General features: G+C 34.0%; 2 protein-coding genes and 1 pseudogene across 2 annotated transcripts; 2 read left to right on the plus strand and 1 right to left on the minus strand.

Annotated features, from left to right (window-relative positions):
- The first annotated feature begins 42538 nt into the window (after positions 1-42538).
- Positions 42539-45792, plus strand: LOC106772780 (laccase-4). The gene is made up of 6 exons (XM_014659365.2): positions 42539-42719; positions 43087-43238; positions 43684-43928; positions 44045-44179; positions 44307-45239; positions 45330-45792. The coding sequence occupies exons 1-6, from the start codon at positions 42633-42635 to the stop codon at positions 45458-45460; spliced, it is 1683 nt and encodes a 560-aa protein (XP_014514851.1). The 5' UTR covers positions 42539-42632; the 3' UTR covers positions 45461-45792.
- A 2586-nt stretch (positions 45793-48378) lies between these two features.
- On the plus strand, positions 48379-50842 carry LOC106772653 (annotated as a pseudogene).
- Positions 50843-58250: 7408 nt separating this feature from the next.
- On the minus strand, positions 58251-59041 carry LOC106770167 (probable ubiquitin carboxyl-terminal hydrolase MINDY-4). The gene is made up of 2 exons (XM_014655988.1): positions 58510-59041; positions 58251-58468 (listed from the first exon to the last, which is right to left on the minus strand). Exons 1-2 carry the CDS (start codon positions 59039-59041, stop codon positions 58251-58253), a joined length of 750 nt encoding a protein of 249 aa, XP_014511474.1.
- Positions 59042-65138: the final 6097 nt, after the last annotated feature.

Here is a 65138-nt window from a genome sequence, read left to right on the forward strand (position 1 = left end):
ATTTGTCACAATATTCCATAAGACATCATCAAGATGAATGTTTACACCTTTTACCTTAGAAAAGATGTCGCCATTTTCTACCCATAAGTTGTGATAGAATACCTTGACCAAATCAGGATACCATGGACCTCTTATCTATAAGAAATGGGACAATCCTTGCACTTTAAGCCAATACCGAAATGTGAATCCTTCGCCTTTGAACATATCAAGATTGATGCTCATAGGAGTGGTAACAGCCTTCACTGACCCATTTATGAACCTTTGTCGTTCCTCTTCATTGTTGAACCAACTCAACGTATTTGATTCACCGATGTTGATTTTTGACATACAATGATCATTCTCAGAATAACTTGAAGACCCCATGAAAAGATGATCCTTGAAACTTTCTTGTGGAAACTTGAGATTTGTTGAAAAATCACAAGACATGAGTGGTTTCAAAGTCAAAAGAAAAGACTCTTATAAAAGGGGAAACATGCGTGCCTAATTTTACAAACCAAGGGGATCTTTCAGAGGACAAACAATAGAGACCATAGTCGAATGTATTAAAATAAAAGTCGACTATGAATTATGAAAATCATTTTCAAACAGTTTCAATTAGCCAAACAATTAAACATACATCACAAACAATCATACAACAACAACCAATCAATATGAGCATGATGCAGTAGATAGAAACAAATTTACCAGTTCTAGATACTCAAGATTTTTGATATGTTCCAAAATTGATTCATCCTTGAGATCACTCGGCATCTGTTGTGTACCCTGCAAAACAACTAAGTTTTGGTTGTTGATACCCATTTTACTTTGGGTCCTTGATTGTTTATCCTTGTTACATGTTCCTTTGGTATCCAAACACATAATCCTTTAGGAACAACAACATTTCTGTAATAACAATTTCTAACAGTATGACCAATACAATTGCAATAAAAACATGCATTTCTAGTAGGTTTATTCATATCAGTGAATATCCTAGCATTGGTTCTGTTAGATTGAGCTTTGTAACCAATTCCCTGCCTATTAATACTTCTGCTAGATGAATTTAAAACAACATCTAAATTGTCTCTACCTTGAGTAAACTTAGCTAGCGTGCTGGTCAAGTAATTTATCTTTTCAATATGAGCAGGACAACTTTCACATTCTTTTTCTACTGTTACAGTTTTAATTTCAGCATCTTTAGCAGATAACAAAGCTTCATTCAATTCTTTTTCTAGTCTTTCATTTTCTGCAACAAGGTTATTAATTCTATTTTCAAAGTCTCTTCTTTCAAAGCTCAGTCAATTTACCTTGTATTCCAGTTGCATAGCTTCAGCATGTAATTCTTTGAATGTCTCTATCAGCTGCTGATATTTCTCTTTTATAGGCAGCTTCTCAATTCATCATCACTGTCACTTTCAACTCATGATGTTCTAGCCATGTGACATATGTTGGATTTCTCCTCTTGGTCAGCATCTTCATCACTTGAATTCTCAGAATCTAAGTTCTCCCAAGCAATGTAGGCTCCTTTTCTTTTCGTATTCTTGCCTTGAGGGAAGCTTTTCTTTTCTTTTTGCTTTGGCTATAAGTCAGGACAATCAGGCTTGATGTGACCTTCTTTTCCACATTCATAGCACTGGACAACATTTGTACTAAGCTCTTCTTTTTACTTTGACCTGCATGGTTAGACAGTTGACTATCATTTTGCATAAGTCGACTAAACTTTCTTACCATCAAGGTCATCAATTCTTTGTCGTCCAAGTCTACTTCTGTGATGTTCTTGCTTGATGCTTTCAGAGCAATGGACTTCTTTTCTTCAATCTCCTCTTCATCCTTTAATCTACCAAGTTCCAACTCGTGTTCCCGTAACTTGTGAAACAAGGTAGCCATATTCATTGTTGTAAGATAACTTTTCAAAATCTTGATGTTGATCTCCTCTTTATAAAACACTTTGCCAAGAGCCATGAGATTATTTACAATGTGAATGAATCGTTTCTGCACATCATAAATGTTTTCTCCAGCCTTCATTCTGAACAATTCATACTCCTGTATCAAAGAGTTCTTCCTGGCTCTCTTGACTTCATTCGTGCCTTCATGAGTTACCTCTAAGACATCCCACATTTCCTTTGCAGATTTGCATTGAGATATCCTAAAAAATTCATCAATTGTCAGTGCAGAGGAAATAATATTTCTAGCTTTAACATCATACTGAGCTTTTCTATTTTCATCAGCAGTCCACTCAGTAAAAGGTTTTAAAACAGTTTCTTTATCGACGATTTTTGTAGGCACATATGGACCATTCAAGGTGGCATGCAAAATTCCCTTATCTTGTGATTCAAGAAAGATCTTCATGTGAATTTTCCAAAAAGGATAGTTTTCACCAGTAAATAGAGGTTGTCTGTTTGTTGAAGCACCTTCACCAAAAGTTTTAAAACAGGAAGCCATCCCCAGGTTTTATAGTCAAATAAAATGAAAACAGAGTCGAATAAGTTTTTCAAATATCTTATGAAAATCAGCTCTGGTGCCAATTGTTAGGACAACAAGTAGGTTTTTTTACACTAAGAGGGGGGTGAATTAGTGTTGTTTCAAAAACAAAATCAGTTCGCAATCTTGAAACAAAAGTATAAAGCCTTTTGATCCTTTCGTGAAATGCAAGTAATGAAAATTTCAATGCAGCGGAAAAACGCAGTTGACTGCTAAACAAATATAGTAGACTGAATTTAAAGAGTGCAGGGATAGAGAAAACCAAACATTAGTTTTTATACTGGTTCGGCCAACAATGCCTACATACAATGTCCTTCCAACTCAGGAAGCAAATGCACTATAATGGTTGCGGTTTTTACAACAAGGAATTTATAGAATCCACCCACGAAAATATAAATCTCCTCTCTAACCCAAAACCAAAATATAGCTAGACAACAAAACCAGAATTGAAGAAGGAATCCCCTCTTTTGCAATCTGAACCTACGTTGAACAATCCTCAATGTGTAACTAGCACTCTTCACATGATGTCAAGCCTATCAGAGCAGTCTTCACAGGATGTCAAGCCTTCAAAGATCAATCAAGAAGCACCTTCCTCGTGCAGATAATGATCACACAATCAACGCAATTGCCTTCTCCCTTTGAATCTCTCTCAAGAAAGATCACCACCGTCTTCTTGGAGAATTCTTGGAGCTGTTNAAACAGAGAATTCAATCTGAAACAAGAAATGAAAATATCAGTTTCACAAAAGTCTCTGAGCAAATCGCGTTCAGCCAATTTATAGTTTTCTATTAGACAGATTGCATCTCAGTCGAATAGCCTACTAATCCAGTCGACTGTATTAAAACAATTATAACAGACAATCAACACATAGGCTCTCAGTCAACAAAAAAGACACACATTTATTACAGTTGACCAAGTCATGAATGCTTAACTAACTTTTAAAAATATAGTCGTTGGAGCGCGTCAAGCATAACAGAATTCCAAACGGATCAGTAACATAGTCGAATATGCTCTATACAATGTCGACTGACACATGAAAAAACACTTTGAAATTCTTTTCAACTCAAAACGTCACAAAGCACTAATATTCAAAATCTGTACAAAGATTTTAGTATAGTCAAATCCATTTCAGGTGTATTCGACTGTACTAGAACTTTGTCACACAATTATAAGTTCATAAAGGTGCTTGTGATTTCTCTTCCAGAAATGTGAAATAAAAAGTTTTCAATCATTCAGATTATATTGCACATTTCCATACAATCATGTTCCACAAATATATCACACAATCAATCATAGGAACATACAACACAGTACATCAAAACATGTTCAGAATACAAACATGTAGTGCAACAACATGTGTACTGTTATTAAGCATTGTGTTGTCATCATCAAAAACCAGATTGATAAAGAGTTTGTGTTGTCAACAATCTCAACAGAATTGAGATTTATTTTATGGGTTGCTAACCCTTAAAGGTGTATTCTTTAGTATTTTGTATTATATTTGATGTAGGAATGACATCATCATCTGGAAAGAGGATCAAGACCATGGGGAACAAGAGGAAAGAGCTAGAGAGGGCTTACTCCAATACATTTCTTACCAGGAGGCATGAACAACACCATGCAATTGTCCAAGAAAGACATCTACTAATGGAAAGGAAAGCAGCATGGATCCCAAACTTGGCTCCACAGTTTGGTGATGAGTTAGAGACTAGAAGTTGGGAGAAATTGGCCACATACACTGCACCTGCCAATATAGTAGTGGTAAAAGAATTTTGGTTTAATGTTTCCTTAAGTCCCTATTTTCGTCAAATAGGTCCTTTTCTTTTCTGGCGTCTCAATTAGGTCCTTATTTTGTAAAAATTACATCAATTACACCTTTACCGTTAAATTGAACCCAACGGCGTTAATGTATCATTGACGTATCACGATTAATTATATTTTTAATTGAAATTGCTGAATGACGTGGATTTTGATCATTTAAAAATAAAAAAAAATTGAGAGTCTGTTGGTTTCGTATCACTATTGTCTGTAATTCTCCCTCCTCAAAGTGACTGCAGAGACATTTGCAAGGTGATGATGTGTCTAACACATTCAAGGTCACTCCCCAAGTGTCTTCAACTCCATGCATACGTCATCAAATTAGGGTTTGAAGCTCTTCCATTGGTGTGCAATCATTTCATCAACTTCTACTCCAAAACTAACCTTCCCCACTCCTCGCACAAACTCTTCGATTTCTTTCCCCACAAATCCGCCACCACATGGAGCTCTGTCATCTCCGCCTTCGCCCAGAACAACCTCCCCCACCTCACCTTCTGCTTCTTCTGTCACATGCTCTGCCATGACCTCCTTCCCAACGACCACACCCTCCCCACCGCCACAGCATCCCGACGATCATTGTCCTGTACTTCAAAGTTGCAGAAAATGAAATCGTAGCATACCTGACGAACGTTAGATGAAATTTGTTTTGCTTATGAACACAACTTCTGCTACAATCTTTCTCCCTTTTCCTCTTTCAGTAATCATTTATGGGACTCGAAGATATTTGGGGAAAAAATTAGTTAACATAACATTTTTTTAATTGAAAGCTGTGATTTTCTCTCATCAACCCTAAGAACCTAATTTTGCATTCTTCATTAATCTTATGAACCCTAATTTTGTATTCTTTAATTACAGAGAAAGAAAAGGGCTGCCTTTAATTTTTATTTCCCAGTTTGCCCTCACTTTTTTAATTTAAAATTATAAAATATTCTATAAATTGCCATGTCATTTAAAACAATACATTGACCATGCCACATCATTCAAACTTAACGTCAGTTTGTCCAATTTAACGGAAGATGTCTAATTGTTTCAATTTTTCAAAAACTAGGACCCCATTGAGACCCTGAAAAAGAAGAGGACCTATTTGAAATTCTGTACGAAAATAAAGACTTAAGGAAACATTAAACCAAGAATTTTTTACAAATGCTAAGCCACTGGGAGCTAACGTTGCAGGTTATACAAGCTATGTTCGGGGAAAGATTATTAATTATGATCCTGAGACAATTAATGGCTTTTTGAACACTGAGTGGGTAGGTGAGCAATGTCAGTATACACCGAATGTGAAGGAGGGCACGAATTTTGAAGACATTGAGGGTGTACTTTGTGTGCTTGGAGGGCATTTTCACAGGAACCCGAATGGTGTGGCCATCCACATCAAGAGAGTCGACCTGACACCCCTGGCCAAATATTGGATGGCATTTTCCCATGCTAACATCCAACCCTGCTCCCATGTTTCAGATATTACTGATCACAAGAGCATGTTCATTTATTGCATGCTGAGAGGTTTGAATGTGAACATTGGTGAGGTCATCGCCAATGAGATCCAAAGTTGCGCCACTACTGTTAGTAGCAAGGCACCAGTTGGTCATCCTTCCTTGATCACACATTTGTGCAAGCAGGCTGGGGTAGATACCTCTACTCCACCATTTGAGAGGCCTAGGTAGGCCACAGATGCAACATACTACATGCAGTACTGTGGAGGAGATGAGGCAGCTAGACCAGTGCCTCAGAGACGCCCTAGGAGAGGACCACAACAACATGATGGTGCAGAGCATCACGTAGAGCCCTTCTAGATGAGGGACATGTATATGTCCGTGACAGAGTCTAGATTGGAGGCTCTCTATAGAGGGCAAGTGGCTACTGCTGAGATGATCGTGGGGATGTATGATACACCTCCTGCACACAGGTGGATTATGGACGAGTTCCATAGTGTTATGACATGGCCACAGGAGCAGGCACAGGGCAGCAAAGCTGGAGCAGCTGAAGCTCCAATCATGGAGGATGACGAGGATGATGATGATTACGAGGATGCAGAGGTTGAAGATGAGGACTCTGATGACAGTATGGGGTGATGTGGCATCTACTGATAGATGTCAAATGCATTAGAGCAGGATCTTTATTTTATGTTTTGAAATATTAACTTGAACTACTTTTGCTTTTGTTTAGTAGTGTAGGGTTTTTATGATACTTGGCTTGAACATCATTATCTGATGATGGTTTGACTTGATTGACTGTGTGATGAGTATGCTTGATGATGCTTGATGTGGATGATGTTGGAGATTGCCTTACATGCTCATATACAGGTGAAGTGTTCACAGACTGTGAATGAATGCATGAATATTATGATTGTGATTAAGATGCTGAGCAGGGTGTATGATTGTGATGCTTGGAATATTGAGTGAGTCTATTTGAGAGGTTTTTGAGCTCCAGAGTTCTTAATTGTTGTATTTGATATCTATGTGGAAGCATGAATGATTTTGCCTGAGTTTCTGTGATTGATTTAATTACATCATGTGTCATATGCTCAAGGCTGTTTTTCTGAATAAACCCTTTTCTAGCCAAATGAAATTTCCGTCCCACATGAAAAGGAACATTTTATGTTCTACCCTTTTTGAACCTAAGCCTTAAACAGGATTTGAAAACCTTGCTTTGAAAATCTTTACCTTGAGTTAGGTTGAGAATTAATTGTGGTATTGAAAAAGGTTCAAGTTTGGGGTTGTTGGGAAAGTTGAGAAAAGGAAAAGATAGGGATTGAGCTAATGTGTTGAACAAAAATCCATGAAAAAAAAGGGAAAGAAAAGATAAAAAAAGATAAGCATGAAAAGAAAAGCTCAATGCAAAAGAAAAAAAGGAAGTCGGGACTGAGTAAGATTGGTGAAAAGAGAGTGGTAAAGAGAGAGTTTGTACTTGAATCATGATTGAGTAACTCTCTTAACTCAAGGATTTTGTGATATAGAAAAACCAATTCTTCTTGTTAGCCCAACCACATTATAAGCCTTGAAAAGTCCTTGGATGGCATGTGTATGTGATGATATTTGATTGTGGCAAATGAATGACAATTTTATTCTATGTGACATTTAGATTGTAAGAGGGAAGGAGTGACTTCTTGAAACACTTGAGTGATTGAGTGAGACACCTTATCTGGTGAGGATTGATTCCATGAATTCATGATTTCATTTGTGCTTAGTTAATTGATCATTCATAAGAATAACATCTGTTGAAAATTATATGATTATGTGAACACTATGTGAGTTGTGATAAAGTGAAGCATGTATGCATCTTGATGAGAGTCCATTAAAAAGTTGAATTGAGTAATTACTTGTTGTGAAAGAATGGGAAGAATGGGTTTGAATGTGTTGAACCATGCTGAGGATAGGTGAAAAGCTAAGTTTTGTTTTTTTGCTTGAGGACAAGCAAAGTTCTAAGTTTGGGGTTGTGATAACGGTTCAGAAACCGTTATTTTCATACTTAATTTTGATACAAAACACACCCTTTATGACTTAGAAATTAGCTTGAAATCATGCAAATCGCTTTAGTTAGGTTACAAGAGAGTCAAAGGTGGTTTTAGAGATATTATGCTTGGTTTTCCTTGTTTTGACTGGATTAGACGAGAATTGAATGATGGAGAGTGAAGTAGGAAGGAGTTGGACTCAAGAAAGGATGAAAAATGAGCGCTAGCCTTTTCAGAAACAGCACTGCCAAACGCCTAGGCGTGAGCGCTAAGCGTCCTGCTTGAGTGCGGCACCAACCGCTGAGCGGTGAAACCAGCGTTAAGCCCAGTAGTTGGGCTTGGGCCTGATTTTTGTAATTTTTCACAGATTATAAATAGATTTGTGTGAACCTTAGGGTTATCTTTTGGCAGAGAAAAGACGCAAAAACACTCATTCTCACACGTTAGAGGCGGATTTTGGATGCGAAAGCTCCAACCTTTCAATTTTAGGGTTATCTCTTTCATATTTTTCATTCAATTCATATAGTTTCATCATGACAATGGTGAACTAAAACTCTTTTTTGTTGGGGAATGACAGAATCCTATTGAGACTCTCTTATGTCAAAGTTCTTATTTTATTCATATACTTTAGTTATCAATAGTTTGAGTTTTATTCTCTATAATTTGTGCTTGCATTGTTTAACTCATTCAATGTCATGATCATTGATTTTGTCGATATGGACGCATACGCGGAAATCTAGACATAAGGGAATTCTCTTGATTAGCAATATTACCTAGACATAGGAATAGGACGGTCAATTGCTTTAAGCTTCTGTGCACTGAAATGCATGACTAATTACTAGGGAGACTAGACATAGTAAGCTAGTAATTGGGAGTAGACTCTCTTCGCCGAGACATCGAGTTTAAAGTAAATTAGAAAATTGCATGAACATTGATAACAAAGTTGAATTTAATAAGAATAGTAGATATAGGAGAGTGGATTAGGATGAAACCATAAACCCTAGAAACACCATTCATCCATCTCTTTATTTGTTAATTGACCAAGATTTTGCATTTGCATGTTTATTTTAGTTTTTGCATTATAAACTCTAAATTCATTCTTTGTCAAGTCTTAAAAAATCAATTCACAGAAACGATTAGGACTAAGAGTCCCTTGGGAAACGATATTCGGACTTACTGTCTATTTATTACATGATACAATCTGGTACACTTGTCAGGGTGTTAACAACAACCAAATTGGAGGATACTCTAGAAAAATTCATGCAAGCTTCTATGACCAATCAGAAAAATACAGAAGCTTCAATAAGAAATCTTGAAACACATTTGAGACAGTTGGCTAAACACCTATCAGATCAACAAGCAGGTCATTTTTCAGCCAACACCCAAACTAATCCCTAGGAGTGGCAAAATTTTGGGAAGGGGGATTGAAGACAATCTAGTTGTGGAGGAGGAAGTTTGGAGAAAAAACGAAAATGAGAAAGAGAAAAATGAGTGTGAGGGAGAGAAAGAAAAAAATGAAAGTGAGTATGTGAATAAAGGAGAAGAAGATAAAAGTCAAGAAAAAGAGGAAAAGCAAAAAGAGAAGGAAATTGTGAAACATCTCCTTTATCCGAAAATTCCTTCAAATAGAGATAAGGAGAGACAATTGGCTCAGTTCAAGCAAATATTCAACTAGCTGGAGATCACCATGCCCTTGACTGAAGCACTACAACAAATTCTTGCCTACGCGAAGTACATGAAGCAAATCCTCAGCAAGAAGAAGAAGTATTTAGATGAGGAAACAATTGAAGTGTAGGGAAATTGCAGTGCAATCATGCAAAAGACTCTCCCTCCAAAATTCAAAGATCAAGGGAGTTTCACCACTCCTTGCACCATTGGAAACCATGATTTAGAGGGAAGGCTCTTATTGATTTAGGGGCTAGCATCAATCTGATGCTCATATCAATGCTTAAAATGATTGGTGGTCTTGAAGCCAAGCCAACAAGAATGATGATTCAATTGGCACATAGGTCCATGAGATATCCTTATGGTGTGGTAGAAGATGTGGTGATAAAAATTGATAAGCTCCAATTCCCAGTGGACTTTGTAGTGATGGAGATAAAGGAAGATGCAGAGATACCACTCATCTTGGGAAGACCTTTCATGAAAACAGCTAAGGTTGTCATTCATATGGAAGAGGGGATACTAAAATTAAAATACCAAGATAGAGAGGTAACTTTCAATGTCTTCAAAGATATGCAGCAAGGTCAAAAGGAACAGACTAGTCTTAAAGCAACCGATGAAGTTCTATCAGTTACTAGTCTACCAAGGCAAGTTGCCCAGTTGGCCAAAAAGAGCCTTAGTTGTTTCTCTCCAAAAGTGAAGGAAGAGGATAAAGATAGAGAAGAGAGACTTGCTCACCAACACCCTGTTTTGGAAAGTGATGAACCCAAACCTGGCAAACCAGTGATTATTAAGAACAAGTTATGGGTTGTCAAGGCAATAAAGGCAAATGGAGTACTTAAAATTGAGGCTCCCTATTCAAGAAGAGTAAAGTTGGTGACAGGAAAGCTACTAAGAAGATGTTGGTGTCATGAAAGGAATAAGCACATTAACATCGTCAATCAAACCTAATTGCCCCATCTGTCAGACTCGTGACGTTAAACAAGCGCTTCCTAGGACGCAACCCAATGTTTAATTATGTTTTCGATTTTAATTTTATCTTGTGTGTTAATTGTGTTTGTGTATATATTATGTGTTTGCATGAAAAAGGGTAAGTTTTAACATTTAAATGTCTCAATTGGGCAAACCATGCATGCCTAAGTGCTTTTTGTACCAAAATTGAGTTCATTGAATGTTAAAAATTGCCTTCTTTTGGCCAAATTGTGAAATTTGAGTTTTATAGTTTGATTCTGCAATTGATGATGTGAAACTTTTTGGAATGATAGATAAATTGTTGAGGAATAAATTGATATGTGTATCTGGACTAATTAGATTGAATTCATCATGAATTGGGTGAGTAAAAGTTGAAATTTTTCAAAAGTGGCAAAAACTGCATTATTTTCGCCTAGGCTAAAACCATCTCGCTGGGCGAGATATGCAGAAAATTAAAAAACAAGTTTTGCTGATATTTTCGCTTAAGCTAAAATTTTTCGCTTAAGCTAAAAATGTCCAGCAACTAAAGTTGAGCCATTGGAATATTTTCGCTTGAGCTAAAAATTGAGTTGCCTAGGCGAGGTTTATGCTAAAATTTGGCGTGCCCACTGGAACATTTTTGCTTAAGCTAAACCTTGCTCGCTTAGCGAAAATCTCCTGTAATTAAGGGTGAGCCACTGAAACTTGGTTCGCCTGGGCGAAACTTTTTAAAACTGAATCCTGTTAGTCTAGCTTAAGCGAAAAATTTTTAGCTTAAGCGAAAAAAGTGAGCATGTATTAAAACTCAGAAAAGGAAGCACTGGTTCATAACTACTTTCTTTTCAACATAGTGCTTTCTTCCTTCATAGTATAGGGCACGATTTTCTAGATTCAATGGCGCTCAATTAACTCACTGTTAAACTGATTTTTTTCGCCTAAAATAAAACAAACTAAGTTTCCCCACTAATGTAGTATAGGGACAACCTAGGTATCAATCCACGGACTCGGTACAATTAAGTTTCAAAATGTAGAATTAGTCTTGCTTTTTATATATTAACTAACTACTAAGGCAATGTGGGGAAAAGAAAATTAAATTGGAAGAAAGGAATTAAAAAGAAAATAGTAAAGAAAAGAAATTTGTTTAAAAGGAAAATAAAGAAATAAAATGCACAGAACTAAAACCTAAAACTTGAATTCTTTCAATTGAAACAAACTACTAATAGAATCTACCTAAACAATTCATCAGAATAAAGCAGTAAAAAGAACGAAGCTAAACTAACACAAAACATATAAAAGCTACATGCACAAACTAAAATTAAAGTAAACACCTAAAACCTAAATGTAGAATTGGAAATTGATACTAAATCACAAGACAACAGAGGCACAAAACTAACTTCCAAAGCAACAGATATCAAAACATATTACAAATATCTCTATCCAAAACATTAACAATCTAAAAATGATAACAAAATTTATAGATAGCGTAAAGAATCGTTGAATTGAAAAGAAAACCAGAATTGAAAGTATATCAGAACAAAATCAGTGCACAAAAGTAAAATTGATTGAGATTGAAACAGAAATACAAAGTGAAGTCACTAAGAAATGCACATGATCGAGACCTACACGGGCTGTTACCACCATGAGCCTCGATCAAGAACCAAAGAATCCAGCAGCTACACTAAGAAGAATGCATAAACCCTAACTACTCGCTCTCAAAGTCTCTCGGGTGGAGTCTGTCACCCTCCACCACACACAATCATTCGCGGAGTCTGTCACCCTCTCGCGATTCCCAACTCTATTTATAGAAAAAGTCCCTTTATATAGGGTTCAAATACAAAGGAAAAAAATGAAAAGGAAAGAAAACGAAAATAGGTCGAGAACCTTCGATGCTTCGCTCAACATGATCCAACGCTTCTCCTTGTGAGCCTCTTTGTTTCACGTTTTCTCAGCCCTCCGATCAACTCCTTCCTCTTTGCTGATCTGATCTTCTCTACACGTGCACTGGTCTGTCAACACCACTCCAAGTAAGTGGCACCAAGGAGCTCCTTCTTCTTTCTCAAACTCCCACGCACAAACCCTAGCTCAAGGGTGATCCAATTTTCTCCTGAAATGCTCGAGAAAGTTGCTTTTCTTTTTTTCAAAATGAAACCAAATGCCCACGACCCCAAAAGCAACAACCCCAGCACCAAAACACGGCGTTTCAATAAAGCTAACCCATACCAACCAAACTTTCACCACCAGACCAGCCTCTAAATCTAAATTTCTGAGGCCCAATGTAACAACCAAACTTTCACTAAGAAACTCACGACCTGTCACCCTCATGAGCTCCTCAGAAAAATACAGTGGAGCCAAGAACGTATCTACATCTACGACAGCGATTAAAATCTAAAACTAAAGCATTTGGAACTGAGAATCTAAAGTTTAGAGTGGTGTCTATCACCCACCACTTGTCTACTCTAAGTAGAGAGAATGAGAACCTAATCTAAGTACATTGCCTGTCACCTAGTGCACGTACTCTTTACATTAAAAAAACCCCTTTTTGTAGGGAAAATCCCAAGGTAGAAAAAGAAAGAAAGAAAGAAAATGGGAAAAAGGGAGGAATCAGTTACAGCTTAGAAACTTCGTGAAGCTTTTCCAACTAAATTCCTAGCCGTTCTGCTTCAATTGATCCAGCTTTGCAAGCCTCCGATCACGATTCTTGTCTGATAAGCTTCTAGGCCTGCTTCCTCTTGGGTAGTGAAGAGTCTGATCAGCTTCTACCTCACAGCATTAAGCTCGCGTCTGGTTTTGCTTTGCTTCTTTTCACTATGCTTGACCACGAACCCTAGCCATGAGAGAGATGGGAGAAAGCCCCAAATGATTGATCGAGCCTCTTTGTCTAAATGAATATGAAGAAGATGGACCCCTAAGGTGGCAGCTGCCAAAACGCACAACATCACTAAAGTAGGCCTAATTCCAGCCAGCGGCCCAATCAACACCTGCCCAACAGCTAACTCCATATGTATCAGCAACGTTCTAAAACGCATCGTTTCATTAAAGTTCAAGAGGGCTTCAATCCAGCTACCCAAATCAGCATTGGTCCAATTTAGCACCTACTAAAACAACAGTCCAAAACAAATCAATCAGCAATTAAAACAAAAGAAAGGGGAATGTTACAATTAAAGAAAAACTAAACCTAATTAAGACAAAATTTATTAAGACTTTCTAAAATATTAATTTCCTAATTTTTACAAAAAAAATACTAAAAATACACTTAAAAATTTATTTTTAACTAAAATTCTATAAAACCAAAGAATTAAAGAAAATAAACCTAAAACTATACTATTTCTAAAAAATTAAAAGCTAAACTATCCTAAAAGAAGAATATTAACATAGAAAAATGGGAAAATTTTGGGAGTTATCACTCACCAATCCTTTTCTCCCTTTGCTAAATTCCCTTGAAGTTAAGTTCTACTTCACTATCTTCCATTTTCAAAGAACAAATTTGGGGGTTTTCTCTGTATGTTTTGTGGAACCCTAACGTAGTTCCCATGTGGTTGTTGTTGTCCATGAATTGTTTTGAATGTTTAAATGTGAGTTGTTGGTATAACTGAATAGTGTAGGTTGTTTGTGCATGGATTAATTCATGAAAATTTGGTGTATGAAGATGCACATGAATTGTTCAATGAAATGCCTAACTTAATTGATGAAATGCACAATAGAGGACAACTCCACCTTTATGAGGACCATATCTAGGCATGACTCCACCAAAATTCTTGGCATACTTACAGTGGCTTGGGGACAGTCCAATTTTTCTAGGGGGAAGTGGACCAACTGGACCTGACAATAGTTTTGCAGCCAGATTCATATCAGGCTTGAGACCTTCAAGAGGAGGAGTTTCAGACTAATTTTGATAGAGTTATGAGGGGAGATTGACACACAAATCTATTTCAACCTCCAGAACTCAATGAAATACGGTTTTTTTGTTTTACTGCAGAACTTTTATTTTAGTAATATTATGCTTTAGTTGTTTTGGTTAGAAAGTACAATTTCACTTACTTTTTGCTTACTTTACTTTTGCTTAATATTTCACAGAGCACATACATAGCTAAACTGAATTTGTTTGGGAATTATAAGAAAATCTTTCTTGAGGAAATTGGTTAAAGAGAAATCAAGTTTCAAAAAGTGTCCTAAAATATTGGTTGAATCCATGGTTAAATGAGATTAGGATATTATTGCTGGATAATTGGTTAAGATAATCAATTGTAACAACAAGTGATATACCAAGGAAAGAAACCAAACACAGAACCCAGTGAGTGTGTGAATCCTTAAACAATTTGAGAGTTTCCACTGTTTGTTGTCAAGTTGATATTGCTTGAGTTTTCATTTGGATAACATCACACTTGAAGCTTGGAAATGATCAAGGCAGTTTTGTTGAATTTAAATAACTCAGTGCCAAACATCCAACCTAGGAATAATCATGCTTTTGTGATAGCCCATTTGAGCCTAATTGCTTTGAATTATGCACCTTAACCTTAACTTTAATTAGTATCCTTTCCCTTTGCACACTTTAGGGATAGAGAGCATAAGTGCATTTTATTCAACTTTAAAATGGGAATTGGTTGGTGGAATTATACTTAGAAAAGAAAGGGGCTGAGTATTTTGTACTATAATTCACTCCTTAGTTTTGTATAGAAGTGTATATATATTAAAAAAAACAAAAAAAAAAAAAAACAAGAAAAGGAAAGAAGAAAAAGAAGGAGTGAATAATGAATGAAAAAGAAACATTGGGTTTTGAGGTATGAGATGGGATGAATTGAGAGTAAAATTGGAAGTGGGTTTAAAGTGTATTTATGCTCTCTTTTCTAATGTTGAGCTTTTGTTATCTTGAAAAACCATAAATCTTGGAAGCCCAGCCTCATTACAACCATTGAAACACCTTGAGATTCATGCTGATTGTGTGTGTGGTTTGATTGAAAATGACTGGAAATTTTAATTTGTTCAATTTTGTTGGAAAATGAGAGAAACACATCCTTGTAAGATTCACGAGAGAATTCCCTTGGTTAGAAACAATGGTTCTTACAATTGATTGTGTTGAAAATTTTGTTAGACTTTTATCCTGCTTTTATTCTATAATTGGATTCAGCATTTTGAATTGTAGTTTGGAATGTAAAATTTGTTTTGTAAGGACTATGAAATTGATTTCTCAAATAACCAATTTCAAAGTTTGAGCTTTGAATTGTTAAGCCTCTGGCAAGTGTACCATATCGTTATCAAGTAATATATAAACGGTAAGTCTGAGTGTCGTTCTCCAAAAGGACTCTTAGGCCTTATCTTTCATGTAAATTGATCTTATAAGACTTGAAAAGAAATAAATTTTGTAGTGTGAATGCAAAACGAAAATAAACATGCAAATGCAAGTGAATCAATTGGCAAAGAAAAGATATGAATGAATGGAGTTGTTGGGGTTTACAATTTCATCTTAGCTGCCCTCTTATATCTACTTTTCTTATTTAATTCGCTTTATTATCTAATTGTCATGCAAACTTTCTTAGCCAACTCTAAACCCGATCTCTCGGTGAAAAGAGCCTATCACTAACTACCAGTTTACTATCTCTAGTCTCCCTGAGTAATTAACAATGCATTATAACACAGAAGCAAAATGTAATTGATCGTCCTACCCCTATCTCTAGGCAGTATTGCTTAATCAAGGAATTTCCTATCAGTTCATGACTTCCCCGTATGTCTCCGTATCGACAAAGGCAAATATCTTTATATCGAATGAGTTAAACGACACAAGCATTAAGCATAGATAAGAAACCCAACAACTGATAATATAAGCATATGAATAAAATAAGAATTTCAATATAAAAGAGTTTCAAAAGATTACATTGTTCCCCAACAGCAAAGGGTTTAGTTCATCATAGACATGATGAACCTAGATGGAAATAAATGAAAGAATGGAAGAGTAAACCCTAGATTTGATAATTGGAGCCTAAGCATCCAAGAAACCCCCTCCAAGGAGTGTAGAATTGCTCTGGACGTCTATGCTTTCCAAAAGATTGCATTGAAAATCGCACTTAATCTATTTATAGCGCATTAAAGTAAAAGAATTTAAGCCCAAGACCAGTATTCCACCGCTCAGTGCCTAATTTGACCGCTCAGCGGTTTGCCTCCAAGCCGTAGACCACTCAATGGTCCAGTCTGCCGCTCAGCGATTTGCCTACTAATCGCAGGATGCTCAGCGCTGCCGCTCAACCGAGAAACAGTGGAATCACCCACGAGACTGGCGCGCAATGTTGGAATTGACGCTGAGTGGTGAACTTGACTCTTCTTTTCTTCCTTTTTTTCCTCTTTTCTTGAGTCTAAGTCCTCCCTACTTCACTTCCATCTTCAATTCTCATCAAAATCCTGCAAAACAATGCAAAAACAATCATAATATCTCTAAAAACAGCTTTTGACACTCATATGACTCAACTAAGTGTTTTACTTGATTCTAAGCTCATTCTAAGCCATAAAGGGTGTGTTTTGATATCAAATTCACGTATAAAAATAACGGGTTTTAGACCGTTACCAAAAAAGCTGTGGGGTTCTTTTTACTTTGATTGAGGACAAGCAAGATGCTAGGTTGGGGGAAGTTGATAAGTGCAAAAAAGTAGTAAATTATCTTATGGAATTTTGGCACTTCTGTTTTAAATTGTGTACATTTGTATAAATTTTCCCCAATCTAAGAAAGATGAAATGTAATCGCATGTTTCTGAGTTGTTGATTAAAAAGGAAATCATTTGATCCCTATTTTGTATATATTTCGGGTAAATTAAGAAAGAAGAGTAAATCTTGTAACATTTCGCCCAAGCTAGAATGATCTCGCTTAAGCTAGATTTATCCAGGAAGCCATTGATTTAAAAGTCATTTACGCTTAAGCTAGAATAATTTAGCTTAAGCGAGAATAGTTTAGCTTAAGCGAGAATGACTATCTTCTCCAAGAAGTTTCTTCTCGCTTAAGCGAGACTAATCTAGCTTAAGCGAGAATTCGGGTAGTATATATATACTCATGAGTTAGAAAGAAAAGGAAGGACGAAGAGTGTGGAGAACATAATACCCAGAGCTACGCAAAGAGTCTTTCTTCCACTTTAGTTGTAGGATCTTTTTCTTCATCTCTGAGAATGCTAATGGCCACCATGAGTGGTTGATCTCTTCTTTTGGGATTGAATGTAATCGATTCAAACTCGGATGTAATATGGTGATATTTATATATAGCATTTCTGTTTTTATTCAACATTGGTATTTTTTTTCTGCTCTTAATGCTAGATTCTACCTTATCAATAGTTTCATGAATGTGGATTTTACACTTGACTGAAAAGTATTTCTAAAACCCTAATCTGACCAAGAATACTTGATATTCTATGATGGTAGGGATAGATTTCAGTTTATCAATTGCTTATAAAACTTGAACATAATGCTCGACAGTTTGTTGGATATGTGAGGAATAAATATTCAAGGAATTGATCTTATGAATTTTATATGCGACGAATCGGTATAAATGACTTTTGTGTGTTGCATCAATGTTGGTAACTTCAGTTGCTATATGTTTGTATTCATCCAGATAGTAGACGAGTGAGATATATGAATTCAATCCCAACTTCTCATATTAATTTTCATTAAGTTATTTGTTTTTATCATTTTACTTTCATGCAACGTAGTTTTATTATCAACATCCATCATGAATCAGATTGAACATCCTTGTATGTATGCTGTTTGAGATGAATTTATCTATTTAATTGAAATTGTTCCTCGTGGGATCGACACTCTTACTTAAAAAATCATTATACTACAGTTGACTATTGGTACGCTTGCCAAAAGTTTAACAAGGATTCGTTGGAAGCCAAATATGCCATTGTGGTAAGGTTGTTGTGTTGAGAGTGACAAAAACAGTTAAGAACGAGGGGAAGCAATTTTGGGGCTGGCCTGATTACAAGGTTTGTAGTTTAATGTTTGTGGTAAATTATTTTGGTGATTAATGAAATGCTTATGGTTGAATACTTTGAACAACGGACAAGAAATTAAGAACTTCAAGAAATTAAGAACTTAAAAGATAATGTTGGAAAACAGGTAGGCTTCTTTTTACACCAAGAGGGGGGTGAATTGGTGTGTTTTCAAAATCAGAGTCTTTTCGCAATCTTTAAAATAAAGTAGAAAACTTTACAAACTTTCTTGAATTGCAAGTAATGAAAATTCGTATGCACTGGAAAAATGTAGTTGACTGCACAGATAATAAAGTTGACTGTAAGTAAAAGATCAAGGATAGAGAAATTCAAACACTGGTTTTTATACTGGTTCGGCATTAATTCCTACATTCAGTCTCCTTCCTGTACCTGGAAGAAAATGCACTATAATGGTCAAGGTTTTTACAACAAGGCTTTTATAGAAGACCTCCACGTCAAAAATATAAAACACCTCTCTAACCCTCTATCCAAAATATAGGCAAACCACACAGTAACAATTGCAACAAGATCTCCCCTCTCCTGCAATCTGCAAAACCACTTTGAACAGTCCTCAAAGTGAACCAGTGTCCTCGAGTCTATCACCTGTAATCACAACAGGTAACCACAACAATCACCACGGATGCCAATAATCTTGATCAACCAGAAGACACCTCAATGTGCAGATATGTGATCAAGCAATGAGCGTTGTTGACGGATTGGCAAGTGTACCAAATCGTTCAAGTAATATAAATGGTAAGACCAAGTATTGTTTTCCCAAGAGACTCGAAAGGCCTTATCGTTCGCGTGAATTAAAAGTATAAGACTTGAAAGGAAAAATTAATTAATTGTGTAAGAGAATAAAATATGAACATGCAATAGAGATTGATTCAATTGACAAAAGAAAACAATGGATGAATGGAGTTGTTGGGGGTTCACAATTTCATCTAATCCTCTGTTTCTTATCTACTCCTCTTGAATTATTAGTTTGATTAATTAATTGTCATGCAACTTTCTTAGCTTACCCTTAACCCGATCCCTCGGCGAAAAGAGCCTAATACTAATTACTGGCTTGTTATCCCTGGCATCCCCTAGTAATTGATCGTCCTACCCCTATCCCTAGGAGGTATTGCATAATCAAGAAATTACTCACCAGTTCATGACATTATTGTACGACCCGTATCAATAAAGACAAACATCAGTTATCGAATGAGTTAAACGATAAAGGCATTAAGCATAGATGAGAACCCAACAATTAACAATCAAAACATATGGAAACCATATAAATAATCAAGAGTTTCAATAAAAGATAGTATCAAAAGATTACATTATTTCCCCCAACAACAATAGGGTTTAGTTCACCATTTTCATGGTGAATCTAGATGAAAAATGGAAGAAGAATGGAAAAGCAAACCCTAGAAAAGATGAAAAGGAGCCTAAGCATCCAAGAGATCCTCTCCAGAGAGCAAAATTAGGTCTGGTCGTCCCCTTCTGTCAAAAGAATGACTCTGAACTTGCAATAGGGGTATTTATAGGTGAGGAGTGCAACAGAAAACAGGCCCAAGCCCAGCGGACCACCGCCCGGCGGAACAAGTGTGGCGCCCGGCGGTTTCCCACAATCCTCAAAATCGCCCGGCGGTGTAAGTTGCCATCGGGCGGTTTCCCTCAAAACCGCCCAACGCCAACGCCAATGCCTACTCCTCGCCCTGCACCGCCCGGCGGTGTAAGTTGCCGCCGGGCGGTGCGTCAACTCTTCAAATCTTCAATTTTCTTCTCTTTTCTTGAGTCTATGACCTTTATCTTCAGCTTCATTCTTCACTTTCTCAAAAATACTACAAAATAATGCAAAACAAGCATAATATCGCTAAAAACAGCTTTTGACTCTCTACAGACTCATTTATTGAGGTTTGCTTGATTCTAAGTTCATTCTAAGTAGTAAAGGGAGTAATTTGGTCTAAATTGACATATGAAAATAACTGTTTTTCAACCTTCATCAAGCGTGCAGTCAGTCTCCCTTTGAATCTCCTTCAAGCAAGATCACCATCGTCTTCTTGAAGAGTTCTTGGAGCTCTATAATCTCAAAGAAACAATCTGAAACAGAATCTGAAAGTGTTAGATCAAAAATGTCCAAAAGTCTTAGAACAACTTCAGGTTCTATCTATTTATAGAATTCTGTTAATCAGACGCTCCCTCAGTCAAATATGCTACTAATCTAGTCGACTTGGTTATGACAGTTATAACAGATAAGTCATACCAGTAGCATTCAGTCAAACAAAATAAATTCTCATTCAATATATTTAACTTTCAATCAATGCTCAACTAACTTTTAAAAATATAGTCGTTACTGTTCATGATATAACAGAATTTCAAAGCAAACAACTAATACAATCGAATGTGTTGCGCACACAGTCGACTTCGACATGTCAGAGCATTTTGAAATTCTTTCCTTCACAAAATCTCACATAGCATTATTTCTGAAAATCTGTACAAAGACTTTAGCATAGTCAATTCAATTAGTAATGGAGTCGACTTTACTACAGCTTTGTCACACAGTTATAAGTTCACAAAAGTGCATGTGGTTTTCATCCTTTCAAACATGTGTAATGCAACCAGATATGATGTAACATGTACAAGCTCAATAAGTATGCATTCACATAGCAGTAAAACAAAGAAACATGTTCAACAATATATCAACCAATCAGCATTAGAACATGTAACACAACAACAACATATGTATGTTATTAAAAATGTGTTGTCATCATCAAAAATAAGAGTGATATAGATATTCTGTTATCAACAATCTCAACAAATAATGTAGACTATGTTGGTAGTACTATTACTGGGCAAAGGAGAAAGATTAATAGCCTAGAGAAATTTGTTATGGGTTGTCAGAAAAGGGAAAAGATGTTAATATGGATGCTATGTTTTATGGGTTGATTAACATCATCCTTGTTTATATTTTGTTTAAAAGTCCATGATGTTAGTTTGAATAACATCATCCTTGTTTTATTAGACAGTTGTTGTGAAGAGCACTTTGGTCATATTGTTAATATGGTGTTTTGAAATGAATAAGAAATATCAATTTCTGCATCTGTATTTATGCTTTCAATATACATTTTGTTTGATATATAGAACATAAGCACATTGATGTTTAGATTGAAAGGACAAACTCATCACAGAACTGATGACAGTATTCATCATCATTACAAGTCATTTATATTAAACTTGAAATGTACAATGAATATACATCATTGAAAATGACAATAAAATAAGGGAGTGGTTTAAGCACAATCATTGTATCTGAAATTAATTCCATAAATGAGGATGTGGTTTAAGCATAATCATTGTAACTGAAATGAGATTTGAAAAGCATAGACCAAATCAATGTGCAAAAAAATTGTCACTTCTGAATGTGCATTGGACGAAAGCAACACCAAATCAAAAACTTTAAAGCATGACAAGCAATTCTTTGAATTTTACATTGACATGACAAAATAAGTGTAAGAAGAAATGCATGTAATCACATGATTCAATATTGGGTTAAAGAGCATCTGCATGATTCAATATTGGGTACAAAAGCTAAAGTAAGTTAAATTTTGAAATCACTGTCCCCTGGTACAATTAACTACTGGATTGGACTGACAAAGATCAGTAACTGTAACATGAGTATCATGACTGTCAATGTGCAGTAGTGTAGTATGAGTGTCAATGAGCAGTAGTGTAGTATGAGCATGAGTCAGTGTTTCACAACAAAGATTCATTTCCCCGTCATCAAAATATACATTACAATTGATTTATATTGTACTTGGCATGCACATTCAATCTACATCATTAAAAATGACATTATAATCACATTGGACTTCAAATGCACATTCAAAAAAGAAACTGTCATTGAAATTCATATTATAATCATCCAAATACATATCAAAATTTACAAAATACCCAATTCAAAATTAAGTTCAAAATACATATCAATGTTTACAAAATAGCCAATACTAGGTTGTAACATACTTAAGCTAAATATTATGTCACTTCTAAATAACTTCTAAACTCCTGTTGTAGTTGGCTGAGTTTGTTCAAGTTAGCATTGAGTAAGCTGACTTGTTGTACTTGGCTGAGTTTGTTGAACTTTGCATTGAGTAAGCTGACTTGGTGTTGTAGTTGGCTGAGTTTGTTCAACTTGGCTTGCAGGTTGCTGACTTGATTGAGATTGACTCTCGTTTGTTGGAGGAGCTTGTGGGCAAGTATTTCTTTTATGACCAAGTTGTCTACATATGACACATTTCTTATGAGTTCCATTTTGTTTCAGTTGTGTGTCATCCTTCTTTAGCTCCCAAGACTCTAGTATTGTTTTTTTTTTTTGGTCTACCAGGCAACACCCTTTTAGGTGGAGGCAAAACACCAAGCGGAGAAGTCATTTTTGGACAAAGAGAGCCTTCATATGTACTTATTTTCTCTCTATTTGTTGCCCATCTCTTCATGAGGTACATACGAATGTCTTTCATCATTGTGATGATGGGCTTATCCCTTATATTTAATATCACACTATTAAAAGCTTCAAATATATTATTCACTAAGGTGTCACAAGTAGTTTTACCTATAAACTTTGACCTTGACCAAAATGTAGTTGAAGAAATAAGAAGTCATATAAATCAGCTACGAAATCTAACAAAAGTAAATATCAAAAACGGATTTAAAAACATGTGGGTTGACATACCTTGGCGGATTGGCTACCAAGTATTTAAAGGTATCTAAATTGACATTTTTAATTTTTCTCATGAGTGCCTCTCATGCTTGAGGGTGTGTGACGAAATTGTCTTCAACAATAGACAAAATAGACTATTAAGCCTAGATGTCAAATGATAATAAAATATAATACATTTTATAATGATATTTAATTGTTAGAATATGATAAATTTAATTGTTTTATTTAAATTTAATTATTGTTAAATTAAATAAATAAAAATTAACTACTAAGTAAATAAAAATAATCTATGAAATAAATAAAAACTATCAATAATTAAATTATAAAAATTATTTTTTTTATTTTTATAATTGTATTATCTTTTGTTATCACATAAAAGTGAACACATATAGCATAACAATGAAATCGCCTAACAGATATACTACTTCAGTTAAACTGAAATATGTTCTTCATAACAATTCAATTTTATGATAATACTAATAATAATTTTAGTTGTGCTAGAACATCATATTAGAATTTTAAAAAATAGAAATTATGAACACAAATCTCTGTAAAATGAAATCATGTTTTAAAGTACAACTTATTTATAACTTTGCACTGTGTTTACCATATTTACATTTTTAGTGTATAAATATGTTTTTTCAGAATTTACAAAAATTAAGTCAAACTGTTAAATAAATTATAGAAAAACTGTTAAATATATTATAGAAAAAGTAGTAGTAATTGATTTAGTGAATATGTGTGAATTGGGCCCTCTATTTAATTTAGGAACACTAGTCTAATTAAGCAGTGGCTATTTTTATTTTCTGCAGCTCCATAAGTTTTAACTGTAATCCATAAATTTTTAAATGCCTATCTTATTATTTAGGAGGTTCCTCCTTCTTTTCTATATTTATTTTTTAATTTTATCATTTAAATAAATATTTTTAAATTAAAATAATTATTTTATTAGTTTTACTTTTTAAATGAATGTTTATTTAAATTTGGCTATTTTTTCTATTTAACGTAGGTTTAGGTTACTTGAGAACTATGTTTATGAAGTAGAATAACAATATATTAATTAAGTTACTCAATTTAAGAGTTAGTGTATTAAGTATAATTTGATTTGATTGGTCGCTTTTAGAAATTGAGACATGAGTTTAAAATTTTATATTCGACTAAAATTTGATAAAGAATGGGTAGGCTCATGAAGCTGCAGCTACTGTGGTTCCTGAACAGGTGGAGAAGGCATACAAGAATTCGGAAATGGTTGATATTGCTGTGGAGTATCATACCATCCCAAGCTAGGGTCATTCCATCCAAGATCGTTATTGTGACCATACTAAGCAGGGAAGAATTTATTCAAGAACGTATGCTTAAGATCTTCCCAAGAAGTGATGGATCCTGGAGGAAGACAATACAACCAACCCCTCGTCGCTTCTTGTAACGAATGCAGAAATGCCCTTAAAAACACTTCTTCATCTTGGACATCTGGAGGTTTCATTAAAGAGCATAATATGTAGAACTCCTCCAAATGTCTACGTGGGCATTCACCTGCAAAACCATGTAACCTAGGCAGCAAATGTATCAGTCCAATGTTGAAAACACAACGAATATCCTCCTTATCAAGTAGAAACAGCTCCCTAGGAGCACTCTCATGAGATGGAGGAGGAACCGTACTGTCTTCAACATAAAAGTCAGCAGAATATGCATGAGAAGCCATATCAGAGTTAACTGTCGAAGGAGAATCAAAGTCATGGACATAGGCAGAATAAACAGTATCCACATAACCAAAATAGGTAGACATGGGAAAGAAAAGAGGAAAAGAAGAAAGCAAAGAAAATATGAAACTAAAGCTACCTAAATGCAACAACACATAACATCACACACAGAACAGAACGACCCACTCACAACACAAGACAAGACACAACACACACTAACACAACAAAAGACCTAAAACCGAACCGTTGGTCCCCGACAATGGCGCCAAAATTTTGATGGATGTCGCGGCCCATACAAATTTGATTGCATATGAGAAATGCAATATAGTACTAGGAAGTGACTCCTAGGTCGTCTCTCAAGGACCAAACTGTGGTTCGAGAATCAGGTCTCACACGAAAGCGGGGGTTGTGAAGAGTTTGTGAATGCGGATAAACAAAATCAAAACACTGACGTAAACAGATAACGAAACAGAAAGGTAAAACGGAATCAAATACAGAATAAAAACGGTTGATCATTAACTCAATTACTATGCTTCCTATCCCAGATCAACGACAAATACACACTACTCTAATCCAAATCCGACACGAATCACCCAACTAAGCGAAGGCTAATTCGGTCTTCAAAATTACAGACTAAACGAATGCAATGCACAAATTTAATCAGTCATCCACCACACAGTCTAATCAACTAAGTGAAGAATTGACACCGATTAGGCAACTAAGCGTACACCTAATCGCAGGTAGACAATAGATTAAATATTGAGCAGAAACAAAGCAACAGTATGGCAATTAAAGTGCAAGAATTTCATGGAAACAAAGTAATTTTATTAATGACCAACTAACTAACCTAAGCTAACATCACAACTAAATTATCCCAACTGAACAAAATAGATAACATTAAAGTAAACGGAAACAATAAAATGAAAATAACAAACAACATGAAAACAGTACATTGAACAGTCCTAAAACAAGATGTGTAAAATGATTAAATTGCAACAATTAATAAAGAAACACATGATATGGTACTTAAATGCCACGCTTAAACTAACAAATTAATTGCAACAAGAATAAAGAAAATATGTAATGCTTAAACTAATCATTCAAAAGCACATCACGGTTCAATAAGTTAATGAAACGAAACCAATTAAGCTCTCCTCTTGGACGTGGCAGCCGAATGCCCTTTCTCCAAAATAAAAATCTCAAACATCAATCTCAAAGAAATGTGAGTGCCCTTTTCTTCAAGCAGTTGCGTGCTTCTCTCCCACTAAAAGCACCGCTTGCTCGTGGGATATTTTCTTCCAAAAGTAAATCAGCGTTTTTGAAACTATGATTTTCATTTTAACCAAAAGTTCAAGCCAAAAAGCCTAATGATTGCAGCTCTAAAAGGGAGGAAAAATATGGATAAGAAGCTACAAACCAAAAGAAATAGAGGAGCAATGGGGAACAAGTGTAAACACCGTCAAATCACACCCAAAACCTCTAATTCAATCCTCTTCTTGACTCCATTATTCACATAATTTTTTATTTTATTTTATTTATTTTATTTTTCTCTATTTTTTTTTCTTTTTTTTTTTTTCATCTTGTCTCTTTTGTTTTTTCTCTTTTCAGAACACAACTCTAAGAGGAACCAACTAACCAATTCATCTGAATCTCCCAAGAGACCACGCTTATTCCCAAAACAATTCCAAAGCTCCAAAATTGCCTAAGGTTAAGGTAATCATGGTTTTTCACTTAGGGCTAGTGTATCAGCTTCAAAACAAAGAAATGGGGAAAGTATAGGCTCAAAGGGGCTATCAAAGGATCATAACAAGGTAGGCTCATCTGGCTAGAGAGGCTCAACAATAGAACTGCCTTTACCACTTCCAAACATGCATATCAATCAAGAAACATCAAAAAGAGTCAAGCCAAGGCATATGTGCAAGCAATCAAGAGACATATCACACACAAGAAAAAAATATCAAGTGGTTCAAATTCTCACACATGGTATGTCTGTCACAATCAATTCAACCTCTCAAACATCATAATCATCTTCCAAGCATAGAAAAGCAAGGATATCTAACCAATCAGAGTACCAATGAAGTGAAAGATAAATCTACAACCTAAACCAAGTCCAGAAATCAAGAGAAATAGGTAAAACTGTACACAAGACAAGACAAAAACTACCTAGAAAACAAAAAATTTAACGTAGAAAACATAAAATTTAACAGAAAACAAAAATCTCCCCCAATAGACCACACTTAAACTACACAGTGTCCTCAATGTGTCACAAGCATAAGATCAGCAGTCAAAACAGTCAACAGATCATGGACAAGTGCAATACAAGTGGGAAAAGGAGGAGAAGTGATACGCGGGGCCCAAGCCCACCAAATAAAGAACAACCCAAGAGCATGGTGAAGGGTAAAATGGACAATTCTACATAAAGAGGGGTGTGCCTATCATAAAAGGGGGTGGCATTAGTGTTTACTTTTCCATAGGCACCTAGCATATTTTACATGTGTTTAATAAAGCTTTCTAGAAGCCGCACACATTTAGCACATGGCTAATTAGTTGGAATGAGATCTGAAACGTGTGGCCTTGAGATTGATCTATAAAATCTCATAGGCTAAGCTTGTTAATCACTTTTGGAAATTAAGTAAAGAAATTTTGCTCAAATGAAAGCCCAATTCCTTCTTTCGAGAGTCATCCTTGCTTGTATCTCCATTTGCAACTTTCTTCCCTTATGTGGAGGCCGTCTGAAGTTGTAAGTCATCCATCCAAGCTAGCCTCCGTCCCACCTCTCCACAAAACACCAACATCCGCTGCCATACTCCATAAACACCAGCCAAACTGAGAGCAACTCCAGATCTGCTCTCCATCACTGCAGCCAACCTTCCATCACTGTTCCATTGGATCTCTTGCCTTTCCAAGCTGCATTCTCACTCAAATCTCACGGAGCTTCTTCCTTACATCCCCCTGGATGTATCAAGAAGGGAAAAGAAAACTCTCTTTATCGTGTTGGCAATTGCTAATTTTGGACATTCAGGGAGATGTTCTTCACAACTGGAGTCAGCAAGGAAGTCATGAGGAGGAACTGCTTCAGCCTCCAAATTTGATCAAGCAAGGAGATGTCCTCAACAGCTGCATCCAAGAAGTAGTGATTGTTGATGATCAGGTTCAGCTGGTGCCTATTCATCTTCAAATTGTTATGTATATTGGCACCCTTGTCTTCCACCATGGGTGTGTGTTGATCAAATCCATATGTACCTCCTGCAACATGGTTAGTGCAATATGGTTCCACAGATATAACATGCAGGGGTATAACACCCAATCCTACAGGCTGAACCTCAGATATACCCTCAGAACATGAATCAGTTTCAAATGTAGAAACAATATCAACAATAGGCTCAGATTCATGTTCAGTGCATGGAGAACAATCATTCATATGTGATAGAAAAAAGTGGTTCTCATCATGCAACGAGGGAGAATAAAAATCATGCTCATCAACATCATAATCATCAATAACATACCTACCAACAACATGATCATCAACAACAGAATCAATCATAGGCATGTTTACCTCCACTTCCCTGGATGTGGCTAAAGTGGTGGAAGATGAAAGTGGTCCACCTATCTCAAAGGTAGTGCTCATATCTGTCTGGTCCTCCAATTCTTCATTAGTCTCCTCAGGTGCAAGAGTGGGGACATAGGAGTTTGGGAAAGTAGATGGCGCAGTACTAAGCTCATGACTCTGCCCCTCATCTCCTATGTGGATGGCACCAACATCATCTAGAAGCTGAACAACCTGAAATGGTGATTCCTCTGAAACATAAGACTGTTTCTTAGTGAGTTGAGTGGTCGTCTCCCCCATCTGTTTGCTCAAACTCTGAATTGACGCTCTGGTCTCCTGCTGAAACTCCATGTTCAGCTGCTGGAACTGAATGTTCTGAATAGTCATCTGCTCCAATAACTCCTTCAGTGTAGGCTCAAAAGCAGAAGGTTGAGGAGCTATTTGGGCAAGAGCATCATACTGCTGACTCTGGTATTGCTGAACTGGTGGAGGCATAAAAGTATTCTAAGATGGTTGATATTGCTGTGGAGCGTCATACCATCCCAAGCTAGGGTCATTCCAATCAGGATCGTTGTTGTAACCATACTGAGCAGGGAAGAATTCGTCCAAGAACATGTGCTTAAGATCTTCCCAAGAAGTGATGGATCTCGAAGGAAGACTATAAAGCCAATCCTTTGCTGCTCCTTCTAATGAATGCAGAAATGCCCTTAAGAACATGTGATCAACCGGGACATGAGGAGGTTTCATTGAAGAGCAAATGGTGTGGAACTCCTCCAAATGTTTATGTGGGCATTCACCTGCAAAACCNTGAAACTTAGGCAGCAAATGTATCAGTCCAGAGGTGAGAACGCAATGAACATCATCCTCATGAAGTGAAACTGGCTCCGAAAGAGCACTCTCATGAGTGGGAGGATGAGTCATATTTTTCTCAGCACAAAAATCAGCAGAGTATACATCACAATCATCAGAGTAACATCCAGAAGGAGAATCATAATCATAGGCACAGGCAGAATAAGCAGTATCCACATAACCAAAATAGGTAGACATGGGAAAGAAAGGGGGAAAAGAAGAAATCAATGAAAATATGCAACTAAAGCTACCTAAATGCAACAACACATAACATCACACATAGAACAGAACGACACACTCACAACACAAGACAAGACACAACACACACTAACACAACAAAAGACCTAAAACCGAACTGTTGGTCCCCGGCAACGGTGCCAAAATTTGATGGGTGTCGCAGCCCATACAAATTTGATTGCATATTAGAATGTAGTATAGCTAGGAAATGACACCTAGGTCGTCTCTCAAGGATCAAATGTGGTTCGAGTCTTAGGTCTAAGACATAGTGGGGGGTTTTGGTAAAAAATTTTATTTGTGAATGCAACTGGCGAAATTAAAAATAAAAATTAAACACATCCGAACATCATTGAAAGCATTAAAGATAGTGAAAATGCTAAACCCAAAACTAGAGCAAACCAATATCTAAGCACAGTTAAAACTATTAAAATGCAACACTCAATTAAAAAGATGAAAAGCAATTAAACATGTAATGTAAAATATTCTAAGACAAAAGACATTAGAAAGCATAAACTTTTTCTATCATTTCATGTGACTAAGTGCCTTTACCGAAAGGAAATTGGAATTTTTTTCTGCAAGGAAAACCGTGCCTCTTCTTCTCAAAGCCATTAAATTAAATTTCTCTTCTCAAAGCCTATCACCTACGTGAGCTACGAATCTATTTTTCAGCAAAACCAAATTGGCCAAATGCAAATAAAAAAAAAAGAAATGAATTTGCTCCCAAGAAGATATCAAAACCGAGACCCACATGTTGTTTACTGCAGCAAAAGTTAAATGCACACATTTATTTTTACTCCAAAACCAACCAAAACATGACAGCCCATGAGTATTTCAAGGAAAGAAAAGTTGAATGGATGCACCGTTCCAGCCACCATTTTCATTCAACAACAACATAAAGAAACCGTAAGCCCTTTTCTCTTTCTACCAAATGAACATGTCAATCTCCAAGCAAGAAATTAAATTCCATCACTTAAAATGCCACCACCGTACACCTACCCTCTTCTCTTATCTAATCAACTAGCCTTTTCTGCCTCAGAGGAATAATGGAAAAGTTGTTGGCTGCCAACGACCCCTCACTAGACTTTCACCTAATATACTTCTTCAATTCAAGAAAATAAAAGAAATACTAACACTTGCAGTAGAAATGAAATGGCCAGCTAAGAAAGGAAATAAATTGCGCATCCTAAAAATCCATCAAATGGTGTCACCGTGTTTCTTCCTCCAAGCCAGACCGTAACATCAACTCCAAACCATAACAGCACAAGAATCAATGCATTGAAGTAACAAAACTTCTCTCATTTGTAAATGGTAACAGCGTTTGCAAAGAAAGAAAATAAAGGAATGTGCTCTTCATTTTTTTTATCCATTATCCAACACCGTAAACATATTCAAAGATAAAATGTGCTCTGCCAAAAACGTTTCCAGCCCTTGCTTTCTGTCGAGAGAATGCTCTCTCCAATGGGTGACGACTGCAGCTATTTTCTAAGGCCATGTGTCTTCAAAAATTTGGGTGGGGTCCACCCTAAAACCCTAGGGTTTGGTGCCAAGTGTCCCTCAAAGTTTGGGTCCATCATGAAATTTGCCAACAATTGGCCCAATGTGCACAAGCTTGTCTAAAAAGTTTAAACTATTAAAATTACAATAAAACTAAAATTTAAAATGTCTAAATGGAGAGTCTTGAATTTATTTGGTGTCCTCCAAATGTCCCAAATTATGTTTCCAAAATTTTCCTTGAAAATAATAATGCAAATAATTAGCTCAGAAAATTCAAATTAATTAAAATTAGAATTTCCGGTCAAATTAAGCATATTTAGGAAAAACGGGAAAATACCGGACAATTAAGCACAATTCCCTGATTAATTCTAGCACAATAAACTAAGTGAAATTAATAAAATATCGACTCATCATCCTCCCCGCATGGTTTAGTCCTCTCTACGTGAGAAAAAGACCATTGGAGCGTTAGGAAGACCCCTGAGACTGAGCTCCTACTTTCATTCTAAAACTAAAAGAAACTCACCAAGAGATTCTACACAGATGGAACTTGGATTACCACTCGAATCATACTTTCATCACTTCATAACCATATACTTTTAAAGTCACAATAACCAACCATTTCACAGTAACATACACTCCCAGTCATGCTTCACAAACCGAGCAAATTCACAATGATTTCAACACAGAACAAACTTAATAGGAATGAAATAGAAACAGTGTTATTCGGAAAGCGCACAACACTCGCACAACGAATCCAGTAGGATTCGCATATTGCACAAGAATAATTCGCCTGGCGAATTAATTTGGCAGAGGCTCCAGACCTCTAGTCTCTCGCATAACGCACCAGCTCGAATAGCGAGAGACCCCAAATAGAGGGTACCTCTCTAGAGCAACTCGCTATGCGAGACCACTCGCATAGCGAGTCTGCATGATCTGCAAAACGTAGAATTCTACAGAATCATGCTACTCACACCTCTCCAACCACTTCCAACCCTCTAACCAAACTTCTAACACACTTAATTCGTGATGTAGACCTATTTAAACTTGTCTAAATGGATTTTAACAATTACACAGTGATTCTAAAGTGATTTAAACTTGAATTTAACTTTATTTTCTTGATTTTCACAACTCAAGGACTGTTAGGCTAAATCGGAAAGTGTACCGAGTTGCACAAGTAATATAAAATGGTAAAACCAAGTATTGTATCACAGAGGACTCTCGACGCTGAACAGTTGTGTGAAAACGAGATTAATTAAGACTTAAAATAAAAGAGATCATGGGTTTGGGATGCAAAAATAATAAAGAAAATAAAATTGCAGTTGATCAATGGCAAAAGAGCACAGAGATGAACGGAGGTTGATTTATATGAGATGGATATGTTGTTGCGGTTAGATTTCACTAAGTTCCCTCTCATGTATATAAGAATTCTTCTTTATGCATTAATGCCAACGTCCCTTACTAAATCACTTAAACTCGATCCCTCGGTAAATATGCCTGTCCCTAATTACCAGTTCATACAATTCCTAGCATTCCTGGTAAAAAGATGTGAAAATCAAGAGGTTAAGACGACTAAGACTCATACCTTCATCCTTGAGCAATATAACCCTTAAGAGTAATTCAACAAGAACCTGAATTGAAAGGAACCTCCCAGCACTCATGCAACTCATAGATCATGCTATTGTATAAGCAAGAATAAAGACAGATGAATTACTCTGACTATTAATGAAAAAACATATGAAATTAAGAATCAATTCAAATACATGAGAGAAATAGAAATTAGTTCCCCAACAAAAAATAAAAAATTTGTTCCCCACAGACATGGGAGAACTCTATGAACTATGGAAGAAATAATGAGAAAGAAAGCCTAAGAATTAAAACAGAGCTGAAACAGGGCCCGATCCACTGAAACCGCCGCTCAAGCATCGAAAGAGGCCGCCCGGGCGTGAATTGAGGATCATGTAAGGCTTGGGCGTTGAAAATGGTCGTCCAAGCTACGAAGCCCCGCTGCCCGGGCGGTGAGGGCCAATGCCCGGGCGGCGGACGTCGTTTTTGACCGCTCAAGATTGGGCTATGGTCACTCGGGCTGCGTGTTTTCCCTCCTTCTGGTGTCTTTTTTACCCCTTCTGAGCTCCATTTTCTTGGTCTTTCATCTCTTCTTCCAGTATTACCTCAATCTCTATCAAAACAAGGGGAATTAGTCACAAAATCATTTAAATCAACCTCAACTCTCTTAGTCATGCAATTTATTCAAAAAGCATGAGTCCAAGCAAGTTTCTAAGTAAAAAAAAGGTTCTTTTAGTATTAAAATCACATAACAAATAACGGTGTTTTAAACCGTTATCAAGGACCCAATTTCTATTCTACATGTTTTAGCATGTTTTAGTTCAATGTTATGTGCCTAACAAGTCTAAATTGACTTATCTAAACTCCCCAAATAGACCACAAGCATCTAATACCTCAAACTCTCAAAAACACTCTCTCACTTTCCTTTAAACACCCAGAATGATTCCTATTTGCTAACTACCTAGGTATTTACCCTCACAATGAAACACTTACTCCCAACGCCCCTTACTACCCAGTTGGTCATCGGAGAAGAATCAAATGTCTGAACGCATCAAACTCACCATAAGCGTCGGTGCATGTGACTAGTCACAACTTGTTGGACCAGGCCAGGGCTACTCTATGATCAGGGATGCACCAACTTCGGTTTTTAAGATTCCTCTATCCTACCAAAAAAAATGCCCTCAACATGTCATAAATCATCCCACTAAATTGTCTCAACCCTCTACACATACCTTGGACCACAATTTCTCAAAGTCACCACCTCACTTCCCTAAACCGACCTAAAACACTAATCCAGTAACTGATTTCTCATCTAACAATGCTTGTACAAAATTTTCACTCCCATATACCTCCTAACAGTCCAAATTACAACAATCCACTTCATCAAAACACACCACGAGCAATCAATCATAGATTCATCAGTTGCATAGTCTAGTTCACACTCAACACATACATAACAGTTAAAAGCAACGCACAAGTTCAGAATTCAACATACATATATTTTATAAAAATGAATTCACACAAAATAGTTAGCTCCCCTTACCTTTTTGGGTTTCACGGTTAACTTCTAGAAAAACGCCCTAGTAGTACCTCTGCACAGAGGCAAACTCGACAGTACTAAGTCACCAAATTGGTGTAGAGTGCAGCTCTTAGAGCTTGTTTTAGCAGAAAATATGGAGAGGAAACTTCACTAGTAACATGCAACCAGTAAAGTTGCATGCCCTAGGCTCTAGAACAGTGAAAAAGAAGGGGAAGAGAGGCTTACCGGTTGGAATGAAGAACTGTTTGGTTTAAATCGAAGCCCTCTAAGCCAGGAACGATTTGGCAGCACCAAACCAAGAATTAAACAGTTCAAAGTGCTAGAAATGTAGAGAGAAGACAAAGCAGAGTTAGGGCAAGCTTTTAGAGAGAGAAGGGAAAGTTGGCTAAATGAAAATCTGATTTCTGAAAAGTCTCCCTCTAAAGCTAAGGCACTCTTAGCTTATGGGTCTAGTTGTCCCAATCATAAGGCCCAATAACTCTAAACTTTTCTGACTCTTACAAAAATTATGTTCATTTGAGATCTTGTAAAGTTATTTTCTTTTTACGACTTCTCCACTATTCGTTCGTCAAGCTTCCTTCTTCTATTATTGAACAGGAGATGCTTACAAAAGATTCTCTAACTCTTAGTTAGCATTTGATTAGATTCTAATTAAATCTAAGTTAAATTCAAAAAAAAATCAAATTATCATTAAAATAATATTTATAAATGTATCTAGTTGACCAGGAATCCCATTCGAATAAATGATATTTATGGATCTATTAACCCTAATGCTTAGTGGTCAACTTATTTGCAAAGCTACTTATTTTCGGCTAAATCTTATAACATTGGAATGCCTTAACTGGCATTAAAAAAAATGTCAGTAATATCCAATATCCAATCTGATGATTTTTTTAATTTAAAAATTATCGTGTTAATCGCAAGCTATCCAATAACAGATGTTCGATAACTATGTATCTGAATTATAGACCATGTTGATTTTTTTTTTTTTATCAAATTGTTTTTTTATCATTCCGCCATATACTATACAAACTGTTTTTTTATCAAATTGTTTATGATTTATCATTATAAGAAAAAATAGAATTATGGAAAGATAAAATTTTATGGTAATAGTAAAAGTGTGAATATGTGAGTTTGTATTATGGTACTTTTATATTTTTATTCAAATATGAGACGGTAATTTCTTTTAACCATGTGGCATCCAAAAGTTTTAATTATCTAAAATTTAAGAATTTCGCATTTCCATTTATTTTTTTATTTCTCTGCTATTTTCACTCTCTTTTGTTTTTATCTCCTTTCTTATTTTGCATTTCATTTAAATACAAATAGTTTACAAGGAAGGTATTTTTTTTATTCTATCAAAACAAGATGTTTTTTTTAATAAAAAAACAACATATCCTTTTTAATCATAACAAGTTATTTTAGCCTAGAAGATATTCAACTGTTTTACAAAAACACAATTTTTTTAAAATAAAGAAGCTTGGTTATTTTATCCAAACAAAAATTTAAAAATAAATAACTTCAATTGAAATTAATACAACATAATTTATCGAAAAATAATTTGCTTCTAGAACAGGTATTTTAACTTTCAAAACTATGAAACAACTAAGAAATATTTGGTCATGTTCTTAGAACAGAAAACCAGCTATCCAAACTACCTTTCTTTCCCGATCATTGTAGTAAGACAAAATTATTCAAAACGTATGTAAAAAGAGTTGTAAAATAATGAAATACTTTACATTCATTTAGGAAAGCATTTGAAAAGTTTGAGTTTGTACATGAAATAAAATGGATGATAAATCATGAAAAAGAAAAAGAGATGCTCCATCTTTTCATGTTTTTGGTTTATACTTTATCTGCAATCAATCTTAGATATTTAAAGATTAAAGCACCTACTAGTAGTTGACCATAAACCTAAATTCATAATTATCATCTTTCTTTAACTTTACTAATTAATCACTGAGTAAACCAATGTGTGACATTTGTGTTTGTCAGTTACATACCCAAACAAAAAAGATGGAAAAAGAAGCTGAAAAAGGTGACAGAGATTTTACTTCCCAAAACATAGATTATTGGTTTGAACAATAGTTGATGATGTCTATATTTCATACAATCTGCTTTCTGAAAACCATTTCTCAACTACACTCTAATTTGTGATCTAAGCATTCCCACATAAGTAACCATCTTCTAGTTCCTTCGCCTTAATCATACTTTACTCATTAATAATCACCATTTACATTTATAATAATAATAATAATAATAATAATAATAATAATAATAATAATAAAGTTAAATTCTGATACTATACAATAAGATATGATAATCATTCTGTTATACTTTAGAGTAAAATACATAATAATGCCAAACATAATAGTTCATTGTTTGGTTTTATTTTATCAATTATTATTTTTGTGCAGTGTTTTTTTTTTATTATTTAAGAAAAAACTACATTAAAGGACACTGAGATTGGACCTGGATAATTGACCTTTTTTATTTACCATGTTATAACCATCACCATTGTTGATACCACCACTGCCCTTTTTACTATTAATTCCATCAAGTTAATTGTTGTCATTTTCACCTCATATATACTATCATTATCATTATAACAACGAGATGATCACATTATTGTTACAATCGTTATCACATTCACATTTATTTTTATTTTATTTTTTGTTTATATCATTAACTTTATCATCTTTATATTTGTTATAATTATCATGATTACATAGGTATTAAAAATGTATTATTAAATAAAATTTGACTATTAAAAATTAAACGCCCACCCACACACAAAATACGTATACTTTAAGATGTAAATTGCTGTGTATTATTTTAAATAAATTATTCTGATATACTTTTATTTTATTAAGTATAGCCGTATTTTTTGTAAATAAATTTAAAACAGTTTTTATTTAATTATTATTTTCCTATATGTGGTTTAAGTTATTTAAATATATATAGAAAAGCTGAAATATTTTAAATACAAATATTAATGTTATTACTTGAAATAAAGATATTACTGAATAATTTATTTTTTTATGTGTGTTATTTGTTTTGTTTATTAAATATAAAATGAATTTGTTAATATTATTGTGTATAACTAATATCCATTTATTATCAAAATATTATTATTATGTGTATATTTATTACTAATCACACTTTCCCATTTATAAAAGGATTGAGTTTGAAGTTTTTAGTAGTTTCATTAACAGTTATAAGTAACTATATTGCAATATGTTACTATACTGTAATTAGTTATTGATACGGCGGTGAAGTAAATTAGTTGCTAATGGAAACAAATCATTCTTAGAAGGAGAAAACACTTTCTAGAAGATAAAAGTACAAAATATTTTTATGTAGGTTGTGCTATTATTAGAATTCTCATGTATAAAAAGAAAGACTTACAAAACTATTGCTATAAAAGTTTTAAATTGAAAATATATAGTGTCATGTTTTTTATTGATTCATAGTGCATGTGTTAAATATAAACGTAAAAAATATAAAAGAAAAAAAAGGAGCAATTTTCATTCAATATAAGTGATAATACAATTGTACTCAAACCCAGCAAATATACAATACTATTGAAATCAGTATACTTTCTAACATGGTTAACACACAAAAGTTATAAGATCACTAATGTAACGTTTGTAAATAAAAAAAAAAAAATTAACATAAAAAATATCGGTGATATTTTTATAAACCCGATGATAAGTTTGACAACAACCTCTATTGGGAATACAAGTGTTATTTTGTTGAGGTTATGCATGGAGATGAACATGTTAAATGGGAGCTAGGAATAAAATATGAGAAAAAGTTTTTTTGAAAGAATAAAACATGATCTTTAACCAAGTTATCGAAAGAAAGAAGGTTTTGTAAAATAAGTTAGTCTTGATGACTGACTTAGACAAGTACAATATGGTCTTTGTATCGAAAGTCTTCTTAGCAATGGTTCTAGGTAAGTGTGTCCAGTTAAGATGAACGATGGTATGAAGGAGTACTCGTGGTTAGGAATGTTTCCGCTAGAAGGGGAGTGTATCAATATGGAAGGGACTCACCCTTGAAGCAGAGATTGTTGGGAGTCCAAGTGAGTTTAAGCCCTACATTGGGTAGAAATGCGAAAGTGGAGCACCATATAAAGATGAAAACCCATTAACACATTACCTTAAGGTTATGGGTAGAGAGTGGTGTCAATCCCTTATGTTGTTGAACTCAAATCTCATCGGTGTTCTATCTTTCCAATGAAACTCCTCCCTCAATACACCTAACAAACATATGTGGCGACATGTACGACAATAACCAAAGTTAAGTTTTTCTTCATTTTACTCAAATGCATGTTCCTACATTGTCTTTGTTGTGAATTTTGTTCATCGCGTTTTGAACCTCTTTAAGTGGCAATAAGTTATCCATTCCCCAGACTCCTCCTTCTCCTTTATTGTCTAGCAAAAGTTTCTCCATTATTTGATTTATTTTGGCCAAATTGTTTTAATGATTTAAGAAAAAAATTAAAATTTTTTTAACTAACTTTTTTATGTTAAATATTTAGTACTAAACATTCTAACAACTAAAAGTTAGTAGAAAAAATAAAAATACATGGAACTACTGACGAAATTTTACCGACGAAAATATTTTTGTCAGTAAATTATGCATTACGACGGATTCTAACGACATATATTATTTTTCAGTAATTATCGACAACAAAAGTCCGTCGGTAATGCATCTTACAGTTACCGACGAACATTGGTAAATCCTTCGGTAATTACCGACAGATTTTTGTGTGCAACTACCGATGAAGTTTTCCTTCGGTAATGACCGACAGATTTTTGTGGCAATTATCAACGGATTTTTTCTTCGGTACTTATCAACGAACATAATCATCCATCGATAATCCTTCATAAATATTACTTTTATCTTGGTTTTAATATTTAATTTTATTAGTTTTATCTTAGTATGTGCATTTTAATTTATATTATGATATATTGGGGGTTGATTATTAAATTTAACTATTGGTTATTATTAGTTATGTGATTAATTTTAAATTTATTAGATGTTGGAAATTTATTAGATGTGTGGGAAGAAATTATAAATTAAGTTCATTTTAGTTAAACACTAAGCAATTTTTAGTTTTTGTTTGAGACTTAATACAAATGATTAAACTTTTAATTGTTTGTATTGAATTTTGAATTGTCTAATGAGATAGTTTGGAAAAATTATTTTCCATAATTCATTATAATGTGTACATTGTTTATGCATAAGTTTGTAATATTTGAATTAAGACTATTTTGTGTTGTTCTCCGGATGCATATTTGATTGCGGTCATGAGTGATCATATTCATTTCGTGTACTTCGGAGACCAGTGCAAAATACAGGCGAAATTTTATGAAATTTATTATGTTAGACTTCTTTTCATACGGGTTAACAAATTATGAAAAATAATTTTTTTCTGAACAGGTTGAGCCTCATCTTGTGAGAGTTCAAAATTTGAGATTCATAGAGTTTGTTATGAACATAATATAGATCGAAATTGGATGAATGAGTATTGCATCAGTGAAGAGTATGAAAAAGGGGATTACGAGTTTTAACAATATGCTCAAGAAGATACAATCTTTGTGAACGAGAGATATTTGTGTCTTTATGTTCGTTGTCTTAATCAAATACGTCAGGACTTAGGCACAATGCTTAAATTCATCTTTGGTATAGTGAAGAGTTATATAGTTTGGAGTTGGCATGGAAAAGTATTACACAAGCCTACAACGTCATGAGGAACAAATTATGTAACAGAATGAATGAGATTATTTAGAGAACATGATATGTGATGTTGGTGAAGAAAATTTTGGAAGAATTCATTTATATAATTCTTTTAAGTCCGATTCAGAGGAAGAGTTGTATCCAAGATTTACTAACTTTACACAATTGTCAACAACTTTGAAACTGTTCAGTTTAAAAGTAAGGAATAGATGTAATGATAAAAGTTTCACAGAATTGTTGGAGTTGTTGAATAAGGTACTTCCAGAAAATAACACGTTACCTATCTATAATTACGAGGCGAAGAATTTCTTTGTCCAATGAGTTTTGAATACCAAATTATACATGCATGCCCCAACATGTGGTTTATCATAGTTTAAAAAAACTTGATAGAAATAGTGGTGATAAAGACAAAGATGATTAATTTGTAAGGTGGTGTGGTATTTGCCTATAATAACTTGATTGAAATGATTGTTTACCATTAACAAAGTTGTGAAGAACTTGAAATGGTACGTTGATGAAAGAAAGTGTGATAGTCTTCTTCGGCATTAAGTTGATTCTCCATAATGAAAGAAAATTGATGAAATATTTCCATAATTTGGTGTAGAGCCAATAATTTTAAGATTTGGACTTGCTATAAATGGTATGAATCCTTATGCAGATTTAAGTAGCAAACATAGTTCATGGTCAATTTTATTATTGATGATTTACAATTTATTTCCTTTGTTGTGTATGAAGAGAAAATATATGATGTTATTTATATGATATAAGGTCCTAGACAACTTGGAAATTACATTAATAAGTACTTGAAAGCATTGATTCGATGATTTGAAAATGGGAAAAAAACATTGATATGTTCAATTCATATTGTCTATAAACTTTTTGTTTGCATACAACATTATTTTGCACCATAAATGATTTTCTAGCATGTGAAAACTTGAGTGGTTATAGTGTTAAAAGTTATTTTGTTTGTTCCATTTGTGAAGAAAACACGAGTTATATTCAAGTGAAGCATGATAAGAAAAATATGTATACAAGACATCGAAAATTCATTCCATGTTAGAAACGTAAGTGTTACTTTTTTTTTATATCATCTACTTAGTCATACTAATATTAACCTATGTTTCTAATTTAATTAGAGTTGTGGGTAAGCCCAAGTACAACAAATTCTAGTATTATATCCAAAGGTCAGAACTCATTCATCTTAACGTTATTAAATTTCGCATGTCAATTTATAACCTTAATATGTGATTATTTTATTTGTCATGTTTAGTGTAACAAGAAGAAAGATTCACGAGAATGTGACTATTACATCATATCTTCGATAAAAAACAATCATTCAAACTACAATTAGATATGATTAGACAAAAGTATAATCATATCTACTTAGTCATACTAATATTTCAATTATATATATATATATATATATATATATATATATATATATATATATATATATATATATTATAAATCACATCAAACTTCAAAACATTAATATTCATAAATAATGAAGTTGTGTTATTTTTTCTGCGATTGAAGTATCTATCACCTATAATAAATGATATTATGAAAAAAATAAGACAAGAGTGGACAACTTATATACTAGAATGATGGTGTTAGGACCCACAATAGCATTAAGGCTTTGCTTGAAAACGGTCTAGGATAAGATTTTAATTATTAAAGTTTTATTTTTGTCTTAATAGTTTTAGTTTTGATAGCTTGAGTGTTAATAGTTACATTTTTATGTTAATGACTTTAGTTTTTATATATAATCTATGCTGATAAATTTTTTGAGTTATGCTGAAATATTTTCTACTCAAGTTATGGTAAATTGTAAATATAAATAATTTTTTTTTTAAAAGAGAGCATATTTGAAGTTTGTTAGTGTATTTAACAACCAAGAAATGTTACTCAATTTTAGTTTGAAATGATATCAATTGAACATCTATACCTATGGTAATTGAATATCTATACCTGTGGTAACCATAGTTAAAGGACATTAGACTTTCAAATAACCGATATTCTTAAATGTCTATTTTTTAATTTAATATCTCGAGATATAATGTCGGAATTACCTCTTACATGAAAAGTCAAAATATCATAAGTCAAAAACCATTTTTATGGTAGTAAATTAATATTGAAACTTAAATTAGGGGTGAACAGAAGCAACTATGGTATTAATGAGTAATTGCATTGTATTAGCAAGTTGTCACATTAAAAATTTACAAACATGAGCGGTAAGAATTGAAAAATCAAAATACATTAAACAATACAAGTTTAATCAATAATCTTAACTAAAAATATACGCATATTATTCTCAATAAATTATAAATTATTAAAAAATTTGTATTACAATTCTAATATCACTCAATGCTAGTTATAATTCACCAAATAAAAGAATGAAAACATTTCTGTTAAACTCTGCATAGCTTCAGGATTCAGACACTAGCGTGCAGCTGCAGATATACTAAGGCTGGTATTCAGCCCAAAATGACGAATGGTTTTGCGACAGTAACAAGTTTTCTGTATTTGGTTAACAACTTTTTAGCTTAATATTTTTAATTAATGGGACAAAAGAAAAAAAATATATTCGAACCTCAGAATACAACCAATCAACTAAATACCTCCAGGAGCTGTATTTATCAGAAAAAACTTCCAGAAGAACATACAAGGATTTCCATTGCAAAACTTTATGTGACATGCAAGAAATAATGAGTTAACATGATCTTCTCCTTTCTCTTTCCCTCTGAGCCAAAGCCTTAGTTTCCAAGTATATGCCTCCATCATTCACCTAAAAACCAAACAAGAAGAACCAGGAGGAAGCAATTTCAGCCTATATAAGGGTGCCTTAGAATGTCATGCATGAATGCACTAAGCACATAATAAGTTATAAGACAAATATAAGTTATTTAACGCAAGAGTCAGGAGCTAGGGCTGTGAAGACAGGACAAAATGGACTCCTGGGTTAGAATGTTGATTTTCATTGCTTGCATTGTTCCTCCTTTGGTTGAGTGCAAAGTGAGGCACTACAAATTCAATGTAAGTATGCCATTATAGTATTCTTTCCTGGCCTCGTAGGGGACATATGCGTGTGGTTTCATATTTTTTTACAGTGCTGGAGCTTAAACAACAATATAATATATATTCAAACCATGCATACAATTTATGCTTTATTCAGCTATTCCAATCAAAATATATAGCTTTTCTTATAACAAGTTCCTATCTAAATTTCACCTATTAGATGTGTGCATAAATTGATATCTGAGTAAATCTTAGCTAAAATTTTCACCTAATTTCAGTCATGCATGGAAGATAGACCTAAATTAGTCACTTGTTCCAACCACTGTATAATTTTACATCAGGCAAGTGGTGAAGGACTTATACTTTACTTTGGTAATGGGTGCAGGTGGTGCTTAAGAATACCACGAGACTATGTTCAAGCAAACCCATTGTCACCGTTAATGGGAAGTTCCCAGGACCCACTCTTTATGCCAGGGAAGATGATACAGTGCTGGTCAAAGTAAGAAACCTTGTCAACCACAATGTCACTATCCATTGGTGAGACTTCATTTTTTTTTATTGCTTCAATTTGGACGCAAGAAGTACTGTGCAGAAAAAAAAAAAAAAAAACTTTATGGTAAATGTCGGTATGGATTAGATACAATCATAACAAAGAAAACACAATGACAAGATTGAAAGAAAGAAACTATATTCAATTGGATGAAGATTTTATATCGATACAATGTCATATATACACGTATGGTTCTTCATGTATAGAACCTAAAAAATGGAATAACAGAAAACCTTTAGATAATTAAGTCTAATCACCATTTATAACATATGATAGAGTCTCTCTAAACTTAACACCACTAATACAGTCTTCTATACTATTCACTAAACTTATGATTTGAGAGTCAATCATCATAATAAATATACAAATTAACTTTAGCAATACTAAGCAAAATATTGAATGCTAACTGGAAGACTGTAACCATCTGGGCAGGCATGGTGTGAGACAAATAAGAACTGGTTGGGCTGATGGGCCTGCATATATCACACAATGCCCAATTCTTCCAGGACAATCATATGTGTACAACTTCACCCTTACAGGACAAAGAGGAACACTTCTTTGGCACGCTCATGTTAATTGGCTAAGGTCAACTCTCCATGGTGCCATAGTTATCTTGCCAAAGCTTGGTGTGCCATACCCTTTCCCCAAACCAAATAAAGAGTTGGTGATAATATTAGGTGAAATCAAATCTTTAGTCAGTGCCCTCCACTCATTTATATTTTCCTTCACTGATATTGATTAGTCCTCAACATAGCCACTTATAATTATAATTCATTATGGTGATAAACTGTAGGAGAATGGTGGAAATCTGATACCGAAGATGTTATCAATGAAGCTCTCAAGTCAGGATTAGCACCAAATGTCTCAGATGCTCACACCATTAATGGACTTCCAGGGACTGTGTCTGTGGCCAATTGTTCCACACAGGGTACATAAGTTGTGCTACTTTTCACTTCTATGATTTCTTAAATGTAGATATGGTTTTCATTTTTCCTCGAGTTTTAACTACAGTAATGCTTCATTTCCCTTCTTGGTTGAATATAAAATATAAGCAGATGTATACAAGCTTCCTGTGGAAAGTGGCAAGACCTACCTATTGAGAATCATCAACGCTGCACTCAATGAGGAGCTTTTTTTCAAAATTGCTGGCCATTTACTCACTGTGGTTGAAGTTGATGCCTCATATGTAAAACCTTTCAAGACTGACACTATTTTAGTGGCCCCTGGCCAAACTACCAATGCCCTTTTAACCACTGACCAAAATTCTGGTAAATACACAATTGTAGCCTCTACTTTCATGGATTCTCCAGTGGTAGCTGTGGATAATTTGACTGCTACAGCCACCTTGCACTATACTGGAACTCTTGCCACCACTCCTACAGTTCTCATCACACCTCCTCCAAGGAATGCCACACAAGTTGCTAACAATTTCACCAAGGCTCTAAAAAGCCTTAATTCCAAGAAATACCCAGCAAATGTTCCATTAACAGTTGACCACTCACTTCTCTTCACTGTTGGTTTGGGGATTAACCCTTGTCCATCTTGCAAAGCTGGAAATGGGAGTAGAGTGGTGGCTGCTGTCAATAATGTGACATTTGTGATGCCAACCACTGCATTGCTTCAAGCACATTACTTCAACACTCAGGGGGTGTTCACCACTGATTTCCCCGGAAACCCTCCTCAAGTTTACAACTATACAGCAACTCCGGCGGCTGCGAGTTCCCAGACCACAAATGGCACAAAGGTTTACAGGCTACCATTCAACTCCACAGTTCAGGTTGTTTTGCAGGATACTGGAGTCATTGCTCCCGAGAGCCACCCAATTCATCTTCATGGGTTCAATTTCTTTGTTGTTGGCTCAGGTGTAGGAAACTATGATCCCAAAACAGATGCTGGTAACTTTAACCTTGTAGATCCTGTTGAGAGGAACACAATTGGAGTGCCAACTGGAGGATGGGTTGCTTTCAGATTCAGAGCAGATAATCCAGGTAAAAAGTCTTAGTGAATAATAATGATGTCAAAACCATGCAGTGCTAATCTGTTGATATTAACTTGAACTAGTTTCATATATTTGACAGGAGTGTGGTTCTTGCACTGCCATTTCGAGGTACATACAACATGGGGGTTAAAGATGGCATTCTTGGTGGACAATGGGAAAGGTCCTAATGAATCATTGATACCCCCACCAAATGATCTTCCAAAATGTTGAGACTTTCGGCCATCAATAGAATAGCACAGAAACAGGAGAAGGCCTTCCTATGCAGAAAGAAGCTTTGGAAGGATACAGAGAAGCCAGGCAAAGGAAGACAATGAAAAGGGAGGGTGGTTTTTTAATAAGATGTTGTCCCAATTGCTTTTTGAGTTAATGGGAGTGTTTCTTCACACTCGTTCTGTAAATTGGAGCCAGCATTTTGGTTTTCTTTGCACATACACTTTTTTTCTTTATTTTTTGTTAAAGCTGTGCAGATCTTATGTATTGCATACTTCGTTTACTGATTGAAATAAAAGTATTAAGCCTTTCATTCATTGAAGGGTTCGTTAGCATCTCTGAACTGTTACCTTTAAGAAGATATGTTGATATAAAAACTCAAACTGATAGTTGTAGCAGAACAAATTCCAATGTTATAGACTAACTTCATTAATTTTATTAGTTTAGTGACTGCAATATTGGAATGTAGCTTAGTCAATAGTCACATGTGAATTATTTCTATTATACATCCCTAAAGTTCTATGATAATAAAATGGTTCAGTAAAATCTTAATTAAAGATTTCAGCGCTGGATTGTTCAGAATTGATAAAAATAATTGGAGTGTGAAAGTAATTCAGTTGAGTCCGTTAAGTAAAAATTTCAAAGTTAAACATCATAGCATGAAAATTCATAAATCTATTTCCTTAAGCTTTTGAAATCCATGTATTAAACTAATTTCACATATAATATCTTCCTAATAAAATAAAATAAAAAAAAAAAACCAACAAGATTGGTTATACAGCTAATGGTCACAGGTTTAGTCTTTTAGTGGAATGTCTGAATCTCTACTCCATCTGGTAGATCATGGGATGAGATGACTAGTCTATTATGTAAATTTGCTAAAGAAAATGATACTATTTTCGACGTGGGTTTGTGAATCCTTTTGTTTTATATATTGTCTACTTCACTCATCATCAAGGAGAAACTCTTAGCTCTTGAATTCTTCACGCATGTATATTTTTTATATTTGTTCAGTTTATGTGGTGCCAAACCTTTGGTACTTGGTCGTTTACATGACCTTCAGGAATTTTCCTTTTTTTTTTATGTCCTTCAATGACACTATTCGCAGCGTGACCCCAAACATGTTAACACATTTATTGACAAATTCAGCCTCCAAATGGTCGACCTCTGAATACTCTACTGCAATTTCACTTGTGTTTTATTGAAGAAAGATACTCTACTGATGTAACTCTTTCCTAATCGATATGATTCCTTCTTTATAATAAATTGTAAGAAAATTATTAAATCAAAAATAATTAATCGATATGCATGTGGGGTTTAGCTAGAAAAACTCAAATTTATTAATGAGGAGAAAGAAGAAGCTTTAGAGAAAGAAGCAGGCACAGTTTGGACATCTAAGGTAGTCTAAAGAGCATAAAGATTATAAAAGAAAGGGTTTTGTGATTGTCATAGTTTTGTTCATAAGAAAATTATTGGGAAGTGTGGTAGTGGTGTACAAGTGTAAACCATGAACAACGAGATTGCCATGTTGTGGTTAGGATCATCCATGGAAATTATGTAACACGATTAGGTCGACACTCGAACCTTTTTTTACTATTTTCTTTTGTACTTTGATGTTCTTCTAAAATATTCTTAATTATGTCTCTCTTTTCCCTCTCACATATTTTCTTCCTAGTATTTATTTCACATTAGTTTAATTTCATTTAAACATTAAGGAATTTTATACATATTGGCATTACTTACTGCTCTATTTTTGTGTTCAGAAAAGGGAAAGGAAATTGCAATTCATTTTTTTTTCTTTAGTCTTTTGATTTTCTATAATTCATTTTAACTAATATGTCAAAGGTCGAACATCCTCGGATTCAATCAAATACACACTTCATTCTCTACAAAATAATTTACACTTTATAGTGAGAAAAAAAAAAGTGGCAAAAATAATCTCATTTTACCTTTTATACATAAGGGTGACAAAAATAAGACAAGATGAACTGGTCTGCCATGACTACACCAAATCGTACTAGAGAATAGACTTGTGAGCCAACTCATCCAAATTTTTAAAATTTGTATTTTTTTATAATTTGTATTTTTAAAATTTGTATTTGTGTGTGTTATATACATATTAAAACTATTCATAGTGGAAAAGTCTTTAAAAATTAAATTTCAAATCTTGATTAAAGTATTTTATATTAGTTTTATGTATTAGAATAGTTAAATTAAACACTATTCAAAATCATCAAAAAATTGCTAAACACTAGTTAAGTTAATTAAATTAAAATCAAATCATAAATTATATTCATTACAAACGTAATAACAACAGATTAAATTATTAATTTACATTGAAAGGATAAAATGATACAAGAAACTCAATTATTATAAAAAAGATTCTTAAATGAAATAGAATTATAAGAAAAACTGACTAAGAAAACATATTTAATGCTCGTAAAATCACAACCACTTAATCAATATTTGTAAAGAACCATTAGTTTCAATCCTTAAATGCCATCTTACTTTCTCTCCTTAAAAGTCTCCAAAGAAAAAAAAAATGCGTTTTACCTTCTTTTTTTTGCTTTCGTTAAAACGTGATTTTAGTCTTAAAACTTTTGAATAAATCTAATTAATAGGATTTTTAACATTTTAAAATTCTTCTAAATTTTTATTAAGAAGTGTTCTTACTCAATTATTATTGGCAATTTTTAACTATTACAAATGGCATATACTTGTATAATTTTAGCTTGGTTAAAATTCATAGAAAAATCATTTTAACTTAATAGTTATAATTTTACACTGTAAAAGGCAAATCAGATTAAAAAATGTATACCAAAATGCTAAATGAAATAGTTTTTATTTAAAGAGGGGGGAAAAATCCTACGAACAGAAAAAATAGTTGCGTAAATAGCATAAAGAAAAAATGAACAGTGGGTCATGGTTGCTCTGATTTCTCCATTGTCAATGGGTTGATGAGTTGACAAGGACAGCTTCATCGTCTCACTCAAAACCCAAAGCAAAGATTGTTAGTGAGTCACTGTCAGCTTATTAGTCTCACTCTCAGCCCCCACAAACATCCTCTGCACCAATCACAACTCAACCCTTTTGACTATCTCTCTCCTCTTCTCTGTTCCATAGATCGCTGTCTTTCAATCACTTCACACATTTCTCTTCACTCCTTCTACCACTCTCTGCACTGCACACACCTCACACCCATTTATATTTCTCTTCAAATCTCTACCTTTTTGCTTTTCCCAGTTGCCCCCTCTTTACTGTTTTTGCTTCTACCAAAGATTCTACCACCAATACTCCAATACTACTTAGATACGTGTATCTTCTATGCACTTCACAGCCCTACCAATTATTGAGTGTCACTCTATAATTTTCATATGGCTTTAGCCTTTTCTTTTCTCCTTTCGTTGCTATGCTGATTGTTTCCTCTTCTCTTAGATCTGAACAGTTTCTTCTGGGTTTATGCTTTGCCCCTCATTGATTCTCTTCAGTTTTCGAACAAAGTCTCTTTCGATTTGGATTCCTTTGTCCAATATAACTTCCTATCCTGTGCATTCCTATCTCGGGTATCTCTCTCTCTTTGAACTTTTCTGAGAGAGAGAGAGAGAGAATTTATTTCAAAATTTGTTGTTTTGACTTGCTTGCTATGTTCAATTGTTAGTGAGATCATGAATAGGGCAATTGAAGTACTGTCTCCAGCCTCCTATCTCCAAAATTCCAACTGGTTGTTCCAGGAAAGCAAGGGAGGAGGATGGACTGCGGAAGAGAACAAGCTGTTTGAGAATGCTTTGGCTTACTATGATAAGGACACTCCTGATAGATGGATGAGGGTGGCAGCCATGATTCCTGGAAAAACTGTTGGTGATGTGATCCAACAGTACAGAGAGCTTGAAGAAGATGTGAGTGTCATTGAAGCAGGTTTGATTCCAGTTCCTGGCTATACTACCAGTTCTTTCACATTGGAGTGGGTTAACAGTCAAAGCTATGACGAGTTCAAGCACTTTTGTACCGTTGGTGGGAAAAGGGGTGCATCCACTAGGCCATCTGAGCAGGAAAGGAAGAAAGGAGTGCCATGGACTGAAGAAGAGCACAGGTATATGACTCCATCTCATCACCTTCTTTTGGTGTGTGTCATGCCTTTACCAGTGATCCCAATTTAGATCATGTTCAAATTTATGGTTGATTAATCGTCGCTTAGCTAGGATATGCTAAAATGCTTTCTAGTTAAGTTGTTTATGTAATTTTTTAAAAGGGATATGCCACTGCGATTTTGTTTTCAATTTCAAGGTTTTTGAGGTCTTTGGGACTACAATTATGGCCACATCAGATGCATTCATCTGTTCTTCCCTATCAACTGCATTTATCTGTACGTTCCTGTCAACTGGTTATCTTAAATACCATCAAGAATTGTAACAAAACAGTAACTGCTGTATAAAAAAGACTTGCTTATAGGTTAGCTTAGGATGTTTGATTTATGTGTTTGTTTGTTTGAGTGTTTATAAGTATCTGCCTGATTTCTATGTTATTTTTCCCATGGAAAATGTTTCTCTTGTTGGTTTTTTGCATTTGCATATCTGCCTCGTGTTCAGGGTTTGTGCTATTTGCCTGCTCTGAAATCTTTGGTTATTGAAAAAAACACAGGCAATTTCTGCTTGGTCTGAAGAAGTATGGTAAAGGGGATTGGAGAAACATTTCAAGGAACTTTGTAACCACAAGGACACCTACCCAGGTTGCAAGTCATGCTCAGAAGTACTTCATCAGGCAGCTTACAGGGGGGAAGGACAAGAGGAGATCCAGTATCCATGACATCACAATGGTCAATCTCCAAGAAACAAAATCTCCTTCATCAGACACTACCAGGCCTTCTTCACCTCTACAGAATCAGAAATTGTCTAGCATGGTTAAGCAGGAATATGATTGGAAATCGCCATGTGATGACATGCCTTTTGTTTTCAATTCAACAAATGCAAACATGTTCATGGCAGCACCACTGCATGGGATTTCTTCATATGAATCTAGACCACAGGAGCATAATATACTTAGACAATCCCCATGGATGCCAGTTTTCACCTTGTGATACCAGTGTGCAAATGCAATTGATGCAACGTCAATGATCTGTGCATCTCATTCAGGGTTTAGAGTTTTGAAGGTACTGAAAGTTTGAATTTGAACCCTTTTCAGCGATGTTGGATTGCTTCATAGATAGTTTGTGTGAATATGTTGAGGAGGGACTGGAGTTAGTCCTTAGTAACTAGAATGTATGTAGAGATTAGTTGGAATCTTGTTCTGATATTAAGATTCTGAAACTAGTCTGTCTGAGGAGTTGAGTTTGGTGATGTGTAATATGATCTTCAGATTACATGTTTGGTAATTTGATTGTAGCTAGATGGAAAGCTTGAGTGAGCTTTCATCTGATGTTCATCTTCCCATAGAGGCAAGAGTTCTCTGCAGATTGCCCTGAGGAAGAGCAGTTATCTCTTACCTTTTTGAAAGATGCTTCAAATAAATATTGAGTTCCAAGTTTCCATAAAGAATTAAATAAAAGCATCAATCATGTTGATGCACTAATGGTGTAATATAAAGCAATTTGGAGTGTTAGTTTTTATTAGCTTAAACAGGATTGTATCTAAAGCCATAAAGTATGATTATAGCAGAGCTTTTTGAAATGTGGTGAGGAATTGGACAGAACTTTGGTCCTGGTGTACCAAAAAGAATGTGATCAATCATAAAGCATTTGATATGAAACATAATGTCTTGGAACCATTAGTTGTACAAGTTGGTGGACATTAAGATCTAGGGTGAAAGTCGAGAATTGTGCAATAGTTTATTGTTGAATGTGCTTCCCCTAATTAAAGTCCACGAGTTACTTTTGAATAATTATATGGTGATATTGCTGACAATAGGTGTATTGATCTTACGTGGAGAATGAGTATTGATAGTGAAGATTGAAGGAGAATTGTAGTGGGCAGAGTTAATTATCATAGGGAGGAATTGTTCAGTCACATGCTTTCTTTTTAGGCAAGTGGAAGCAGTTGATTTGAGCACTAGGCCATGTCATCATATGCTTGCTCCAGAATTGCTTAGTCACGCTGCATTTCTTCATAGTGATACATAAATGTACTCTTGTGCTTTTCATGATTCCGTCCAAGAAAAGTTCCTTCAAGGTACTTTTCTCTCGGATATATAAATCTGCACTTGTTTCGAATTTTAAATTATCATTTATTTTACAACTTAACATGCATTAATTAAGATCTTCAAAGTCTTTCTTAAAACAAACACTATTTTGGTTCAAAATAGTTTTTGACTTTCACCACTCATTTTCCCTTTCTCCATCTTTTCTCCACCACCCTTCCACTACCATTTTTCTATTTCTCTTCTTTTAGGGTTTCTGTACCCATCACAATTTAACCCTCTATATCTATTTCTATTCTTATTTCATCCTTCTACCTTAAGCTCCATTCACTTTTTTTCTTTCTTTTCAAATTCCTTCTATTTTTGGGTTTTATTACTAATACGAGTAATGAGTTCAAATAATGAAATTGAAAGAAAATGTTTAGTGAGAAGACTGCATGGCTAAGGATCTTCATCTATTTGCATAGAATGCTAATAATAAATCGATAAATATGGAAGATGTCATACTTGAAAGATAATTTTCAATATTTTTAAATAAAATTAAAACTAAATTGAAAAAAAAAATCATATTGCTTAAACTCCTTAAATATTAAGCAATAGAAAAAAAAATTATTTTAGTTTATAAAAGAACTTATTTAATATTTTTTTTTCTTCCAATAAATATTTATAGAAAAGCTTTTTGAAAAAAAAAAAGAAAATGTTCACAATTACTCTATTAACATTCTTAATAACAATTACTCGGTTCACATTGTTATTTGATAACACAGACTAAATATCACAATAGTAAAAAAATTCAAGAATTTTGACCCGCAAAATTTCTATCAACAACTAGAAAAAAAAAACTCTAAAAAGGCTTAGGATAAAAAAAAATAATAAACTTTTTACTTTATTTCTTTCATAATGAAAATATACATTAAAGAATTACAATCGAAACAAAACTTGAAAAGCACCAATAGCACCTAAAATATAATTTGTAAGGTATGTTAAGCAATTAAAAATTACAAAGTTTTATAATAATTATTATAAAACAAGTATTAAAATGGTTTTAAATTAATTGAATTCATAAATAAATCTGCACTAAACTTTTTCAGTAAACATGGTGGTTTGAGATAAATATATGGTGTTTGGGTGGTAAAATAATATAAAAAATAAGTTGACTATTATTGATGTTGATATGGGTTTGCGACTGAATCTTGACCGTAGATGAAAGCAAAGGCCAGAAATTTGAGCATCAAATGCTTGTTTGTTCAGACTTTTCACTTTGTTGTGTTTGAGAGCATCTGAAATTTTCTTTTTATTCTTGCTTCTTGTCTCTTTGGGTATCGTGATTTTATATTTTACTTTACTTTATAATCTTGAGTGCATGACCCTGTTTTCGTATTTGCCACTTAGCTTTGACTTGTTTCCTCTCCATTAATCAATACTTAATTCATTGCAAATTAAACCATGGGATCATCTTCTTAAACAAATTCCAAATCTCATTCTCTTTATATTAATTGGAACCTTATACCTTTCGATTCTGTTCATCAATCACTGCCAAATTGTGGGTTAGGAACACCTTTATATTTGTGCTTTAGGCCCCAATTATATGCTCAGATTTTATTAAAAAAAATTCAAATTGTAATTAACCATGTAAGATATGTTTACAAAAATGAACATTTTTATATACATTGTTTAAGAAAAATAATAAGAAAATTTGATTTTTTTTATTAAAATTAATTTGGAGTGAATATTTCGTTTTTAGTATGATAAAAAAATTACAGTTTTAATGAAAAAAATTAATTAGTATGAAAGGGTTCTTTTTCTTCTTTGTTTTTTTTTTTTGTAAATTTAAAATCATTTTAATTTTTTTCATATTAACATTAATTTTTCTAATTTGTTAATTACTAGATACTAAACACATATTTACTTGAATCATTAACAAAATTAATAAAATTAAAGTTTTTTTTACTAAGACAAACTTTTCTTGTTATACTAAAAAAAAGTATATTAATACTTATTACATTGAATCATCTACTTACCATTTTAACTTAAACATAAAATAACTTTAATTTATAGAAGAATTAAACTTTTAGTTTATTTGTTCTTATTTAGAAACTCTTTTAGTTTCTCCAAATATATTTATAATTCTTTGAGTTCTTATAATGTTGTTCTTGATATTATGTAGTTTAATGATAAAAAAGTATTGTACAATGTGGATTCAAACAACATAAAGAAACAAGAAGTAGAGTGAGATATTGAAACGAAAATATTATGACATATTCATCTTTTAGTGAAGGAAATGAGAAATTTTTAATTATGAAGGACTTAAACCTAATTATTAGAATGAGAATTAGAAAGAAATTAGGGTAGGTCACTCTTTCTTTATCCTTAAGGTGCTTAGGTATATTAGGATTAATAGATCAAAGTTATATATAATATTGAATCTCACTGAATTTAATTTTATTGACAAAATAAATTTAATCTAATTTAAATTGAATTAAAGAAATATCTAAATTTAATTGATTTAATTAAAATGGATACATATTTTAACCGAGATTTATTCTAACTAGACTGAATAAATTTAGATTATAGACGGATATTTCAAAACCCTATCTATATCATACTTATCCTAAGGAGAAGATGTACATAAATCCATAACAAGATGAAAAGGATGTTGGTCCAATGATTTTTTTGGGGCCATGGACATGGTGTACATGGTTTCAACAAGGAACAAATTAACTTCACAGTAGATGTATTTTAGTAGCAAGCATTTGTTATATAATGCATTGCTTACATAGGAAAGGAGTGTAGTGACATCATCTGAGTCGATTTTAACGGTGAGGGACATCCTTTGAGTTTATCTTGATAGTGAATGTTTGTTCACTAACTTTTCATAATGTTCAAACATGGTCTTAGCTTGGGATCTCATCACCCAACATCAATGGTTGGGGTTGACATCACCTAATGCATACTATCATTCTCTCCTTCTAAAGTCATTTAGCTTATAATAATTAGATTTGCGAAAAAGAATTCTTTTGAATATGTTGACTGTAATTAATTGATCACTTTTAATAATTATATATTTTTATTTAAAGAAATATTATTCTATTAAAAAGTATTGTCTTGGTTTTGGTTGGGTTAAACCAAATAACTTGAGTTTTAGGATATAAGTGTCTAATACTTTCTCTTTTTCTCTTGCTATATTGTCTATTTATAAAAAAAATTACTGATTCTGATTTTTGAATTTGTTAATTCTTAAAGCAGAATATATTATTTTTTATTTTTCTTAAAACTGATCAAAATGATTTAGTAATTAATAGAGGTTCAACCTTGTTAACAAAAACTTATTTAGTGATTAATTGGATCGGAAGTGGGTTGGAGGAATTATTTTAACACCTCTAATACTAATGTTTAATCTAGTTGTGTTTGCTTTAAAATTTTCATTTTTTAATAAAAATAAGTAGATTTTTTTGTGTGTTTATATTACTTATTTTAAAAATAAGTGATTTTTATTTTTTTTTAAATCTTAAATTTAGTATATAATATGTTAAAAAAACATCTATAAATTTCTTTAGTATTAAGGAATATCAAAGTCACAAATGGTGTGTCGTTTCACGTATTTGTTAATAAAGTTTCTGAATGATAGTTGGATAAATGACTTAATTGACTAAATTTAATTTTAAAAATTTATTTGGTTTTTTAATTTCAAATATTACTTAACATTATACATTTTTAAAGAACTAAAAGGAGTGTTTACTGACATAAAAGTGTTCCATCAACTCGTGCTAAATATATAACAAGTGAGTATAATAAAAAAACTTTTATTACATGTGTTTTCTTCAATCATTAACTATTGATATAATAAACCTTTTCATTAGCAGTGTTAAATTATAATTGATGTTTACAATCATTCTCAACTAAAGAAATTGATATTATTGCCATGATGCATGATAAAAAAAAAAAAAAAACAAATCTTTTGACTGCCATGAAAAAAAGTATTAAGCTAATATTATAATAAAGAGTGATGACATGTTTAAAAAATAAAGGTTGTCTTGCATATATAATATTGTGTCTTTTTCATGTTTGGTGATATTTCCCGAAATACTACAATTGGAGGTTTGAAAAATAGATAAAAATAGAAAAAAAAAATATCACTGTAGGCATAGAATTATTGATTTGTTGGTGCTTTTGTTATTGGTGTTACTAATTGTAGGCACTAAAATTTGTGTTGCTTTTGCAAACTTTGGTAAAGGCACAATACTCGTCACTATCTTCCACCTACAGTTTTGGTCCCACCCACTAAAACCAAAACCCTATCAAGAAATAATAATGCCAATTAAAAAGTTTCACCATCATAAATAACAAAATTCCTTCTTCAAGAGTATTTCTATTCAAAAAGTTATACATTCAATCATAATATAAATTAAGACGTGATCTTGCAAGATTCTTTCATTTAAAATATACTGAAATGATATTAAAAATAAATTAAAATTCTAAATGATAGAAATGAAAATTATTGTTTTCTATTTTGAAAATATAATATAAATTTATGACAATAAATAAATATTAATAAAAATATGAGTCTTATATAATGAAACTCACTCAAATTAAATTACAATGTCATTCTTAATATGTTTTGACAAGGCAAGTACATATAAGTTATTTCATCTATTTGAATTAATGATTACCATTAATTGGTTAATTTATATATGAATGAACAAAATTATTTTATTTTTTATTTAATTAAATTTCAAGTCTCTTATAAAATTGGACATTTTTAATTGAAATTTTGTTAATTTGTTTTTTTTTGTTTATTAATTATATAAAATTTTGTTTTTTTCTCAATTAAGTATGCGTAATTTATTTTTTTTATAAGTGGGTGTTATGATGTTATCTTATGTGTGATTTTGATTACTCGTCTTTACATATTAAGAAATATGAGATTTAGTATATATTTCATGTGATCATATAGAATGATCAATAAATCTACTCTTATTATCTAATACATATTTAATGAGAGCAAAAAGTCATTTTTTATTTTACATAAGTGTAATATCATTCTTTTATTAACTACATAAATTCATATAATTTAACAAAATAACAATCACGTCATTCGAGTAATGAAAAATTAAATAACAGGAACTCATTTGAAAAAAAAAATTAAATACTCAAAAAAACAAGAAAATTTTAAAAGATTGAATTAAAAATATTTAAATTTACAAGAAACTTGAAACTTAATTAAGTCTTTGTGTTTTAATTCTCTTATAAAATTACTTAGAAAAATGTTTGTATAAAGATATCTTAAATGAAAAGTGAGGTTGATGGGATTGTCTAAGATGGATGCCACTCTAGAGAGCAGTATAGAAACTTGAACAAAGCAGTGTTGTTGAGGAGACAATATTTCTTGTAAACTATGCTGCATAAAAGAAAAAGAATTATAATAATGCACTTGGGTTCTTTTTTATCGATTGTTGGGGAACAGCACGACATGCTAAAAGCTGATATGGTGGTATGAGTTGTTCTCTGTTTTATTTGCGTAGGCGATATGATTATATGCCTGAAATTCCTTTTCTGTCTTCCTTTTCATGCTGCAATAGCTTCATTTCAAATTACAATATGTCACTAATATATTATTACAGCGCTTAACAATGACCATCTTTCCTAGGGTTTATTAATAAGAAGAAAACGCTTCTGAATTATTACATAAGACATTTTGCTAAAAGTTTGGTCACTGATCTGCTACAATACTTTTAATTTACTAGCCTTAAAGATTTCTCCTTAAATTTTTTGTATAGACATCTTGAGTTTCTCCTTCCAACAACTTCAAAAGAAACAAATCTTTCTGAGTCAAAACTACTTCACATTGCAGCACGATGCTTTTGGCTTTCGTAGTAAGCTCGCTCATCTACTTTTGATGGAAAATAACCCTAGACTTGAGGCTGATCAGAATTACAACCTTCATACACTAACTTTTGCCGATAAATCATTCATTCACAGCATAATATTTTTAACTGAAAGCTTAAACTTTTATAACATTGCTGTGAAATGTTTCTATTAAATTGGCTCGAACAAGCTTCTCTTAGCGGAACTTGCATCTAACTCCCTTAGGATCTTCAACATCTCTATCTTCACGACGGGAACATTGAACTTGAATCTCAACTAGAATAGACTCTGAACAGCTCTAATATCATAATGGGTAGTAAAATATTAGTTTTTTTTTTAACAAATATTAGATGTTAGTAAAAAGTTAGGTTTAATATATCGGCAGGTCCTTATTTTCGTCCTGAATCTTAATTACGTCCCTTTCTTTTTCTAAATCTCAATTGGATCCTTATTTTTGTAAAATTGAAGCAATTAAAGGCCTACTATTAAATTAGACAAACGACCGTTTCATTAATCTGACGTGACATTAAAATTGAATTTTGTATTAAAAATTTGGATTGCACAAGTGTAAATTCATATTTAAAAAAGGACAAAATGAGCAAAATCTAAAAATTTAAGTGCAGCCCCTCTACTGAATTCAATCTTCCATTGGTTCCATATCTTCCACCAAGCCAAATACCAACTCAAAATCTCAAAATTACAACACATTGTATTCAGTTCATACTTGCTTCACTGCTAAAAAAACCTAGAATTCCCATCATCAAATTTTCAAAAAAAGAAAATGAAAGATACAAATTCAAAAGTGATTCTCCTCCACGAATTTATTCAGATCAATGACAGATTCAATAGAAAGACCTTGAAGTGATTTTACAATAACCTCATCCTCTGAAATCCCTTCAAAATGTGGAATGTCGTTCTCTGGAAAGCTCAAAGTTGCAATCACAGCCCTTATATTACTTCCACATGAAAATAAAATTTCAGCCATACTTCTTACGAGGGCCCTTACTTTTACACCTTCAGTGAGTGAAGAAAATTATAAGATGGAACAAACAAACTTTTAAATGATGCACCCAGACCCTTCTGTGGCAGGCGTGGTACATCTTTCAACTCACCACTGAAGAAAATGATGTGTTTAAGTACAAATGCTTGTATAGCTGCCAAAATGCCACAGGGACCACCTTCATGCTGCACTAGGCCCATTGATGTTACAAGATCAGAGTTAAACCGTATTTCCTGGTTGCTCCACTGTGCAAGAATCCGTTTAGAGACTTCATTTCCAAACACCATAGAAAACAATTGATTTGCTTCTTCCACTGAAAGTTCCTTACTCAAATTCACACTCTTCAAACGCAACTCCTCTCTCCTCCCCAATTCACCACTTTTCTTCCCCAGTGGCAATGATGATGGCAAAACCCTCACCGCTGTCACTATCCGCTTCTCCACCACCGCCACCATGAGCTCCCTCCGTCGGGTCTTAGACCCTGGCGAATCTTCCGACAATTCTGAAACTGCCCCGACGGCGGCATCCTGCGGCTTGCTGCGCTTCGTCTCCGACGTAGCGCGCTGCATGCTCATTCGAATCGCCATTTGCAAATTTTCAAAAAAAGAAAATGACAAGTGAAAGATTCAAAAGAAAACCAAGAAGAGTCGCGAAACCTTGATGCAAATGATGTTGGGTTCATCACTAAGAAGGGATTTTAGGGTTTTGAAGAAGAAAAAGGGTTTCTTCCTCTTCGCGCTTCTAGTGGAAGAAGAAAAGAAGAAAAGTGATTTGTCCTTTTTGTCCTTGAATATCTCTAAATTGAACTTTGCTTAATCCATTTTTTAATATAAAATTTAATTCAAACTCATTTTTAATGCCACGTCAGATTAATGAATATATTGACCATACACGTAGGTTAAACTTAAACGGCCGTTTGTTTAATTTAACGGTAGGCCTTTAATTGCTTCAGTTTTACAAAAAATAAGGATCCAATTGAGATTTCGAAAAAGAAAGGGACATAATTGAGATTCAGGACGAAAATAGGGACCTACCGAGATATTAAACCAAAAAGTTAAGGAAAAGAGTCGAATCCAAAACTTCTCTTAGTGTTCCTTTTAAATTCTTTGATAACAGTGCTCGGTTTATTTACTTTCTACACCGTCCGGTGTCATTAATTGAAACCACTCGGTTGTGTTGTGAAGATAATAGTATACCGCTCGGTTTATTGACCTGCTCTTTCTATTAGTGTCCTTCCCTATATATTTTTCCCCTTTGTACTTCTTTCAATCAATCAATATACTTTTCCCTTTTTCTCTGGCTTCACTTTTCTCTCCTTCCCCCCTTTTTGGCTTTCTTCTTCGTTACTGCGCCATTATTCTATAATGGTATCAAGAGCAAATCTTGTTATTTCTGAGTTTTCGCACTCCTTTTTTTCTTCAATGGCTTCCACTATAACCACTGAAACCAATCTCCAAACTCAAGATTTTACCCATTCATACCTTTATCTTCACCCGAATCAAAACCCCGCCATATCCCTCGTCTCACCTGTTCTCAACACCACAAACTATCATTCATGGAGCAGATCCTTCGTTACAGCTCTTTCTGCAAAGAACAAGGTGGCGTTCGTTCTTGGATCCATAATTCGACCTGTAAAGACTGATGCTACATTTCCCTCTTGGTTCCGCTGCAATAGCATGGTGGTTTCATGGCTCTTGCATTCTGTCTCTCCCTCTATCTGTGAAAGCATCATTTGGATGGACAATGCCATTGACATATGGAATGACCTGAAGAACCGCTTTGCCCAAGGCGACCTTGCCAGAATTTCCACATTACAAATGGAAGCCACCACCTTGTCCCAAGGCGAGCTCTTTGTCACCGAATTCTTTACCAAACTGAGAGTCATTTGGGATGAACTTGACAGTTTCTGCCCAAACCCCATTTGTATCTGTAAGTCCAAATGTTCTTGCACTAAGATCATGCAATGCAACTTCTCCGAGGTTTGAATACTTACTATACTAATATACAATCCCATATTCTTCTTCTTTACCCTCTTCCTCCAATTTCCAAATTTTTTTCTCTTGTTATTCAACAAGAACGTTAATGAATGACTGATCATGTTACTGCTACCGTGAAAACTACTTCATTTTCTAATTTCCCCTCTCAACTGCATGATTCTACTACTATTACTTGTACCTACTGCAATCGGGTTGGTTATCAAGAAAACACCTGCTTAAAAAAACATGGTTTTCCTAGCCAAGATCTCTGGAATGCCAAAACCACAAACAACAACAATCGAAAGATCTGCACATATTGTCATAAAATTGGGCATACCATAGACGTGCGTTTCAAGAAACATGGATATCCTCCTGGTCATAAGCTTTTTGACAACAAGCTAGGCCAGATTCATAATGTTGTTTCATCCACTCATGGTGATAGTCAACTGAATGGCGTAGATCAAGAACGCTCTTCTACCGAAATCATTCAAATAACACCCTAACAATATCAAATTCTTGCAGACCTATTCAGACAATCTGAGTCTAATGCTCCCAATGTGCACATTAATCAAGTAGGGACACTCTCCACAAAAACTTCTCAAGGTAATATTGTTTCTGCTCTTCAAGTTCATTCAGGTAATACATGGCTTCTTGATTCTGGTGCTACCGATCATGTTTGCATTTCTTTAAAATTCTTCTCTTTATATCAAAAGATTACCCCTATTCCCATAACATTACCAAATGGAAAATTATCCACGCTCATTATAGGGGCACTGTTCGGTTCCACTCTAAATTCTATCTTTATAATGTGTTATATATTCCTGACTTCTCATTCAATCTTATATCTGTCTCACAGCTTATTGGAAACCTTAATTGTACATTATTTTTTTCTCCTTTTGGCTGCATTATGCAGGACACACAAAGTCAAGAGAAGATTGGTTTGATTAGACATCACAATGGATTATATCTTTTTGACTCATCTGTTTGTAAACATGATACTAGTTGTAGTCCTTTAATTTGCTTTATTCAGACTCCAAATCTGTGGCATGTGATAACGGTCTTAAAACCATTATTTTCATGCTTAAATTTGATATTAAAGTTGGTTTTAGAGATATTATGCTTGTTTTACATTGTTTTGCAGGGTTTTAAGGTGAATTGAAGATGGAAGTGAAGCAAGGTGGACTTAGACCCATGAAAGGAGAAAAATGATGGAAAAAAGGGTCAAGTAAGCCGCTGAGCGCCAGAATGGTCCGTTGAGCGCTCAGAGCGATTAGAGGAAAACCGCTCAGCGGCAAAACTAACCGTTGAGCGGTCAAAGCGGCAAAGAGGGAAACCGCTGAGCGGTGAACTTAGGCACCTGGGCGGTTGTCTATTTTTATTAGCTAGATTCTTTAATCTTTCTGTTATCTTTTTAGGCTTATATATAGCCCCAGTGCGAATCAAAAGGGGATTCTTTTGGCAGAGAGAAACGTCCAGAGCTATTCCACATACCTTGGAGGAGATTTCTTGGATGCTTAGGCTCCTTTTTATCAAATCTAGGGTTTGCTTTTCCATTCATTCATTATTTTCATCTAGTTTCACCATGATAATGGTGAATTAAACCCTTTGTTGTTGGGGAACAATGTAATCTTTTTAAACTCTCATTTATCCAAATTCTTATTTATTTCATATGCTTGTCATATACTTGTTTATCAATTGTTGGGTTCTCATCTTTGCTTAATGCTTTTATTGTTTAACTCATTCAGTAAAAGTCGTTTGTCTTTATTGATACGGGGACGTACAATAATGTCATGAACTGGTGAGAAATTCCTTGATTTTGCTAATATCACCCAGGGATAGGGGTAGGACGATCAATTGTATTTTACTTCCGTTCACATTGCATTATTGGGTATTAGGGGAGGCTAGGGATAACAAGTCGGTAATTAATAATAGGCTCTTTTCACCAAGGGATTGGGTTAAGGGTAGGCTAGAAAGTTTGCATGGCAATTGGATAAATAAGTGAAGTAAATAAGAAGAATAGATATATGAGAGTGGATAAGATGAAATTATAAACCCCAACAACACCATTCATCCATAGTTTTTCAAAGCCAATTGAATCAACTGATTTGCATGTTTATTTTTGTTCTTTGCTTACAAACACCAACTTAATTCTTTTCTCAAGTCTTACGCGATCTGTTTAAATGAAAAGTAAGGCCTAAGAGTCCTTTGGGAAAACGATACTTGAACTTACCCATTTATATTACTTGATAACGATCTGGTTCACTTCCTAGTGGCTTAACAGCATGCTCGTTTTGGACACCTTTCAAATGATAGGTTACATCTTTTGCAAAAAAAACATGTTTATATAACAAATGACACTCAAATTCATTGTGATGTGTGCCATCATGCTAAACAAAAGAAACTTCCTTACACTGCGAGCACATCTCATTCATTGTGTTCTTTTTATTTACTACATATTGACATATGGGGTCCTAGTACTGCTTTTATGAATGGTTTTAAATACCTGTTAACTATCATTGATGATTTTTCCCGTTACACTTGGATTATACCTATGTTAGATAAATCTTCTATTAAAAATCACATTCGTACCTTTATCTACAATATAGAAACTCAGTTCAATAAAAATAAGGGCATTAATCATCAAATTACTTGCGTTGAAACTCCTGAACAAAATGGTGTGGTCAAATGTAAACACCAGCACATCCTAGATATCACTCATGCCTTACTTTTTCATTCACATTGACCAACTGTCTTCTGGTGTTATGCAACTCAACATGTTGTCTTTTTTATCAATCATATGCCCACACCTAATTTACAGAATGATAAGTCACATGACCGTCTTCATGGATCTATTACCAATGAGGAGCATTGGTAAATCTTAAAGTAAATTGTTTTGATGATGCTACAAGAAGTTTAACCTAAAGAAGATATTAGAGATATTTTTTAAAGCACTTTGTAGAAAATGAATGTGGATTACTTTTTATAGTGAAACTGTTAATTACTTTTTATAGTGATTAATGACTGGACGTAGATTCTTTTGAATCGAACCAGTATAAAAATTACTTGTGTGATTTTTCTACTCCCTACAATCTTTAATTTTATTTGCAGATCAACTGTTTGAAAATTTTTCTCTTAGAAAATTTATTTCTGAAAACTGACCATTTTAATTTAAAAAGTGACCGAACACGCTTTCCGCTACTTTAAGCTTTATTTCGCTGCGTTATACTCTCTGGCTGATACCATCCAACAGGATCTTCTTGTGACCTCTCCATGTTGCGTGTTTTTTATTGTCTCTGCTACGCCAACACCATTACTGCTCACAGAAAGAAGTTTGATGATCGTGTTGTCCCTGGCATTTTCTTAGGATTTAATTGGCACACAAAAGGTTTTTTCTGAATCTCAAAAACCCTAAGGTTGATGTTTCCCGTAATGTTGTTTTCCATGAAAATGTTTTTCCATAACAAAATATTCAAAAAACCAACAACTCTTTATCTCTTCCTCTGCCCACTAATTACACCCGTAACTATGATGATCTCTTATCGTTCGGTCATACTGCTACTGATATATTGTTCGGTCATCCTAGTACTGATATACCGTCCAGTCATCCTATTGATGATATACCGCTCAGTTCTCATAGCGCATCTACAGATATCACTCAAATCAATGATATTGGTAATGATACCTTTGTTAGTGTAAGACGTTCTTCTAGACCACATAAGCTTCCTACTTACTTAAAGGATTTTAAAACTAATAGCATTGTTCGTTATCCCATCAAGAATTATCTTTGTTATGATCATTTATTTAGTCATTTCAAGCATACTATTTTATCTAGGTTTAAACCCTTTTTTGGTCCCTAAGTTAAGTTTTGATGTTCAGTTTAGTCTTCTCTTTTAAAAATGTCAACCTTTAGTCCCTATGATATGAAAAATGTATCAAATCAGTCCTCTTCGTTAACAAATCACAAGTTTTTCATTAAGTGATTTGTTGTTCATAACACCTTTCGTTAACAAATCACAAAATATTGGATACCTAGGTATGAAAACTTGTGATTTATTGTTCATTAAGTGCTGTCATGAAGACTAATTTGATACATTTTTCATATCATAGGGACTAAAGGTTGACATTTTCAAAAGCAGGGACTAAACTGAACATCAGAACTTAACTTAGGGACCAAAAAAGGGTTTAAACCTTTTATCTATCTCCTCTAATATTGAACCAACCTCTTATTCTACTGCTTCCAAAAATCCCCAATGGGTTACTGCCATGCGTGCTGAACTTGATGCCCTACAGACTAACAATACTTGGGTACTAACGACTTTACCCCTTAATAAAACTGCTATTAGTTGTCATTGGGTTTATAAAATTAAATACAACTCTGATGGCTTGGTCGACCGATATAAAGCACGTCTGGTTGCCAAAGGATATAACCAAATTGAAGGATTGGATTACTTAGATACCTTTGGTCCTGTCACCAAGCTCACTACCGTTTGGCTCCTTCTTGCCATAGCCGCCACATAGAGTTGGTCACTCAAAAACAGTTGGATGTTAACAACACTTTCCTCCATGGTGATCTTCATGAAGATGTCTATATGAAAGTTGTTGAGATTGTTGATAACACAATTTCTATGTCAATCTAGTTTTTGATGATGACAACACATTGCTTAATAACATGCATATTATATTGTTTGTTAATATTACATGTTCTTAT

The sequence above is a fragment of the Vigna radiata genome, chromosome 8 (genome assembly GCF_000741045.1).
Source record: "Vigna radiata var. radiata cultivar VC1973A chromosome 8, Vradiata_ver6, whole genome shotgun sequence".
NCBI classification, from domain to species: Eukaryota; Viridiplantae; Streptophyta; class Magnoliopsida; order Fabales; family Fabaceae; genus Vigna; species Vigna radiata.

Bases quoted from the DNA above. Each gene is read 5' to 3' on its own strand.
- LOC106772780 (XM_014659365.2), top strand. From the start codon at position 42,633: ATGGACTCCTGGGTTAGAATGTTGATTTTCATTGCTTGCATTGTTCCT. The intron at 42,720-43,086 runs GTAAGTATGCCA...TAATGGGTGCAG, and splicing joins TGAGGCACTACAAATTCAAT to GTGGTGCTTAAGAATACCAC. The intron at 45,240-45,329 runs GTAAAAAGTCTT...TATATTTGACAG, and splicing joins ATTCAGAGCAGATAATCCAG to GAGTGTGGTTCTTGCACTGC.
- LOC106770167 (XM_014655988.1), bottom strand. From the start codon at position 59,041: ATGGCGATTCGAATGAGCATGCAGCGCGCTACGTCGGAGACGAAGCGC. The intron at 58,469-58,509 runs GTTTGTTTGTTC...CACTCACTGAAG, and splicing joins TCTGGGTGCATCATTTAAAA to GTGTAAAAGTAAGGGCCCTC.